At 37.0% G+C, this 72,089-nt stretch overlaps 3 protein-coding genes across 3 annotated transcripts in view; 1 reads left to right on the top strand and 2 right to left on the bottom strand.

The window, feature by feature from the left end:
* LOC110735993 (protein FAR1-RELATED SEQUENCE 5-like) overlaps positions 1 to 2,042 on the bottom strand; it is a 2,804-nt gene extending 762 nt beyond the window's left edge. The window contains exons 1-2 of the mRNA XM_021916162.1: positions 1,466 to 2,042; positions 1 to 779 (exon numbers count right to left, since the gene is read on the bottom strand). The exon at positions 1 to 779 is cut by the window's left edge and continues 414 nt beyond it. Coding sequence (XP_021771854.1) covers positions 1 to 779; positions 1,466 to 2,042 — 1,356 coding nt within the window. The remainder of the gene's footprint in view (positions 780 to 1,465) is intronic.
* Positions 2,043 to 25,390: 23,348 nt separating this feature from the next.
* Positions 25,391 to 26,068, bottom strand: LOC110735987. The gene has a single exon (XM_021916156.1). It carries the CDS (start codon positions 26,066 to 26,068, stop codon positions 25,391 to 25,393), a length of 678 nt encoding a protein of 225 aa, XP_021771848.1.
* Positions 26,069 to 31,173: 5,105 nt separating this feature from the next.
* LOC110735978 lies at positions 31,174 to 31,749 on the top strand. The gene has a single exon (XM_021916150.1). It carries the CDS (start codon positions 31,174 to 31,176, stop codon positions 31,747 to 31,749), a length of 576 nt encoding a protein of 191 aa, XP_021771842.1.
* Positions 31,750 to 72,089: the final 40,340 nt, after the last annotated feature.

Raw genomic sequence — 72,089 nt, 5'->3', positions numbered from 1 at the left:
AAATCTACACACCGCCTCCGTCTTACTCGGATCATGGTACTTCACTTTCACTCTAGTGTGCTTCCTAATAAAATCTTTCCGCCAACAACGTAGGATGTACTTGTCGGGAATTTTTGTACAGTCGTTAATTTGGTACACCATAATCATATGGCAAAACATGATACCATGACAATGAAAGCACCTGCATTCACAATCTGCTTCTTTTGTGCTTCTGTTGTATATAACCTTGTACACCCGTTTCCTCTGGGAGGGAACTTCTTTTCTTGAATTCTTTGGTTTGAACCAAACAATATCCTCGAGAACATGTTCTATCATTGTGTCAGATAATTGCCTCTTCTCCAGACCCGTCACATATAACAACCTACTACATTCCCTTTGGACTTCTTTGAATTTGGCATCGGTATAAATTTTGCAAAACACAGACTCGGCTGGGAAGGCTGTCATGGGTTGCCTAAAAAATCTGGAATTGTTTTCATCGGCTCTTTTCTCACTAATAGCTCTAACCTCCAGAGCTTCACAATATCTCTCCACAAATTCACAAAGCAATGTATGTCTGCTCAAATAACCATTGAAGAAACTATGTATTCTCTCAACCCTTTGGGTTGTTTTCATGACGGCCCAAAACAGATGCTTCACGAAAGCAGGTATCCACATATCACATTCAACATACAGGCCTAAAAACAGAAGGTAAAAGGCCAAAACCAGAAGGTAAAAATTGCATACGATAAACAGTAGAAAAATTAGGGTATAATTTGCAAAATGCATCAACATATCAGGTCCTGTTCCAGAATTATATCACAATTACAACCATAAATGAAATTTTACCAAATTAACACCATGAATGATGATTCAAAGACAACAAAAACAGAGGTGTACGGTACAAAACTGAAATTACCACAAAAATCATCAACCACAAAAATCATAACCTCATACCAGATAAAATCCATGTTATAGTAAGCCATTCAATATCAACCTACTTCAACCATACTGAAATTTAAAAATATTAAATGTTAATATGGATAATGGATAAATAACCATTTAAGTTCCTTCATATGGATACATAACCATTTAGCATGTTAAGATGGATACATAACCATTTAATTATATTATGTAACATAATTGACATGAATTGTGGCCTTTACTCATTTAGCTACTACTACTTAATGGAGTTGTTATAAACAATGACAAAATTGAAGGAAGAGAGGTGGCACCTACCCTGAACTATTGGTAGACAGCAATATTATGATAACAAATCAGAAAGTCGATTTATTGGACTATTACTTATTCGTGATCTCTTTCTGCAATATTTGTTATATACTTCACATTTGTCTGATAAGTATTTGCCTAATTTTAGCCTCTCAATATTTACAACATGAGTTACTTCATTGTAGTCATTAATATTTAAGAATTTATAATAAATAGTAAAATCACACAAAAAATTAAGATTTTATACCAACCATCTAACCTTCCAGCCACTCGTCCATTTCACATTTGTGTTTCTTGATCACTTCTTGCCACCGTCTTTCAAACTCTTCACAATCCAAACTATCATACACAACACTCTCTAACTCTTCCTTCAACCCAGGATATTTCGGATGCTTTCCTAGTTTTGTAGAAATTTTTTGCAAAATATGCCAAATACACCATCTGTGTGTAGTCCCTTTCATTGTAGTCTTAAGCGCTTTCCTCATGAAAGGGTCCTGATCTGTAAGTATTGCAACAGGGGTTTTGTTCTCCATACAACGCAACCAATTGCTAAACACCCACTCAAAGGTCTCAGCGGTCTCTCTACTGACAAGCGCGCATCCAAAAAGAATGGTTTGGCCATGATGGTTAACTCCCACAAAGTTGCAAACCGGTAACTTGTACTCGTTAGTCAAGTAGGTGGAGTAAAAACAAACTACATCGCCAAACTCCTCGTATGCCATGCGACACCTTGCATCTACCCAAAGTACATCCTTCAACCTACCCTCTTCATCCACTCGATATGTGTAAAAAAAATTTGGGTTATCTTCAACCATACTTTGGAAATAGGTAAACATTGCTTTAGCATCACCTTCTTCAAATATTTTTTTTTCTTCTGCTTCGCCACTTCTTCATGTAGATCTTTCTGGGCAAAAGGCATGTTCTCCAACCCATTACGCTCCCTGACCATTTTTTTTATAGATTTTTGCCACGGGAACCCCGCATCTCGTTTCGTTGAAAAGCTGCCTGACAACATGAGGATTCTCAACAAAAAACTTTTTCCTCAACCTACTAATATTCTTAGCCTTCTCTGGAGTGGGGGTGTGTCCAACATGCTTCATATGTGCCCTTTGAACAACCCATTCACCACGTTCATTAACATTTGCATACACATTCACAAGACATTGAACTTTCTTACTCCTCTTCACACCGACCGCTTCATCCTCAACAATCTGAGCATCAGTCACTAACTTATCCTCCACCTTCCTCCGCTTCCTATTAGGCAACCCAAAGCACTCACACGTCCACAAACAATTCCTTCTCATTTTTGCGTTAGCCCATTTCCCTACTTTACAAGCACTTGTACGAACTACCCCAAATCCATTTTGCTTCCCATATACCCTAAAATATTCATCAAGTTCCTGCCATGACTGGAAGACCATCCCAATTGAAGGAGGAGGAAGACCAACTTCTACTTCAACATACTTCTCTATCTCAACAGATATTGCAACACTACTAAAGCCTTTCTTGGGAGTCTTATAAGACTCTTCACCAATCACAACCTTTCATTGAAATACCCAAATAATTGAAAACAATTAAAATTAACAACAAACACAATTAATTGATTACCATACACATATACCAGAGAACTACATCAAATACATCTAACATACCCAAACAAAACATACAAAATGCTAATACCCAAATGACAACCCACCTCTACCAGTTTCAATTTTCCATTTTTATTGTCAATTCCAAATTCAATTTTACATTCCTATACAACCCTATATTGAATTTCTTCCAAATTCTGACTAATTTTTAATTAGACTAACACAACATTAACAATAATTCACATTTCTTATCAAACTTTGGTTAGCTCAATTACAATGTTCGACTACAATCAATAAATTATAAATTTTTAGAATACATTAAAAAAAACCCTAATATTTCAAAAATTAATTTCAGACTAAAATGCCCATATACTGTTAGTAATTAAATTCTTACCCCTTTCATCAGCTCCCTTAAAGCAGCACCGTCGCACGACTCTTCGAACTGACCTCCACCTACACCGCCACCTCCATCATTCACCACCTCCAGGCCATCATCGCCGGTGTTACTAACGACACTGTCGTCGTCAGTTACACCATCCATTGTATTAATTCGATAGAATAAACAATTGTTTTTTTTGGTGCTCTCACGACTTTTTCCCTCTGCAATGGTGTTATCAAATATAACAGAAGGAAGAAGAAAGCTGAGTTTTTTGCTTTTCCAAATACTGAAGTTGAAGTACACTTTTCTTTTTTGATGAAGAAGTAGAAGTACACTTTCTCTTTGAGTTGTCACTTTCTTTCCTTCTTTCAATTGGGACCACTTTTACTATTCCGTTAACTTTTCCCTCCAAATACCAGCCCCGTTTTACTTTATTTTCCACTTAATTGCAAAATTGCCATTGTGAGACATCTTTAACTTGTCTCACAATCCTGGGTTTTTACTTCCTCTTGATTTAAAGGCCTAAAATGTCAATGTGTCTTAAAAATGGTTTGTGCTATTGTGATCACATTTTTGGCCCTTTATCACATTATAATTGGCAAATGTAAGTACTTTATACTCATTCTTTTCAATCAAAAGTTCTACCCTGTATATATACTTATTAATTTCAATTAATTAAAACTGATATTTATAAAACATGCATATTTTGTCTTTCTTAGTCCCTATAGAGTGAGTAGTATTTCTTTGCTTATTTTCTCACTTGTAGATTTGAATGAGTAAAAGTTTATGAAATTGCTAATCTATTAATTATTACTAAAACAAAACACGCTGACATCATTAAAGGACACTTGTCAATTTCTTATGAAATTTTTTCCCACCAAAAGTAATTTTGACATCATCATTTTTTTTTCTCCTAAGTTCTAAAACTAAAAAATTACAATATTTCTTACAAAATTAATAAATAAGATTATGATTACACTTTTTTTTTTTAATCCTTCACCAAAAAAAAAAATTGGAGTACACTTTTTTAATAAAGAATATTGACAACTATTTTAAACAAATAACATCTATTTAAACCGTGCAATGCATGGGATTAATCTAGTTAGTTTTATAAAGTGTTATAGTATTGCAAATGACCCTTTATAATTGTAATTCTTGTAATTAACGCTTTTTTATTATTTTTTTTACAAAACTATGTATCTTTGCAGGGGTGGTTGAGATTTGAGCTTTGAGGAAAAATTATTGCATTTTTTGATGAGCGTCATTAACGAAAATTGTAATTTGTAGCATATTCTCAAGTGTAATACAGATTTTCATTAGCAAAAATTGTTTAGATATGATTTTTTTTTTTTAATTTATATATATAGTTGTTCACTTGTTCTTGTTCCACAACATTTACTAACTCAATGTGAAAATAACATACTTTGTTGTTAAGCATAAGATTCAAATGTCCTCAACAATCTAAGCTAACAATTCTTATTGACTTATTGTATGTATATTATGAAAATCAATCCCATGCCAATTTTAGTTTTAATAAATGTGAATAATGATTATTTCTTGAAAGTTGTTAAATATTACCAACAAGACTTAAATTAAGAGTTTTTTTTTTACTAGTTGTCCCATCACGCGCAGGCGCGCGATCGGCCAATATTGAATTTATCAGGTGTCGATAGTGTTCATAGGATTCCTCGGCTAAAGCTTTATTTCGGTATTTTATTTTTGTGAAACAAATGATAGATTTTAGTTTTTGTAAAGTTGAGTTGAATATGGAAAAATTTGGAATGATTCAAATTCAAATTCAAAATGGGAAATATCGGGTGTTGATATCAAAGTTCATACTATAGCACTTGTTAGGAATATATGAAAGTAAATTATTGTTGGAAATCATTCAAGCATTCTTAAGTTTTTGGTTTATTAACTTATAGATCATGCATTCTCAACGCTTGAATGTTTACACAAAATACAGTAAGCTGCAAATAAATAAGTCAGACACGAGAATGCTAAATCAAGGAACTTTATTATACCTTAAACGATAAATACTCGAGTTATAGGAATACATATGAAGCAATTACAGAGGCTAAAATGAAAAATCAACCTGCTAAAGATAAACCTCTTCTCTACTTATCATATTCCTAATAACAGTTGCACTTATGCAACAACAACAAACTAAAACGTTTTACATTATTAGCTCTTGTGCCAACAGAATACCACATAAACTAAATTTCAATTCCCACTATACAGGAACAAGGTTAGACCAACATTTCGTAATCTATCTTTCTATTAGTATTTCCTACCCTGAATCCCATGCGGAGGACCATTAACTGTTTCTGAACTTTGTTCTGCCTCAGATTGCTTAGCCTGTTCGCGACGATGCTGGCCATCCATCCTAGCAGCATTAACAACGGCCTGAAGTTCTTCCATCCTTCTACCTGTCTGCAGAATATCTTCATCCAACTGCAGCATCGACCTTTGCAATGTAGCCATTTCTTACCCCAATTCACTCTTCCGAGATCGCAAATTCTTTAAACGACGACGTAGCAAAGGTATCTGCATCCAGCATCCAGGTGGCCAAATGTGAAAAAGGAACATTTGTAGGCACTTTAGATGATAAAGATGACCTGTCAATCCTGCTTTCCATTCTAAAATTGAACAAACCTTTGAGTAGGTTAGTATATAGAGAAACACGAAATTATAAATTTAAAATTTTTCCAGGAATTCAAAAAATGACCACAGTCAAATTACAATGACCTAGGCTTTTATAGAGTTCTTAACATTCATTATTATGCATTTCATACATATACAAAAACAATACAACATTACATAGGAAATATAAACACAAGCTATAGCAGTCTTGCTGTAATTAATATTCCATTCCATCTTTATTCTGTACAACAAATATAGCCTAGAATTGTACCTCTTGACATGCAATTATACATTGTGATTCCTTCCTTTTGAAAACAAGCACAGTAAATACTTCTGGTACAAAGCACCTGCTCCTACTTAGCTAACTGGATAAGCACGTGGAATACACAGAATGTGCCATAGAACCCAAGATTCACTGCATTATATCCTTGAACTTTGTACAAAGTCCAAAACTTCAGAACTCCTAAGACCAAACTATATTTAGACGAATGTAGTAAGAAACCAAAAGGCAAATATAAGACCCATATAATTAGTCACACATTAACTATAAACAAGAAAAGGAATGTATAGACAAAAATGGGACACAATTAACAAGCTACTTCAACATGAAATGAATACTCTACATTAAAAGATTTATAAAGTGTCTTCTTAAACCAAGACTAACCTTTTCCTAAAACCATAAACAACATAACTTCTGCTATCATTATTGTACAATATAGTGTTCAAGACAAAATTGGTCCCATTATTAACCTGAATTCCGTTTAAATTCAAAATGGAAAATTTCGGGTGTTGATATCAAAAGTTCATACTATAGCAATGTATTGTATTTTTGGGAAATGTTAAAATATTATTATTTATAAGTTTATAGTATATAATTTTCTTATAATTATTTTTTTTCGCTTTATTTGTGTTTTTAATGTAGGTATAATCGTGGAACTTAAGGTGAACGAATTCTTTTATTGCGTTCCTATGGTCTGGAATTTAAAGTTATTAATGAGAAGGATCTTGATGTTGAAATTGTTATTCATGACTTTTGATACGATGTTTAATTTGTTTTTTCAATTGATTTGAAGTTGAATGAGGATATAGTAAAGAAGTGAGGTAGACATTTTAGTTTAACTGAATTGGTTTAAGATGTTGTACCAATTAAAGTATTAGATGTTAGAAAGGTGTGTTATTATTTATTTAAAATATTGGGTATCGATAGTCCAAAGTATTTAAAAGTTTTCATGGAGAGGAAAGTTTGGTTTAGAAGAAAGAGAAAGGTTATGACATAAATGAATTTTGTAGTTAGTAAGAGTTGAAAGCAAGGGCAGTTTCGAAAAGAAAAGAAAAAAAAAGAAAAGGGCAAAAACGGCAAGTCACTATTCCTTTGGAGAAACACTGTTCACAAAGCATGGAATTCCTGTTTATAATGTTTTAAAAAGTAAGTAACTTGATTAAAATGATATTTTTATGGGTCGAACTAATAATGTGAATTTAATTATGGGTAACTGTAAATTATAGCTTGTGTGTTACATCTTTAATTTGCCAAAGGTGTCAATTTTTTAATCTAAGGTCAAAGATGCTATTTGCTAATCTAATCTGTAATTGGGATATTACTTTGAAAGGCCACATTAAAACCAAGGTTGCACCCTTTCCAAACATGGGTAGCAAAGGTACAGTCCCTAAATAAGTGTTATAGTGTCTTAAGATGATAGCTATTCTAATTCACATCATACCGGCAAAGAGGGCATTGATGTTTATCACCCAGACCTCGTTTTTTCCTTTCAATCCCAACAGGCAGTGCTCCGTTCAATATCTTCCAGATGAAAGTTTTTTGCTTCAAGGTTCCAGAATATTTCCAAAACCTTTTCCATTTAGAGATGCTTGTATCCCTCGAAGATTGAATTGTGTAATATATTGTTATACTTTGCATCAAAAGCAAACCTGTAGCCTTTTATGTACATTTTAGATAATTAATATGATCATGGTCTTATTGAATTATATCTAATTTTAGTGTTTATTTACATTAAATACATTATTGTTACTCTTTTTATAATGTTTGTGATCATAGATAGTATTGTTTATTTGATCATATAAAAATGTAAGAGCAGAGATTCTTCAGTTCTCTGATAGACCCATATATCTTGTTGGAGAAACAATTGAAGGATGTCTTGGAGCTAACTTGTAGAAATTGTTTTGAAAATCTGATAAGTGATAGTTCTTGATTTAAAGCAAGGCTGGTCCTAGGTAGGATCTTTGTGTGAAATGTGGAGATTATATATAACATAGTATATCATACTATTTCAAAGGTAATTGCTCAAAAATTGGTCTTCATTAAGCTTATTGTAGGAACATATACTTTGCATGCCTTTATAGCCTTTTTTTTTGGAACAATTCTGGAAGTTATACTATGCCTTTATACTTTTCCTTTATAGCCTATTTTTGGATGTTATAATTATTAAGCATCACTTAAGGCCAGTAGGGCAACAAAAGAATAACAAATGTATAATTGTAACCATAAGCAGCTATTTTTTTTTCATAAAATATACATCAATAATAGTGCTGCTAATGGTTATTAAATTTGCTTGCCCGTGGATTTCATTATTCATAGAGTACATATAAGATATCTTATAACCACTATTACCCATATTGTTTTACTTGTTTTACAATTTATGAAAAGAAATTGTTTCAAATTCGACTTGTAACTTTATAGGTAATTAATTAGTTTAATTGTTCTAAATTTAAGTCTTGTAAAAAAAAGTAGGATAATGCAAAATCTACTCTTTATTATTAATAATGTAAAAAAAAAAATCAAGTTAGAGTGGTACAATGTAGAATAATTTAAGTGGACTAATCTTTAGGATTATATCCCATTTAGGTAATTTTGTCAAATGTAAGTTAAATTTGGCGTTAGAGTATTAATTATACTAATTACTAAGTGTTGACGAATCGTTTTATTATTTTGTAATATTATTGGCCTACTTTGTAATATGAGAGTTATAAATTTGAAACCTTGTAAATGTGATTCTGTATTTTTTTTGGGTTTTCGAATATATTTTTTTAAAAAATTTTTTTTTTTGAAAAATGCATAAGAAGACTTATATGTTTTATAAGTCAATAGGTTGTATAATTTTTCCTTTTTAAATACTCTTAATTAGGGTTTTATTGTTTGTATTTCATTCTCGCAGTCATTGAAGCATACTCCTCGTTTTTGCTCTGAATTGAATTTAAATAAGTTATTTTTTTTTTTTTTTTTTTAGAAAAAAAAAAATCTTTGTTCTAATGTGTTTTATCAATTAGCATTTTGAATCACGATAATTTTATATGAAATGATCAAATAGTGTTTTTAAAATTTGTATTTTTAAAATCTTATTTGCTGATGAATAGATAGATGAAATTCGTTAATTGAGGGCTTCTTTGTCATCGTTTTTTATTTTCAGTTTTCATATTTTTTTAAAACAAAAAACCAAAAACAAGAAACAAGAAAAAGGTGTTTCCACTTTTCTGTTGTTAGTTTTCAAAATTATCATATATTTAATAAATTTGACTAATTTTTTATTCATTATATTACATATATCATATGATTTTGGAAAACAAAAAAAAAAAAAAACAGAAAACCACAGTGATGCCAAACGAACCCTGAGCTGTTCGATTTTTTATTTTGCTATTTTAAAAAAGGATATAATCAATAAGATAAGAAAGTTAAAGGAGGTTAGAGTTTTGTATGAACAGATATTAATTTGTCTGTAAAAAATGAACTAAATTCTAAGATCAATTGAAGATGAAATAGAAAAACATACAACTTAAACCTTAATTGCTGAACTAATTGATCAAATTGTATTATATGCTACGTCTGATTTTTTTCATTTCTTGAATAGCTACGTCAAATATTTTGTTTACATATGTCTTAAACCTAAATTATTGAATTAATTGATGAGATAATATTAATGCTATGATTGTGTTTTTTCCTTTCTTGAATAGCTTCATGAAATTTTTTGTCTGGTGCTATGTTAATAAACAGGTTAATTGAATTGTTTGATTTAAATTTGTTGCATTTGTAACATTTTTTTATGATCCAATCAATGAGTAGAGTAACTATTAATTGGTTTCCCAACAATATGATTATTATAGAATACTTTGTTGGTCATTCTTAGATCAATTGAAGATGAAACAAAAATACATATGCCTTAAATCTCAATTACAAAATTAATTGATCAGATGATATTATATGCCATGTTTGATTTTTTTTCTTTGTTTGAATAGCTACACCAAGTATTTTGTTTGATGCTATTAACTTGAAATTAATAATTAGATGATATGAGATTTCTTTTGGCTTTTGAATTTAAATTATGTGATGGTAAGTTCTACATAATTAATGTTTTTAGTCAAGGCACTGGTCTATTTTTTTTCTATGTTAAATATGTGATGCTTTATTTGAAATTTCTTTTTCATTTATTTTATATTTTTGGTATAGGTTTAGATGATTACGTTTTTATTCGAGTTTTTACATATATTTTTTGTATTGATTATTTTTACTTTCCATTAGGATGATGAAAACAAGAGCTAGTGTACTTAAAAAGCGTGGTCCCAAGCCTTTTGTACAAGGGTCTTCGGAGATAGTAGGTGAAACAAATGCTTGGTTTAATTCTGTCGCGGCTAATTGCAATGGGTCATTTTTTAAAATTGTGTTTTCGGAATCTTATCATACACAAGGGGTCATCGTATGTTTCAAATTTCTGTGTTAGTTTATATTTTAAATATGAATTTGTTTGGCTATTAATGTTTAATTATGTTAATGCCTTTACTTAAAAAAAAATAGAATGTTCCGTTGGACTTTGCTAAAGAACATTTTGGTGGGTTTCCAAAGTCGACTGATGTCGTTGTGCAACTTTATGATACACGATTTGAAGCTTAATTGAAGATTCGGAAGAATGATAATAAGATTATTCAATGTTTTATTAAGAATGGAATTGATAAGTTAATTGATTATTACGATGTATTAGTCAATGAAGGTGCACTTGTTAACTATTTGCATGGGAAGCGTATTGTGTTTGATGTAAAATTGCAATTGAACTGTGATGATTGATATATGATACGCAATAAGGATGTTTATCTTTAGTAGTTTGATTTTTCGTTTAAGTCTTTGTAATTGGTTCATATGGATTTCTATAACTCTGAATATCTATCATTTAGGTTCTAATAAAGTTTCTTGTTTTAGCATTCTTGTGTTTGATTTATTTATTTGCAGCTTATTGTCATTATTGTAAACATTCAAGATTGAGAATGCATGATTTGTAAAGATTTTATTGATAAGTGGTATATGTTAGTGAGAATGAGACATCGGACATATCAAAGAATGGTGTTCTGCCGATATTGTATGCCAATGGTATGAAATATTGTAATAACAGAATGATTTTTCTAATAATGAAGAAATGTTAGGTTGTCATTGCAACATTAATCTGGGAACAATTACTAAACATGGCTTAGAAATGTTAGGTTGTCATTGCAAACATCAATGATTTGCTTAATTTTCCAGTTTTAATAAGTTGGATTTAATTTAAACATTATATTAAACAATTGTCACTCAATTAACATAACAAGGTCTTATAATAAACAAAAAAACTTATGAAACTTGTTTAGATCCATATTTACTTATTATAGGTACACTTGTTTGTTTAATCAATACTAAAAATAAAACATGGTAAGTTGCTAATTTTAACTATCAAAAAATTATAACATTATCAGTTGTTACTTTGTACTATTAAATATGAGTAAAGTTTCATTTGATTTGGTCAATTTTTAAGTTTTAATAAGTCGGAATTTAAACTAAACATTATATTAAACGAATGTCACATAATTGACATAACAAGTCCTTATAATAAACGAAAATTCTTATGGAACTTGTTTTGTTTATATTCACTTAGTAATAGGCACACTTATTTGTTTATTTAATTGATATTAAGAATATAATACATATCATACATAAGTAAGGTCAATAGAAAACTTTAATTTAGCATATTTAGAATGAATTTTAATTTTTTTTTTTTAAAAACCAAGCCTTATTTTTTGGAAAAATGTTTTAATTTAAATTTACTTTGGGAATATGTGTAGTGTAATTAATACACCTTGGAATATTTCCTTGTACCAAAGGTTGGGATATTTAAAGTTGATTACTGTTTGCTAAAATTACTTTATGTAGAAATTAGTTCTAAGAAATTTTTCATTGATTATTTTTGTCCAAAATTTGTATAAAGATGTGAGAATTAGAGGAGCGTGATGCTGCTATTGCTAAGTTTGAGGATTTCTGCGCTATCCATAGCCGTATCATGGAGGTCATTCAAGCTGGAGCGCAGTCACTACGAATAGAGGTTGACGAAAAAACTGCTAAAGTTAATGCGATTCTAAGAAATGCGTCTGAAGGTGTGCAAGAAGCTGTTGTGCAAGCACCTTATGTGATACCTAACACTACTAGAAATAGGCTAAATTGCGACGGAATGCTTACGACGGATATGATTTTCCGTCGTAAAGGTGGTTATTTTCGACGGAAAATATTTCGTCGCAATTTAGCGAAGGAAAAGTTCGATTACGACGCTTTTTCCCTCGTAAAATTTACGACGGAATTTATTTTCGTTGTAATTTAAAACTTGCGACAGAATATTCCGTCGTAAAGTGTTTTGCGACGGAATATTCCGTCGTAAGTTTTAAATTCCGTCGTAAATTTTACTGTCATTTTTTCAAAATTGAAATTGCGACCTTGCCCTAAAAAAAGGGGGAAATAATTGAAAATCAGAGGGAGAAGTGAAGCAGCACGAGGAGAGAGAGAAAGAGAAGGAGAGAGAGAAGGAGAGAGGAGAAAGTCGTGGCGACGGTGGTGATTTCTTTACGCCGGTGACGCCTGCACATCAGCCGCCGAGAAAGAGAACGGGAAACAGAGAGGAGAAAAAGAACGGAAAAGAAAGAGAGAGGAGAAAGAGAACGGGAAAGAGAAAGATAAGGAGGAAGGGAGGAAGGGAGAGCTTTCGAGCCCTGGTGGTTTCCGGCGAGCCGCCGCGTCTAGGTAAGTGTGTGCAATTGTCAATTAATTTTTATTTTTGAAAAAAAAACTACCGGAATAACATGGTAAAATTTGCTGAACCCACAACGCAGCCGCACCTCCGTCCCCTAGCCGTGACTGAACCCAACGGCCCTTGGTTGTTTCCGGCGACGCCCCACCTCCGCCTGACAGTAAGTTGCCTTTGCTTTCCCCCTATTTTTTTTTCAATTTAATTTTGTTTACTTATAAACCCTTAATTATTATTTTTTTTAATTTTGTTGTAGGATTTGTACAATTTTGTTGGTTTAATTGTTAAAAAGAAGTGCAGATTTAAAGGTTAGTTACATTACAAACCTAATATAATGTATATGTGTATCTTACTTTGGTTGTTAGATATTCAATAACTTTTAGTTTGGTTAATTTAGTGACATTGGTGATCTCTTATAAGTAATTAATTGCTCCCTTCTCTTTAAAAAAATAATATAATGTTAGTTTGGTTTAGTTTAGTTTAACATAATGTAGTTTAGTTAAGTTTATGTTAATATAATGTGTTTAAGTTTAATTTATTTAAATATAAAGTACCTTATTGTAGTTTAGTTTTTTTTTAGAAATATGTTAGTTTAATTTGATATATAAAATGGTAGTTTGGTTTGGTTTAGTTTAATATAATATATTAGTTTACTTTGGTTTGGTTTGATTTGGTTTATATTAATAGTATGGTGTTATGATATGTTTCTCTTGTTTAGTTTAATCTTGATATATTTGTTTAATATTATGTATGTTAGTTAAGTATATATATTTTTAAATAAATCTTATAATTAATTAATTGCTCCCTTGATCTTTAAAATAAACAATGTTAGTTTGGTTTAGTTTAGTTTAACATAATGTAGTTTAGTTAATATTATGTTAATATAATGTGTTGTAGTTTAATTTATTTTAATATAAAGTATCTTAATTTAGTTTAGTTTTTTTAGAAATATGTTAGTTTAATTTAATATATAAAACGGTAGTTTGGTTTGTTTAGTTTAATATGATATATTAGTTTACTTTGGTTTGGTTTGATTTGTTTCTCTTGTTTAGTTTAATCTTGATATATTTGTTTAATAATATGTATGTTAGTTAAGTATATATATTTTTTTTAAAAATCATTTGCATAATCATATGCCTAGATACCCGTTCAAGGCATACACATTAGGAGTATGTCTTGAATAGTCCCCGGTTGGGACTGTCCTTGTACGTTTATTCTCACTTAGGTGGTGAATGTATTCCTTTGTTTTAATTCTTAGGAAGATCCTTGCTTGTCATTTCTCTACAATGTTCTCTAGGTACATATATAGGCTGAATGGTCGCAAACCATAATGGCTTAATAAGGATGTCCACGAAGGCATGATGACAATTGTTGCCACCGATCCAAAATATCAGAAGCGGTCGGAACAAAACAAGAAGAACCGAAGAGGCGGATCCATGGAAAATGTCGTTGAACCGACCACTTTCAAGGTTCAATGTCATCTGTACAACATGCTAAAATATGGTAAGGTTCCTACAATATGTCCAGTAACAATTATGTCATTTGTCAATTAATGAATTTGGGTGGGCTAACATGTTTTCATTGATTTTCTGCATGTACATATAAAGGCTGCAAAAAACCAAGGCCAATTACCAAATGCCCATGATCTTTTCTTGAAGACACACTTCAAGGAAGTGCCTGGTAAAGGCCAAATGGCTGCCAATAACAAAGCAAAAAGGATTGCGGTAAACACTTAATATATGAGTTGAAATATAGCAAATTAGCAAAGTAGAACTCAATATATGCTTATTTTGGATGAATTTGGATGAGTTAGGGTCGAACATTGACATATGTGCTTATTTCTCTTAATTTCTAACCTTAGGCACTTAAAAGTATGTGATATTGGAATGTTATAAGAAAGAACGAGACCATTTGCTTGAAAACTTAGAAAATAGGCATGGTTTTAGCCATATAGGCCAAATTTTGATAATTTTCGATGAGTTAGGGTTGAAAATTGACATATGTGCTTATTTCTCTTAATTTCTATCCTTAGGAACTTAAAAGTATGTGATATTGGAATGTTATAAGAAAGAACGAGTCCATTTTCTTGAAAACTTAGAAAATAGGCATGGTTTTAGCCATATAGGCCAAATTTGGATGATTTTGGATGAGTGAGGGTTAAAAATTGACTTATGTGCTTATTTCTCTTAATTTATATCCTTAGTCACTTAAAAGCAATTGATATTGGAATGTTAGAAGAAACAAACCTTACATTTGCTTCAAAACTTGGAAAATAGGCATGGTTTTAGCCATATAGGCCAAATTTGGATGATTTTGGATGAGTTAGGGTCGATATTTGACATATGTGCTTATTTCTCTTAATTTCTATCCTTAGGCACTTAAAAGCAATTTATATTGGAATGTTAGAAGAAATAAACGAGACCATTTGCTTGAAAACTTAGAAAATAGGCATGGTTTTAGCCATATAGGCCAAATTTGGATGATTTTGGAGGAGTGACGGTTGAAAATTGACATATGTGCTTATTTATCTTAATTTCTATCCTTAGGAACTTAAAATCAATTGATATTGGATTGTTAGAAGAAAGAAACCTTACATTTGCTTGAAAACTTAGAAAATAGGCGTGGTTTTAGCCATATAGGCCAAATTTGGATGATTTTGGAGGAGTGAGGGTTGAAAATTGGCATATGTGCTTATTTCTCTTAATTTATATCCTTATACACTTAAAAGAAATTGATATTGGAATGTTAGAAGAAAGAGCGAGTCCATTTGCTTGAAAACTTAGAAAATAGGCATGGTTTTAGCCATATAGGCCAAATTTGGATGATTTTGGAGGAGTGAGGGTTGAAAATTGACATATGTGCTTATTTCTCTTAATTTATATCCTTAGGAACTTAAAAGAAATTGATATTGGAATTTTAGAAGAAAGAAACCTTACATTTGCTTGAAAACTTAGAAAATAGGCATGGTTTTAGCCATATAGGCCAAATTTGGATGATTTTGGAGGAGTGAGGGTTGAAAATTGACATATGTGCTTATTTCTCTTAATTTATATCCTTAGGAACCTAAAAGCAATTGATATTGGAATGTTATAAGAAAGAACGAGTCCATTTGCTTGAAAACTTAGAAAATAGGCATGGTTTTAGCCATATAGGCCAAATTTGGATGATTTTGGAGGAGTGAGGGTGAAAATTGATATATGTGCTTATTTCTCTTAATTTCTATCCTTAGGCACTTTAAAGCAATTGATATTGTAATGTTAGAAGAAAGAAACCTTACATTTGCTTGAAAACTTAGAAAATAGGCATGGTTTTAGCCACAAAGGCCAAATTTGGATGATTTTGGAGGAGTGAGGGTTGAAAATTGACATATGTGCTTATTTCTCTTAATTTATATCCTTAGGAACTTAAAAGAAATTGATATTGAAATTTTAGAAGAAAGAAACCTTACATTTGCTTGAAAACTTAGAAAATAGGCATGGTTTTAGCCATATAGGCCAAATTTGGATGATTTTGGAGGAGTGAGGGTTGAAAATTGACATATGTGCTTATTTCTCTTAATTTATATCCTTAGGAACCTAAAAGCAATTGATATTGGAATGTTATAAGAAAGAACGAGTCCATTTGCTTGAAAACTTAGAAAATAGGCATGGTTTTAGCCATATAGGCCAAATTTGGATGATTTTGGAGGAGTGAGGGTGAAAATTGATATATGTGCTTATTTCTCTTAATTTCTATCCTTAGGCACTTTAAAGCAATTGATATTGTAATGTTAGAAGAAAGAAACCTTACATTTGCTTGAAAACTTAGAAAATAGGCATGGTTTTAGCTACATAGGCCAAATTTGGATGATTTTGGAGGAGTGAGGGTTGAAAATTGACATATGTGCTTATTTCTCTTAATTTATATCCTTAGGAACTTAAAAGAAATTGATATTGGAATTTTTGAAGAAAGAACGAGTCCATTTGCTTGAAAACTTAGAAAATAGGCATATTTGGATGATTTTGGAGGAGTGAGGGTTGAATATTGACATATGTGCTTATTTCTCTTAATTTCTATCCTTAGGCACTTAAAAGTATGTGATATTGGAATGTTATAAGAAAGAACGAGTCCATTTTCTTGAAAACTTAGAAAATAGGCATGGTTTTAGCCATATAGGCCAAATTTGGATGATTTTGGAAGAGTGAGGGTTGAAAATTGACATATGTGCTTATTTCTCTTAATTTCTATCCTTAGGCATTTAAAAGCAATTGATATTGGAATTTTAGAAGAAAGAACGAGTCCATTTGCTTGAAAACTTAGAAAATAGGCATGGTTTTAGCGATATAGCCCAAATTTGGATGATTTTAGATGAGTGAGGGTTGAAAATTGACTTATGTGCTTAATTTTCTTAATTTCTATCCTTAGGCACCTAAAAGTATGCGATATAACTCCATATTGTTGGTTGTTTTTTTAACAATATTTTTTTTATCTTCAATATTTTGTAGGACACCTACCAGAAGAAGCTCGAAGAAACAAGGAGTCAGGGGATTCAGAAGAGTCCCAATGAGTTGTATTGGGAGTCGGTGGTGGGCGCAATAAGAAGGGGCGTGTGAAGGGACTTGGCCAAAGTGCAGAGCTCTACTATGGCAAACAGGGTCGAGGTTCCCGTTCTTCACAGCAATACACGCAGTCTGTCATTTCTCAAATGCAAGACCAGATGGAACACAGGGTGCAAACTCTCCAAACTCAAATGGAAGCCCGAGTGGCTGAAATGGAGAGGAGATACAAGGAGAGTTTCGATGAGATGATGAGTCGTCTCAACAACAACGACTCATGTTCCACCATTCATCCTCAGCATCGAGACCCTAGGAACGACCCGGGTGGTGGTGGAGCAGGCCAAGGTTTCCAGGCGATTGCGTAGCTTAGCTTTAGTCTAGCATAGAATCACTCTAACCTAGCTTTTGTTTGGTATAGATACCAAAATGTGGACTATCTTTTGTACTAGGACATAATTATAATATATATATGTACATAACCCTAATTTCGTAGGTCGGTAATTAATTTTTTTAAAACAACAATTTTAGGACTCAATATTTAGTTTTTTTTTTGTCGATTTATCATTAAAAAAATTCAGGTTTGAAAATGCAGAAAATTACAAAAATTTGTTTTGGGCTGGAAATATAATTTGCGATGGACTTTTCCCTCGCAAAATATTATTTGCGACGGAATTTTACCTCGCAAAATATTATTTGCGACGGAATTTTACCTCGTAAAATATTATTTGCGACGGAATTTTCCCTCGCAAAATATTATTTGCGACGGAATTTTCCCTCGCAAAATGTAATTTGCGACGGAATTTTCCCTCGCAAAATATAATTTACGAGGGAAAATTCTGTCGCAAATAATATTTTGCGAGGGAATTTTCCGTCGTAAATTAGATTTTGCGAGGGAAATTTCCGTCGCAAATTATATTTTGCGAGGGAAAATTCCGTCGTAATCTTGCTTTGCGACGGAACTTTTTCCGTCGGAAGTTTGCGACGGAACTTCATCAAAGGCCAATTCCAAGTCCGACGATATTATTTCCGTCGTAAATTCCGTCGTAAAGTTGGTATACGACGGAATTTCCGTCGTAAAATGGCCATTTTCCTACAAAGGGTTTTCCGACAACCATTTACGACGGAATTCCGTCGTAAACCAACTTTACGACGGAATTTACATAGTTTACGACGAACTTTTTCCGTCGCAATTTTGTTGTTTTCTTGTAGTGTAAATTTGTGATGTTTTTAGATCGGGTAGAGAAAACAGCTGCTGAAGGGGCTATTCAAATTGAACAATTGAAAGAGGATAAAGAAAAGGCAAGGAGTGATTTGGATGAGGTTTTGAAGAAGTTTAGAAAAGGGATAGGGAATAGGAAGGGTTCTATATGATCAACAAATGAATTAAGTTGTAAGTTTTAGTTGGTTTGTCAACCAATTCAATTTGTAGAATATAAATACTGAAATTATTATTAGCCAATTATAATCAACTATTTTGCATCTTGATTGAGTTTGAAACGTGATTTAGTATTAACCTTTGTAAATAATAAATTAATTTTATGTTTTTGTACATGTTTTCGAGCAAATTTTTTTTTAATATTCGTGTATTTTATTATGTTAATATAAGTAATTTACATATTAACTTTAATTGATTGTTATAGAAGTTGACTTTTTCGTGTAGTTGTTTGTAGACACTAAATTATAGTAAAATACCAACTTTTTATATCTATTTTAAGAACGTTCTCATGTAGTATATTTAACAAACTTTTAATTATTAGAGAATTAGAACTTTTTGTTCCTTGGTATATGTAAATTATGTGAATAGTTGCAAATATTTTTATTGTGTAAAAGGGGGTTGGAAAAGGATATTTATTGACATGTATGTGGAAAAGTTGCAATTGACAGTTACATAAGCCAAGTTCTCTTCATTTGTTTTTATGTCAACAAACAAATCATTTCTTTGTACACTCTTTTATCTTGTCAGTAAGAAAGTTTTATTTTTTTTCATTAACTTGTTCTAAGCCTAAAAAATGAGTGAAAACAATGGAAAAACTTCATTTTTGCATGCATTTTGCTGCTTTCTGGATCAAAAGAAGGCAAATATTAAAGAACAACTCTGTGCAATCCTGAAATTCCGAGTGGACTTGATATACAAGGTTGATGAGTTGCTAAAAGAGCTCATTGAGGTAAACAAGCAGCTTAAGGATTGTGGTAATGATGATGAATTAGTTCCTCCTACGAAGTTTGGCTTTATTGTTTGTGAATCATCTCAAATGCAAGGTGGGGTTGATAATGGAAATGGTATTGTGGCTGGTGATGTTAAGGCCGAAAAGTTGAACATGCATATAAGTGATGATGAGAAAGTGGTTAAAGAAGTTGTCCATAATAAAGTGGTTGTCTTGGGTAATCAAGTGGAGCAGATTTTTGTTTTGATGAATGAAGTATAAGAACCTCTTACTGTGCCCATGCTAGAGGAAGAAGAGGAGCAGGAAATGGAAGAAGAAGAAGAAGAAGAAGAAGAAGAAGAGGAGCAAGAAATAGAGGAAGAAGTGGAATAGAACGATAATGATGATGAAGAGGGGGGTGAAGCTGATGGATATGGTTTTGTGGAGGAAGTCGATGATGATGATGAACATGATGATGGAGGACATCAGTCTTCTAGTTCTGATAGTGGAAATTACTTTAGTAGTGATGATAAAATTTATGACTCTCAGTCTTCGATTGATTCAGATGCTTATCGTCTCTCTCCTAGAAATTTCGATGGTATTTGCTAGCTGTGGAGTTTAGTTGGTGTAAGATTTAGGTATGGATCTTAATTAGTGCAGGATTTTGTCTATGGAATTTGCTTATTGTAAGAAGTTACGAATGAATTTAACTTAAGTAATTTTTTGAAGTATGAAAATGTATTTTGATGTTTAATGATTGTAATATATTTATTTATAAGTATTGATCATCAATGTGTTTCATGTTTTGTAGCATTGGTAGAGTTACAGGAATTCTATGGCTATGTGAACAATTTTGACATCAAGATCCTTTCATTAATAACTTTAAATTCCAAACCATACGAATGCAATAAAAGATTTCGTTCACCTTAAGTTCCACGATCAAGATCCTTCAAATTTGATAGTAAGGACTTGGGTGAAAATATTGAAAACTTTGACAAGGATATATTTAGATGGCTTGTTTTGTTCCAATTTCTTAATACTTGATAATTATTGGTACATAACTATTAGAATTTAAGTGTCAGTTTAATGATAGTAGTTCATCATTATCCTTCATAAAAATAAGAGCTAGGGAAAAGGAAATATTATGACTTGATTTTTCTTTAATTAAATTATTTCTCTTTATCTTTGTAAATTTAGGAGTAGTCATAGCAATTTTCTTCTTCTAATGAATAGTGCAAATGAGGCAAATCTTCATATAATGAGTAATGCAAACAAGGCGAGGTTGATAGTAGGGATTTAGGTGAAGATATTGACAACTTTGACAAGGATGTAATTAAATGACTCATTTTTGTTCCATTTTCTTAAAACTTGTAAACTATAGGTGCATAACTATTACAATTATAGTGTCTGTTTAATGATAGCGGTTTACCATTATACTTCATAAAAATAAGGGCTAAGGATCGGAGAAGGAAAGGCCATGACCTGGTTTTTCTTTAATTAAACTATTTCACTTTATCTTTGAAAATTTAGGGGCTTTATTGATGATTCATATGGATGGTAAAGTCGGTTTCTGCATTGATTTAGATGCTTATTGCTGCTCTCTTAGTAAATTTGATGGTATTTGCTAACTATGGAGTTTATTTATTGTAAGATTTAGGTGTAGAGTGTAATTAGTGTAAGATATTGTTCATGGAATTTTTTCATTGTAGGAAGTTATGGATAATACTTTCTTATTTAAGTGTTTTTTTAAAAAAAATATATGCTATTTAGGTATCTCAAGGTTTAATGATTGTAATATATTTTTAAAGTATTTATTGTTAGATTATCTTATGTTCTATGTTTTTCACAATGTTTGTATGGATTGATGTTTATTGGCAATAGTTTTAAGTGACAATGCATCAAACCTATAAGTTTATGATAGACTCAAAGTAATTCATTTTGAACTATCGTGCCTCATGATGTTGGTTTCATTGAAATTGTTAATGATATTTGATAGTTATAGGCTTTAAGATAAAATGCATGCGTGAGCTTGATTAAGTAGTGCAAGATATTACTTATAGATGTTGTTCATTGTAGGAAGTCATATGCAAAGTAATATGGGGAGTTATTTAAAGTTTGGGTTTTTCTAAGCTATACCCCTAAGGTATTCGAGTTTCTAAGGTGTACCCATGCTTTTTCAACTTTCTAAGTTGTGCCCCTCAACTCACTACCATTAATGAATGGTACCCTCCTTGGGACTTCCACGTCACCTAAAGTTAACTATAAATTTAATAGAAAGATGATAAAAGGTAAGGAAATGGTAGGAGAAAGAAATCTTAGCCACCGCAACCCTAATAATGAAAACTGAAGCCACGAAATCACACTCTCAAATAACTTTTAAACAACTAATAAGGGTACATTTTAGTATTGATAAGGAGTTGAAGGGCATAGCTTAGAAACTTGAAAAGGCATGGGTATACCTTAGAAACAAGAATACCTTAGGGGTATAGCTTAGAAAAACCCTTAAAGTTTTTTACTACAACTTTAAAGTATTATTTTCATAAGTTAACATTATTAACTTCTTCTCTTACATCTATTAATTAGTGTTTTGACATTAAATTGATTTAAGTGATCATTTGTTGTCAAAATGAAAAATAATCTGATTATCACGACAACTTTCTTCATATGATGAGTAGCGCAAAAAAAGAAAGTTTTCAATTGGGAGTTGTGCAAAGGAGGCAAGATTGATAGTAAGAACTTAGATGACGATATTGACAACTTTGACAAGGATATGTTTAAATGACTTATTCTTGTTCCACTTTCTTAAAACCTTGAAAAATATAGGTATATGACTATTACAATTATAGTGTTTGTTTAATGACAATGATTAAAAGTAGATAACAATGATAAACATAGATAAAAAACTTAATAGAGTTACTCCCTCCGCCCCCTTTTGAAAGTCCCTTATGGGCTATTTTCAGTCCCAAATTGATAGTCCCCTTTGATATTTTCAAGTACCATTAATATGTCAGTTTTACCAAAATACCCTCATTTTTTTGTCCTTTTCCTCTGTCCTTCCCATATTACCCCCGTAATTTAATTTGATTCATGTGCCATTTTTCTCCTAAATTTCTACACTCTTTCTCTCTCCTCTGGCATTTAATTATTTTGTCCCCTCTTTTTCTCTCTTCATTTTTCTCTGTTATCTCTCCTAAATTCTTAAAGAACCCTAGTTTTTTCTTGTTCTCTCTCCTAAATTCATGGGTTTCGAGTTACCATTTGGATGATCGAGTTGCAGATCGGTATATGGATGCAACCTGCGAAGCAAAACCCCTTAAAAAACAAAAAATAATCGGCATTTTTCAGGCCAAGGTATGCGTATTAATCCTCCATGTTCGTTTTTTTTTCTACTTTAGCAAGTATGTGATGATTTGGTACTTGGGGGTGTTTCATAGTGGCAAATTATTTGTTTATGCATTTGGGTTTGATAATCTGGATGGTTATGGTTTCGTATTCAATTTGATTTTTTTTTTTTTGTTATTATACTTTTCTCTCAATGTTTAGTTTAATTGTTGTTCAATTTGTAGATCTTGCTAAGTTATTGATGATGGTTATTGTTAATATTGAATATTCTAATTGCTCGTTTTGATGACTGCTCTTTTAGTTAATTCAAATTGAACCTTATTTTGTCAATGTTTAGCTTAATTGATTTGTCTAAATTTATTAGTACTCCGTATATACTCCCTATAACATTAATTGATTTGTTACTGTATTAGTCTGAATCTTGAGCCTTGTTAGTTAATTTGAATATCTATCATACTCTAAGTGGTCATGAATACTATCATTTGAATGTGTCATGGTTGAAACAGGAATGACAGATTAATGGCTGCTAATAGAGCTAAATAAAATTGATTATCGTCCTTGCATTTGCATTTTTCCTTCCTGTATTTCTCAATACCTATCATGTTTTCTAGCATGCTTTCTTATCATGTTTGATGAAATGTAATATGTGAGTTGTATCTTGAGTTGTTGTAATGATGTAGCCTTTGTGAGGTACATATGTTATTGGATTGATTTAGTCTATTGTTCATTCATGCACAGATCATGAGTCAGTCCCCTGGTTCAGATGAGGAATCACACTCTCATCACACTTACAATTATGAAATGTATAGAATGCAGAGGGCTAGTAAGGATTAGGTTGATAATCCCACCAAAACTCCAGCTACATCTCCTCCTAAATTTCCAGCCAAATCTCTAGTCAAATCTCCTCCTAAATCTCCTCCTAAGTCTCCTCCCAAATCTCCTCCCAAGTCTCATGCCAGAATCCCCATCCCCTTAGAGCAACAAACTAGTTTATTCATGGACAGGCTGTTTGCTGATTCCAGATCACACTATACCTCTGAGCCCTATGAGTGCACTGACAAAGATTGTGAATGAGGAAGTGGGTGTGACGGTGAGCACAACTACAACAATGAGACTTTGAGGCTTAGGTTTGGCATTGTCCCACCTTGAATGCCACCTGTAGATTCTGACTACTGGCCTCATAATTGGTACAGAAGGCAAGCAAGAAAACAGGGTTTGCCAAGAAGCTATGACAATGTTGATTTTGATTTCTCAGACTCTAATGATGATGATGGTGGTTGATCTCCTTCTAAGAATTCCAAGTCCCTTGTCAATGATTCTGATAATGAATCAAAGAGCTAAGTTGCATTTTTCCTTATCTTGTCAATATCTAAGATTGGAAAGCTAAATTAGGTATTCCTTAAAATGTTGTGGATTCAGCTTTGCATGTGAATTTATTCCTAAGGTTTTTCTTTTTTTTTTTTTTTGTAATTTTTTTATTCAATGTCCACTAAGTAACATGTTTGGATTCTAATGTTTGGATTTTGGAATTTGAAATATAGTTGGTTTTTGAATTATGGAATTAGTAATGCTTTAGTTGACTTGATTTTGCCTTGCTGCCTTGTTGCCTTCATTTTGCCTTGCTACCTTGTTGCCTCAAACTTGCCTTGCTGTCTTTATATTACCTTGTTGACACCACACAATGATGAGTCTATTTTTGCTCAGATATCCAACTTTAAATGCCCTTAACTTCCGCTGTCCTTAGTGTACAAGACCAATTAAGTTGATTTGTTTGCTTTGTTGACTTTTGAGTTTAGGAGGCTGTTTGGTTGGATTGTGTATGAGAGATTGGGGACTTCTAAGTTGTTTAAAATGTTGTGCAATGATGACTTAAGCATAATATTTTAAAACACAATGTGTCTGTTTTCATTTCATGGAAAAAGATGTGATTACACTTTTCAAGTGACCTAAACTGAACCCATTACACTTTGAAATTTACATAGTTCCCTCCTAGTCATACTTAAATAAAAAAAAGAACATTAAAAACAGACTTGCATATGTTGTTCAAAAGATGATTAACTAGTCCCCTACTTTTGGATGTTCCTTGCATTTGCATTTGATGTTGATGCTTCATGGTCATTTGCCATTGCAAAAGAATGTTGTGATGCATTGTTCTGTGTGCCTTGGGTTTGTTGGTGCTCTTGTTCATCATCTGTATCTTCTCTGTTTCACTAAACTCTTTCCCATGCATCAATCACTTCCCATAATGGTGCTTTAACTGGATCTTGAAGTCTACATTCTCTATCTAATTTAGCTTTCTTATTATGTGGAATTTCAAACTTATTTGAACCCTTAGCCTTTAACACTTCATTCATCACAAAGTATAATGTAACCCAGCACTTGAACAAAGTCTTTGCACTCAACTCAAAGTATGCATCTTTGACTGCCTTTAGTAGTTGATCTGGATTCCCATTTTTTTTTGTTTTGAAGTGATGAATGCTGTTGAAAAACCCCAAATCTAGAATGTTCAATTCTGGACTATTTGGTGGATGTGAATGAGAATGAATGTGAACCCTGGTTGTTCACAATGTTGCTGCCACTCTAGATCTGATTGAAGTATATGTGCCTTAGCATTGTCTTGTTGGATATAAATTGTGTTGTGATGACCTGTGTGTGGCCACTTTGCCATAATGGCTAGTATGATATTTTGAATAAGCATCTTCCTTGATTCATCTCTGTTCACTCTTTCCACAACCTTTGTGACCATGTCTCCCTTCTTTCTGTATTTAGAGTTCCTTTGGGCTGGCTCGGTATATGTGAATGGGAATATACCAATCTTCCCATCCCAAATGCACTCCTTTTGTGCATTGTACCATGGCTTTGCAACAGCTCCTTGAAACATGAATTTGGGGATAAATTTGGTTGATTGAGAAAATCTATGAGCTCCCTTCTCCCCTTTAGCCAAGTATGCCCTTTGACTCTTTTTAGTTAAGCTGAACCATTTTTCATCAATCATTACTATGTTATACATGCTCTGATACTCTCTTTTTGTGCCTGGTGAGTCCCCTATGAGTTTACTTAAGCACCATCTGAGTCTTTCTTTTTTGTTTGCTGCTGTAAGGGCAGGTTTAAGGGCATTTGAGTGTGGCCTTATGTCTCCCCTCTTTACTATCCTTTGAACTGTACTTTTAGAGATACTAAGCATAGTTGCTAGATCTCTTTTTCATGATCTGTCACCCATAGCAATACTCTCCAATGGGTGACAGATCATGTCCAAGACTTGTATTAGCTTGTAGCTTAATCCTTTTTCTTCCAGCATTGTGAAATTTTGTTGTGACATTGTATGTTTGATCAGCTCCTTCATTCCTGCTTCTCTTGTTCCATATTCTGCTGATATACTTCCTGTTGATATTGAAATGTTGTGCAGCAGCTTTATTAGCTCCCCTATCAAGTTTGCCATTTGTGGATCTATTTAAGAGCCACAAAAGGATATTCAACTTGTCCCCATTGTTGAGCCTGTGCCTCTGATGACCAACTGGTTGTTGATTTTGCTGTTGTTGATTCTGTGTTGGTCATTGTTGAAGTCAGTCTCCTGGTCTGTTGTTTCCATGTCATGATTGTCTGGAGTTTGATTAAGATCAAGTCCATCCATGTCTTCCTCATCTTCACACCAGTAAGTTGCATTAAGATCGAATTTAAAGATGGCATCCTCTTCTTCATGATATTCTTCTTCATTACCAACATCTTCAACATCAGCATTCAAATCAATAAACATGTCTGAAGCCATTGAATACAGGCAATGATGATAGTGGATATACTCAGATTTTTTTTTTCCTTATTTTTGATGTTGTGAAATGTTTAAATTTAGTTTAGGAGGGAATGAAATTCTTTTTTTATAGAGTAATGATTTTCAAGTCTAATTTGATTAAGAAACAACAATCTATGTACTTTAATTTGATTGGGTATTGTAATAAAATACTCTAATTTCATTGGTCAAAATAAATTCACATGGATTCAGCTTTGCATGTAAATTTTTTAGTAGACAATGAATAAAATAAAAAAAAAAACCCCTTTGGTTTCTTCTGAAAACGGGAAAACAGCAAAGCAAAACAATTTCTCTCTCCAGAATTTATTTGCTAATCATTATCCTTTTGTTTTCCCCCATAGAGTTGTACTTCTTATTTAAGTTTCTTAATTCCCGCGAATCCGCGATTTCAGCCCATAAGGGACTATCAAAAGGGGACGGAGGGAGTATTATTTATGAGTAATATGATTAAGATTTTGTTATTATAATTTTCATTTAGATTAAATTGTTTGTTTCAAGTTGTTTGACAATTTAGTTTAAAAAGTCTTGTTTAATGTTAAATTCTTATTAATATAGTGAGATTATTTAAGTGTTGGTAAGCATAATTAAGCATTAAGGTAATTTAATTTTTTAAGTATTGAATTCAGCTTAAAAAATCAAATAATGCAAGAACCCACAACTTTAATATGTTTATCAACTATATAAATTATATTGCAATATAATATAATTAATAATTATATTTATAACTAAACAAAAGTTAAATTGTAATAGTATTAAAACTTGTAATTATTATTTTTATTGAATATTGGAGAAGAAAAGTTTTTGTAACTTAATCTTCTTGATGAGTTTTCTTGTCAAGATCATATATTTTGGTATATGTGCATTGCCAATAAATATTTTAATTAATAAAATACCTTCTTTCTTGCTCTATACTTTGCATGCCTTTATAGCCTAGCAAAACTTAATAAATTCTGTAAATTGAAACCATAGGTGTATAGCTCAGAAATCTACATTGAAATTGCATGGCTGATTTCTCTTTCACGTTTTCAGTTCCCTTTGAAGCAAAGAATAACAAATTTTTTATATTCAATAATATTTGCCTAAACTATCTTTTTTTTTGTAAATGTATTGTTAATGTTTCTTTTTTGGGTTTTTAATTTGTCCAATCTTGTATTTGTATATAGTGTATTCTTGATGGTTTCAAAGATTTGTTAAATGATGGGAAGTCAGCATTGAGTTGTCAGTTCCTAATGATTCCAAAATTTGGTATGTTACTATGGTACACGAAGAAAAGAATGATGAATGGCAAGTTATTTTGGGAAAGGGCTGGTCCAAATTCGTGAAGGGTAATAGTTTAAAGGCTGGTGATATTATGAATTTCAGTTATTCAGGTTACAGTTCATTTTTGGTTCAAATTGTTAGAGCAACAACAAATAATAAAGTGCAAAGGTCAGAATACATCAAGGGTTCACCTAGTTCTAGTAAAAGGCATGGGCGCAAAGCTGCAATTGAAGGCAAATCAGAGAAGATGATTGAATTGAATGCTTGGATTGATGAAATTGTTGTTGATTGACAGTTGCCAATTATAAGTTCATTTTTAAAAAAGCTTATCTTCAGCAAGCCAAAATTGTAAGTCTTGATAAACTTAAACACATTTTAAAACTTAATTTGATTTTAGCATAAGCCTTTTTTGAATTCAGTTTTTGTGGTTTTGGTGTTGCTGTTTACCGAATGTTCATTTAGACTTTGCCAAGAAGTTTTTAAGTGGATTTGGTGAGACAACTGATGTTATTCTGCAAAACTTTGATGAACAATTTGAGATTCAGCTGAAAAATATGAGAAAAGGTAATATAATTACTAAATGCTCACTGAAAAATGGTGTGAGGCAATTCATTGAAAGATACAATGTTCAAGAGGATGAAGGTGCACTTATCAAGTTTATAAAAGGTGAACCTGATATATTTGATGTTGATCTAGTGCTGAATTAATGTTAGTAGTATTCTGAGGTTGTTATTAGATGATTATATAAGGATGCTGGTGTTTTAATTAGATTTTGTGTTCTAAAACCTTAGATTTGCTTTTGGACAAAGACTTATTGTAAATTAAGTTATATGTTTAAATTTATTTCTGTCTTATGAACAATTAACTAATGCAATTATATTTAATTTGCTATGATACTTATAATGTTGTAAGTTTTAAAATTAATAAGTTACTCTAGTGTGCCTTAAGTAGGAATATTATGTTTTGTTGTAGATGGTTAGTTTATAAACCTAGTTAAGCTAACAATTAACAACTTAGTAAACTAAACATGTATAGACAACCATTCAAACGAATGAGGAGAAAATTGTTATACATATAGAAATAAGAAAAGAAATTCGGTTATAAAGTTTCTAAGCAAAAGAAGCACAATTTGGTAGCCTTTGTAAGCATATAGCAAAACTCTGTCATGTTTAAACTTTGTAGTAATTGGAATAAGCAAATTGGATACATGTAACCCAAAACAATAATTGAGGATGCTTTTCAATGTTTTAAAATCACCAAATGATATTGGATAGCAATCAAGAAGGTAACAAACAAGAATATCTCAAAAGTGATAAGAAAAACTTATCATTAACTACGTGTTCTAATTTGAAACCATAGATTATCGAGATTGGTATTCAATTTCTGGCTATGAATTTTAGCAGCCATCTTAGTACCTCCGCCTTGTCTAATGCTTAAAACGGTTAACTCGTGATATGCATTGGTTTGGATATGAAAACCTTGCAATATCTTTTAAGTCACCTTAATCATCCCAAAAATAAGTATATAGATAATAAATAAAATATATTGTGAAACCTTAGATTGATGAGATAAATAACATGATTACTCTATTTGATCAATATAATCAAACAATACAGTATAAAATCATTCGTGAATCAATATCATATCATTTAAATAACATTAAATTGGTATTGTGAGGTTTAAGTAAATACTTACTTCGTAGCAATTTAAAATCTACATTGTTAAGGTGAAGAAAATCAAGCTGTAGTAAAAGAAAATGCAACATTATACTACTACCATGTGATTCCATTCTTTCCATATGACTCAACGCCATATGAGTACTATTACATGTAATAAATAGTCACCCGAAAATTCTTCATATATGTAATCAGATCATTATCAACCGTAACCTTTTACTACAATTATACATTATATATTTTATTAATAGACAATCAGATTTCAATTTGTTTACTAATAGTAAATGAAATTACATAGATAACCTTAATACTTAATAAGATTAAAGATAGATCTCATGTAAGAGATTAAATGTAAAAGATTTAATGTAAAATATTTTTAGGAGCAAGTACAATCAATCTATACTCGATATGTGTAAAACTTTATGTAATATGAATAGTTTAAGAAAACTTAGGGCCTGTTCTCATTGACTGAACTCGGCTGAACTGAACTGAACTGAATTGAGCTGAATTGAACTGAACTGAACTGAACTGAGCTGAACTGAGCTGAACTGAAATGAATATTTTATAAGAGAAGGAAATTAGGTGCTGAACTGAACTGAGCTAAACTGAACTGAACTGAACTGAACTGAACTGAACTGAGCTGAACTGAGCTGAGCTGAACTGAAGTGAACTGAACTGAACTGAACTGAATTTCAACATAAGAGAACATGCCCTTAATGTAATTTTGTCCATTTTTTTTGTGAGATTAAATAAACCATTTTAATCTTTTATAATCTTAGCACACAATGGGAAATATAAATTTATGTAATGTGAATAGGCAAAGTTGTCTAAATATTTACTTTAATTTTGTGCATAAAATAAATATTATAACTTTATATAATTTTAACACAGAAATTTCTTAGTAAAAACTTAACGTCACAAATGTTAAAATTATAGATTTCCCAAAAAAAACTTAACGTCACAAATGTTAATATACTATAAACTTATAAATAATAATATTTTAACATTTCCCAAAAATACAATACATTGCTATAGTAAGGATTTATTTTTAATTGATGATTTCTAGGCAAAAATAATAAATTTGGCGGCAATGTTGAGTTGAAAGGTGATTGATTTGCTCTTTGTTTTATGACTTTTGGTCTTCTTCAAAACCCCTTCTTTTCATTTCTCTTAACTTCTCATTTCTGTTTCTTTTTCAAATTTATTAAGTCTTATAATTTTCTTTGTCTAAGTTTATGGTTCACTAATTTTAAAATCATCTATGTTTTTTCAAACATGGCTAACAACAAGGAATTACAAGATCTGGAAGCACGACTTGCTATGTTGTACAGGGATATGGATGTAGTTGCAGAAGAGGAAAGGTTAAAGAAAGAAGAATTGGCAAATATTAGAGCAGCGTATACCAATAAGCTAAAGGAAGCTAAGGTTTTGTACGAATAGTCTCAGAGTATTCGACGAGAACGAATTACCGAACTATTCGGGCGTCTAAGTGAACGCCGTAAAAGGCAATATATAGAGCAGGGAGGAATTGGGCATAATATTGGATTCATGAGTATAAATGCGGTAGAAGAAGGTAACCATGAATACCAGAGGGATATTAGTGGTGTTAGAGGAGGGCCTTTAGAACCAGAGGTTGCTGTTGAGAATGTACAGATGGAGAGTCCTATTCAAATTGATAGTGACAGTGATGATCAACCAGTCAGAATGAGGAAAATAGTACGCTTTAAAGGCGAGTCATCTAAGAGAAGAGGTCAATGTAGCAATTCTCATGAGGTTAAAAATGTTGGTGCTGAAGGAGGGAAAACTGATATAGAAATCAGTGATGATGATGCTGAAGTGAAACAAGTCATCTATTCTACAGTTGTTGTTCGGGTTGAAGAAGTGCAGGAACAACCTGCAATTGGTGAAGGTAATGATGGTTTGGTACGACAAGAGCAACAACAGCCGCAAATTTATCAGATGAGGGACTTAGAGGAGGAGCCAGAACACGAAGAGGAGGAAGGCGAGGATCAGGATGATTTATTGTACGATGATTCTGAAGAGGATATTGGTTATCCATACCATTATCACTCGCCTGAAGTTTCTGCTGACGATGATGATGCTTATGGGTTCGATTCTGATTAGTCCTAATATTGAATGGTGAAGATGAGTTGAAGGATATTGTTTTTAGTAAATGATGCCAATAGAGTATTAAGTTGGAAAATAGTAGGAATGTTACCACTATTACTGCCATTCAGCTACAAACAACTAATCTTATGTGTCATAATAGTTCACAAACCAATATGCATTTTAAGTTGTTCCCCAATGTCACTATAGTCATAGACATGCACCTGAGTGCTAGATATAGTCATATTATAAAATTTTTGCTTGAGTTTGATCCAAAATAAAGTTACTTAGTGTATAAAGCAAGTACCTAAATTAGCTATATAAGACATTATATTGAAAGGCATAGATTAGATGGAATAAATCTTATATTTCCATCATTATTAGAAGTCTATATTAACTTATACAAACTTAGTGAAAGTTTGTTCAGGCTTGGATAACCGGAAGAATTTAATCAAGACATTATTCTCGTATTTTATAAATTAATTTACTCAAATCTGATTTAAGGCTTTATATATACGGATAAATTTGACAGCTTCCTTAGAACAACACTAACTTGCCGCTCCTGACCAAAGAGTTACTTCAAAAACAAGAGTGAATCTTACAGTCCTGATGTTATGCAGAAGGAACTCTTCTTCGCTTTCAACTTAGATCAAGTCATTGGTGAATGATAACCTAATTTGAAAAGATAACAAAATGAATAGGCAGAAAAAAGGAGGACAACTCATTGTTCTCAAAATATTTTCCTCCTTAGCTTCTTCCTAAACCCATTTGAGAATAAAATTATTTAGAAACTGTAAGAGTGCCTTTAAATGATTTCATGATTTAAGGTGTATGTGTAGATGTATATGCTGGTTATGCAAACAATATTTTGCATGAGTAAGTGTAATCTCAGTTAAAAGATTAATGACAACAGTAGGTTTAATGGTCTTATTTACATATGCTGGTAATTAAGATCTTAAATAACTGAAACTTGATATACATAGCAGAATGCATGCACTGGTTGTGAAACATAAAAGTATATAATAAAACAATCTGCATAACTCATGCATTAGTTAAGCATACAAAAGAAACATTGTCTGTAAGCCTAAGTAAAAGTGCATGCAAGGCAGTAACACTAAGATTTATTGAAAATAATATTACCACCCTTTCCCTGTTCAATGATTGTGCTAAATAAAGTATGATGTCTATTGGTGTTGACTCCAGAGCTGCAGCAAGGTGATCAAATTGAGTCAAATCATCCTAAGAAGAGCAGAAGATAATGTCATGACTAAGATTAATAGAAGCAAGTGATTTTGCTATATATATAAGCTATTAACATAGATTAATTAGGCACCTCAGTTTTCATGTCAAAAATTTCCGTTGCAGTCAGGTTAAGGATCTGCTCACACAATGGACCTCCAAATCCTAACTATTTTTTGTTATTTATGCTAACATTAGACCTATTTCCTGCTGTAATGTTATATACAAGAGCATCTCTTAAATCATTTTTGAGAGATTAAGACCGGTACTTCCAAAACTCATTGCTGAAATTCAAAGTTTTAATTCAATCAATCAAATCTGTTATGACTTACAATATAACAGATTTATTCTATAAACTCCCTAAATTTTCTAAAATAAAGGAAAAAGTTAAATGAAATAAAAGAACGTAAATATCAGTTTAAATAATTGCAATATACCTCGAAAAATGATCGTGATATTTAACAACTATAGCTTAAATATCAATGTATATAATTACAATGTAATTTGTAAAATTATGAGAGCTTAAAAGGATTATATTTGTAAGAATATACTCTTTGCGGAATTTTTTTTTTTTTTTTAATTTATATAACAGCTATAGCAACTTGTTACAAAGGAAGATAAATCACCAAAACATTGCCATTCATATCAAGAAAAAAAAACATATTTCTTACCACCTACTTATAATAAACTAAAAACTTTACAAGTTCTAAATCTAATTCACTAAACAAAATAACTTAACTTATTTATCAAAATAGCAGAAACCTAAGTTAACAGATTACACCCGAATTTACAGAAGCCTTTTACCCGTAGCTATCTTCGTAGCCCATCATCTCATACCTATTGTTGCTGCCAAAAGACAAATATTCACCACAATCATCTCCATCAGCACCTGGAATCTCTTCATCAAACCGATCTTCTATTTTCCTTTTGAGATCCCAAATCGTTTTTATTCCATCCAAATCCTCCTACTTATCAAAATCCCATGAAGATTGAGACTTTCCCTCTCCCTTTTTACAATCCCAGTGACTCAGACAATTATCAAAATCCCACGAAGAACAAGACTCGCCCTCTCCTTTTTTACAATCCCGGTTACTCAGACCGTCTTCACCATTTGTCTCAGCATTACTCTTTGGTTGTCTCCAAGAGGATTTTGCATTGTTCTCTTTTTTCTTCAAATCCCAACTACCATCTTGTTCTTCAACTTTATTTTCACCTTGTTCCTTTACAACATCTCGCTCACCCACATCGCCAGCATATTCCATAACCTCATCACCACCGACATCCTCCCGTTCTACAAGGTCTCCACCAACATCAACAGTCCTACTCACAACATTACCCTTGTCATCTTCAATAATTATCTCCTCAGGTAGCACAAATTCTTCAATCGGTCCAATACCCCCATGGGCTATCATAGCCCTTCTTCTATCTTTCCCTAATTGCCAATATAGCTCTGCAATGCACTGCTCCCGAAGCCAATGCAGTTGAGATAACAAAACCGTCCCTTCTTGTAACTTAACTGTGCGTGCAGCTCTGATGTTGACTAATCCATCTACTTCAGCCTTTTCTTGCTCTCGAATGTCTTCCATATCATCAAAAATAGCATCAATCTGTGCTACTAACTCTCGCAATTCCCTCCTATCTGTCATTGTCTACTTACATAAGGAAACCTAAAAATAATGAAAACAAATTGAGCAACATTTGCAAATTTTGTTTTTTTTTTATATAAAAAAATGAAATATGTAATTTAAAAGCATATAACTAAAGAAGATAAAATGATCAAATAATATAACATAATTAATGCACATGAACTAACAATGCACTAATAGGGATTTTAAAAAATAAGAACTGATACTCACCAAAAATTAGACACTAATCATGCCAATTATAATAATTTAATCTAACTCTATTTAAGTCCACCATTATCTATGCATTTATCTTGAATAAATATCTTGACAAATTCTAAGAAAAATCAAAACCACAAGAAGCACAACACAAGAACTGGAAAACAAGCAGAAATAAAGGTAATTTCTCAAAACATCATGGAAACCCACAACACTATATGCTCTCTTTTATATATACCATAGGTGAAAGTCCTAAATTCAACTTAAAACAAATTCGAGCACAATGACCAATAACAAAACACAGTAACCACAACAGAACAAAACAAAAGATACAACAATGTACTTTAAAACAGAACAAAATAAACAGAACAGATCAAGACAAACTAATAACCAAAATTAAAGCACTAAAACAGATATCAACATACAATGTAAAGGATGATACCAAACAAGAATTAGACATTGGTCACTGCAATATGTTAGAACAACTTAAAAACAACGCTACAAAATCTGATACCAAATCCTCAACAATTCATCTCACCTTATGTTGTTAAAAAAAAAATGCATCCAAACAGAAAAAATAAAAAACTTATAAATAACCACAAATAAATTATAACAACCAACCTAAACATGGAATCAAAACTAAGACACATAATTGTAGGCGTCATTTAAAGTGCCCTACGTTAAAGCATGTTGTGAATATGCTTGGTGATTAGGGGATTTTGCTCCCACCAATCGGAATGCACCACGTGGGCCAATCAGGTCCTGCCAAGTGTCCCCCAGTTGGACATCTCAGGGCTTGCCACGTGGCACACGCTTATTCGTCCACCCTGGACTTATTATGTCATGACACGTGGCATACTCCATGCCTAATGGAGAAGCCGGTCACCTAGGCCCAACTTCCGAGGGAAGCCCAATCAGCCCAAGGTTAACCTAAACCTAGTTTGACACGTTTCCCGAGGTTATAAATACCTCCCTTAATCCTCATTAAGGGAGAGGACGCGAACAACGCAGATTACACACATTAAACACTCTCACCTAGAGAGACCCAATCACTTTAATTTCCGCATTAATTACTCCTTAATCAAGTACTAACTTGACCGTCGGAGGCGGATCTCCAACCATCCGGAGCATCCGTTTGTTTTGCAGGTACAGGCGTCCGGTTCTAGTCTCGGAATTGTAACTCTCCCGCAGGACATCAGAAAACCCCGAAACATTTTGGCGCCGTCTGTGGGGAGAGTACTTCTGAGATGACACCCACGTTTGTACCGGCTCCTGAAGAGAGACGTCCCCTGGACGATCCTCTAGTTCAGTCGGACCACGATACTGAGAATGAATTTGAAGTTGAAGCTCACACAGCTTCAGACGGGACCCTAAGGGCCCGACGTACCCGTCATACCGAAAGGAGGGAACGGGAACATCTTCAAACTGGAAGCGAGCCAGCAGGCACACCGCCTGTTCGGCAGCAGCCGACTGATGGGTCTGCTCCCATCACAAGGAACGAACTCATGACCTTCATGAGGGACTTCAAGGGAGAAATTCAAGAGTTGATCAACAAGAAGCCGCCTGCTCTGGACAAGGAGCAGTCGGCTAAGAAACCCTCCACTTCACGGAAGAGGAAGCCAGTTCAAGGGCGAGAGGCGACCCCTCATCCTAAATCTAGGAAGTGGGAGCCACCTGCCCTTGATTTCACAAAATACCGTTTTCCTACTCCAGGAAATAGGAAACCTGTTCGTCATATTCAGGCGGACGGGTCGAGGAAAACATACACAGACGCTCGGCTAATGCTAGAGCAGAAGAAGAGTGACCGATTGTCAGAGTCGGCCTCTACTTCATACTTCCAAGACAGTCTGCGAAATACCTCGATGAGGCATACTCAGTCGTATCATGAGAGTCAGTCAGGCGGCACCTCCCGTCAGTCCGGCTTTCATAGCGACCAAGCGGTACCAAACTTACCGTTTGTGCCGCAACAACAGTATTTTTTACAGCCACCTCCGTTTGGTGGACATGCAGCAAAAAATGTCCAACCTATGGACTGGCAGCTACGGTTTCTTAGACTTGGTGAACAGCCGTCGGCCTTCTCCAAGGAAATTACTGAAGCCGCTCAGCCGGCCAAAGTGAAAAATGTATTAGTAGGCGCCTATGACGGCACTACTAACCGAGAAGACCATCTGATGGCATTCACCAATCTGATGTACCTTCAAGGGTTGGATGATCCCACTTGGTGCAAGTGTTTCACAGCGACTCTCAAAGGAATCGCACAACAATGGTTCGGCAACCTGCCGACTGGTTGTGTAAATAACTTCAAGACGCTTGCTTACTTATTCACCTCCAACTTCACCATTAACATCCCTGCGAAGAAGACGACCCTTGATTTAGGAACAATTCAGCAGGGCGAGAAGGAGGGGCTTCGTTCTTACATCAGGTGGTTTAACCTGATGAGAATACATATTCAAGGGTTACCGGATGAAGTAGCCTATACTGACTTTTTCAGAGGTCTCAAAGACGGGTCGACCTTCAAATTTGATTTGGTCCGAAAGAGGGTGGCGACTCTTCAAGAGGCCTTGATTGAAGCGGAAGCCTATATACAGGCGACTGATCTTTGTAGTACGGTAAAACAGTCAGACGGGAGAAGGTCCGACAAAAGAGAAGGACGACAGAAACAGTTGTCAAACAAAGACGACAAGAGAAAAGAGGTCTGGGCGGCTGATTCCTCTAAACAGCCGCCCAGAAGAAGAAAAAAGAATTCAAACCATACTCCCCAAAGTATGCGTTTAACAAGGATAGCCAATTAATCCTAAAGGAAATCAAGGGACGGATCTCAATTGAGAAGTCGGTCCCCATGAAGGGTTCTGCAAACAACCGGAACCAAGAAAAATTCTGTGATTATCATGAAGATGTTGGTCATCACACCAATGAATGCATCAGTCTCATGCGGTATCTGGACCGCCTGGCTGAGCAAGGTGATCTTGACACTTATGTCAAGAAATCTACGGGGAACACTTCCTCGAAAAAGCAGTCGGCCAAAAAGAATCAACAGGCCGACAGCTCCGATACAGATGATGCAGTCGTCTACACCATTGCAGGCGGCTTCTCAGGAGGCGGCCCCACTATTAGGGGCAACAAAGACAATATCAGACGGTTAGATGTAAATTCCGTTCACCAAGAACGGCCCTCCAAATATTCATTTCCTGAGATTGTCATCACTGAAAAAGATCTAGGAGGGGTAAAAGGGCCGCATGATGACCCTATCGTTATTGAATGTAAAGTGGCCAACCAAAGAGTTGGCCGAATCCTCATAGATACCGGAAGCTCCTCAGATCTCATCAGTAGCAAATGTCTGTCGAAACTAAAATATCAGATTGATTGCATACATCCGGCATCCCACCCTTTAGTAAGGTTTGGAGGAGGAGTCGTCCACCCAGTGGGACGAGTGGATTTACCCATCCGCCTGGGCGAAAAAGGGGAAGGACGACACATGGTAGTCCGGTTCCTGGTAGTAGAAGAACTCTCGGCCTACAACATGATTCTGGGACGACTAACCCTGAATAATTCCAAGGCTGTTATAATCCCATCTCTTATGTTGCTCAAGTTTGAGAGGGATAATGGAACAGTCGGGTCCCTAAGGGGAGATCAGAGGATGGACCGAGAGTGCTATCTCTCGGATGTCAAGCCCACTGTTATGGCCACTGGGTCGAGCGGTGGAAAAATAGACCTTGACAATGTCAAGGAGAGTGCGCTTGTTCAAGAAGCAGGCGGCAAGAAGAGAAAGGCATCCCAGACAGGGGCCGCAAGAAAAGACAGAAAATAGCAATCATTGGCAGAGGAGCGGTCGGATGAATTCCGCCCTCAGCCGGCTGGTGAGCATACGGACCTGATCTTAGATAACTCGCGTCCTGACAGAGCAATCAAGGTTGGGACGACTGCTCTAAGGGACTTGGGTGACGACTTTCACAAACTATTGAAAGAATACAAGGACATCTTTGCATTCGAAGTCCATGAAATGCCAGGCATTAGTCCTGATCTGGCGATACATAAACTGGCCGTGGATCTGAAAAAGAAGCCAGTACGGCAGAAGAAGCGGAACCATGGCGAAGAAAGAAGTCAGGCGGCAGCCGCCGAAGTTAAAAAATTACTTGATGCAGGGTTTATTCGGCAATGTTACTTCCCAGACGGGGTTGCAAATGTGGTGCTTGTTAAAAAGCCGAATGGCACCTGGCGAATGTGTGTAGACTACACAGACTTAAACAAGGCGTGCCCCAAAGACAGTTACCCTCTGCCTAAAATTGATAACCTGGTCGACTCAACAGCCGACCATGCTTTGATGAGCTTTATGGACGCCTACTCTGGTTTCCATCAAATTCCTTTATGGAAGAAAGATCAGGAGAAGACGGCCTTCGTCACTGATCAGGGGTTATACTGTTACACGGTCATGCCGTTTGGTCTTAAGAATGCCCCGGCCACTTTCCAGCGAATGATAAACACTGTGTTCTTTGATCAGATTGGGAGAAATGTCGAGGCATATATTGATGATATGATTGTCAAGTCTAAACTTCAGAAAGATCATCTGTCGGACCTCCGAGAAACTTTCGCCACACTCAGGCGGCACCATGTCATGCTCAATCCCAGGAAATGTTTCTTTGGAGTTGAGTCTGGGAAATTTCTCGGATTCCTTATCAATCAGAGAGGAATAAAGGCGAACCCTGAGAAGGTGCAGGCGGTCATCGACATGCAGTCGCCTCGTACCATCCGAGAGGTTCAGAAGTTAACAGGTTGTCTGGCGACCTTGGGAAGATTTCTAAGCCGATCAGGCGACAAATGCCTATACTTTTTCCAGGCAATTAAGAAAAAGGCAAGGTTTGAATGGAGGTCGGATGTTGAGGCGGCCTTCCAGAAATTGAAAGTTCACTTGCATTCCTTGCCGAGGCTGGTCAGCCCTTTGCCCAAAGAAGTACTCTACATATACCTGGCCGTCTCTGATCATGCGTTAAGCGTTGTTCTCCTTGCTGAAAGAGACGGCTGTCAGCTCCCGGTCTACTTTGTCAGTCACGTACTGAAAAATGCCGAGTTGAGGTATCCCTTAGTGGAGAAATTTGGTTTTGCACTCTTCATGGCTGTTAAAAAATTGAAGCCCTACTTTTTGGCACATGCAGTCGTCGTGTATACAGACCAACCTATCAAGCGGCCACTGACCATCATGGAGTCGTCAGGCCGAATGATCAAATGGGCCATAGAAATACAGAGCCTCGAAGTTACCTTCGAGCCTAGAAAAGCAGTGAAGGGGCGAGCCTTTGCTGACTTTATTGTTGAGATGACTCGTCCTCCTGACTCTCAAGTTCCAGACCAAGTCTGGAAGGTATATGTGGATGGAAGCTCTACTTCAAATGGTTGTGGAGCAGGCGTCATATGTCAGTCGCCAGAGGGCGACAGGTACGAGTATGCTCTACGCTTTAGTTTTCAGGCCTCAAACAATGAGGCAGAATATGAAGCTTTACTAGCCGGAATCCGCATGTGCAAGGCGGCAGGGGCAAGAAAAATAGACGCCTGTTCCGATTCACAATTGATAGTGAGTCAGTACAATGGCGAATACAAAGCAACCCATCTGGCCATGATCAAGTATTTACAGGCGGTCCGACAAGCAGTCGGATCCCTTGAGGATTTCCATCTGACCCAAGTGCCGAGATCAAAAAACAACCAGGCGGATGCACTTTCAAAATTAGCATCATCCGCCTCCTGTGATACCCCTCGAACTGTTTTTTGGGAAGTAATGGAGAAGAGAAGCATTGAGGAAGACCCTATTGGAATCCTAGACAGAAGCTCAACCTGGATGGATCCAATCAGGGCATATCTGACAAACGGTACCCTGCCGGATGATCATCAACAGGCGGCAGCACTGAAAAAACGAGTAACCAGTTTTGAAATAATAAAGGGAGAACTTCACAAAAGGGGGTACCTTCAACCCTTCTTAAAGTGTGTTACTCCAGAAAAGGGACGAGAGATACTAGACGATCTTCACTATGGTTACTGTGCTTCCCATATAGGCGGTAGGACGCTTGCTCAACGGGCAAGGCGGCAGGGCTACTTTTGGCCTACTTTAGAAGCAGATGCAATGGAGATGGTGAAAAAATGTGACAAGTGCCAAAGGTTTGGCAAGCTAATTCACCGTCCGGCTACTGACCTCACTACCATTCATAGCCCACTACCGTTTGCTAAGTGGGGCATGGATATTCTTGGTCCATATACGCCTGCTACAGGCGGAAGGAGGTACATACTTGTTGCCGTCGACTACTTCACTAAATGGGTAGAGGCGGAGGCTGTAAAGGGGAATCAAGACGAAGGATGTAATTTCATTCATTTGGAAAAATGTCATCACTCGGTTCGGGGTTCCCATGTCTATGGTTTTTGATAATGGTCCCCAATTTGAGACGCCTGTTCTCAAAAGCTGGTTGGGTGACCAAGGAATTGCACACTACTTTGCATCTGTCGGCCGTCCACAAGCAAACGGCCAGGTAGAAGCCTTTAATAAAATCATCTCAGACGGTCTCAAGAAAAATATTGAACGAGCAGGCGGCCTATGGGCGGATGAATTACCACATGTTCTCTGGGCCATTAGGACGACTGAAAAAGGGGCGACTGGAGAAACTCCATTCCTCCTAACTTATGGTGCGGAAGCTGTTCTTCCAATAGAACACTACGAGCCGACTCTTCGAGTAATGCTATATGACGAAGAGGCAAACTGGGAAGCCATGCGCCTGACATTAGACTCACTTCCTGAAAGGAGGGGCAATGCTATCTTGCGCCATGAAATTTATCGCTTGAGAATGACTAGATCATACAACAAAAAAGTACACAGACGTCCACTCAAAGTGGGGGACTTTGTACTTAGAAAAATGGAAGCAGTTGGAAGGGCTAATGAGCCTGGCAAACTAACTCCCAACTGGGAAGGACCCTACCGAATCTATGAAGAGGTCAGAGACGGTACCTACCGTCTGGAAACACCAGACGGCCAACCGTTGCCTCGAACTTGGAATGCAGATAATCTTAAGAAATATTTCTTTTGAATGATATAAATAGTCAAGGGCTACTTAATAAAAATTTGCATACTTAATATTCAATTTTGTACTAAGAGGGGCACGCCTACTAACAAACAGTCGGCTACTCTCCATACTCAGTTTTCATTTTTACTTAAGAGGGGCATGCCTACTGACAAACAGTCGGCTACTCTCCATGTTTAATTTTTATTCTTACTTAAGAGGGGCAGGCCACCTATACATTTACAGTCGCCTACTCTCCATTGAGTATTTTACTCTATCTTCAAAGCATGTCGTATGTACCTTTACAGTCGGCTACTCTCCATTGAGTATTTTACTCTATCTTCAGAGGGGCATGCCGCCTGTACCTTTACAGTCGGCTACTCTCCATTGAATATTTTACTCTATCACCATAGGGGCATGCCGTCTGGATATATAGTCGGCTACTCTCCATAGAAGAGGGCCGACTGGTTCCAAAGCACACAGCCACCCCCCTTATACTTAGCTAAAAATGATTAGGGCCTGGCCGACCCTGTGCCTAAACAGGCGGTTACCCTCCTCTTACTTAGCACCTACGTTCACCAAGAACTAACCAAGGCCACAAGCCGAATGATCAGTCCAGGCGCCAAGCCAACTGATCCAATCTTTAAACTAATACGACCTGTCCCAACATCATAGCAGGCGTCCGGCGGCATCCCTCCGGATGAAATTCGTCGCAGAGAGCAGCTCCCTTTTGGGTGGAACATTGCTCTATAAAATAATTACACGGCACCTATACGACTGTCCCCAAGGGCAACCACGTAGCCGTTTTTGAGACAAGGATAACTCTATCAGTAACCAAACCAGTGGTAGCAGTTGACATCTGAGTCAGATGACCGCATGTATTACTTGGGATAAATGCAGGGGGTACCTCTTGAGTTAATAGCCAACAAACATTGGCGAATCAAAAGATTCAGCCGGCCTTCGCCGCCTGGTACCTTTACTACTCAAGCAGGAGTGACGGCGACTGAGTAACACCAAAGTTAACTCATAGTCACTCTCTCAAACTTAGTATGGAGCCTAAAAGGTATGAGTCGTCCGCTTGTTTTTAGCAAACAGGGACTCTCAACCACTACTCCTGCTAGGTTAACACCTATGAGTTAAAAGCCAACAAACATTGGCGAATAAAGGGGAACAACCGGTACCCACCGCTTGATACCTCTACTACTCAGTTACTTGGTCACTCCTTAAAAATTTTGTATGAAACTAAAAAGGTGTTCATACAGCACCTGTTCACACTAGATTAAATATGGCGGGGAACAGTCGGCCTAGACGGCCTAAAGTCTCTAGCCTAAAAGCATGACAAGTAGGAAACCACTTTCCTACTTGGTTAATTTTACAAATGACAGGACCGCCTGCCTAAAGGGGATCCAGTCTTTAAAATGTTTTTCGAATACCGATTGGACAAATGGCCGACTGATCGTCTAGCCTGGAAACAGACAACCAGTCGTCCAGGGGCATAGGCGGCGTGACTACCTATCCGTACCTGTCTGCAACTATCGGCCATGTAAAACAGTCGGTATAGTGTACAATTGGATAACAGAATATTCAATACTTAAACAAATTTGAAGCAAAACAAAAATATTCATTAAAAAGAAGCCGGTCATTAAAGACCGGCAAAATATTCAGAGCCCCGGCCCCCTGGCCGGGTAAATACAAACAAACGGCACGCAGGCCGGGGAAAGAAGACATAAAGCTTATGAAGGGGGCAGATCTTCAATATTAGTAGCTGCCGCCTGGTCAGCACTCTTTTTGCTGAACTCGGCTTCAGCTGCATCCTTCTTTGATGTATTACCCCCAAGCGGCACAAGCGCGACCACCGGCTGCTCCTCCTCCTCCAGTGCCTCTTCCTCAGCAGCCGCCAGGATCTCTTGATTATATCTATCAGAACACTGGCAGTACGTTTTTTCCCAGGAGGCAAAGTCGGCATTGGGGAAGAGGCGGCCCCAAGTCATGCGCTGGATTTGAGCAGAGTCTTCCATCATCTCCCGGACCAGCTCTTTCTTTTCTTACTCGGCCTTTTCCGAGAGCTCCTGAGTAAGACTCTTCTCCTGGGTCACCAGGCGTACCTTTACGCTCGCCAAGGATTTCTCCAAGGTTTCGTATGAGGACATCTTTTGGCGAAGAGGTCTCAGCTCGGCCTTGAGCTTGTTGATGGTCGCCTCCAGCTCGCTATTCCTCTTCTGGGCCGCCTCTAACTGAGCCCGGATAGCGGCGGTAGCCTGCGCCTGATAATAAAGAATATCAATGGTCAGAACTTCATTTTGGGCAATTTGAAACATTGCCTTATCACAGTCAGAGGCGGCCATAGCTTTTGCAGCCTTTACCTCTTTGTTCTTCCGGTCAAGCGGCTTGCGAAGGTCGTTCACTCGGAGCAAGGCCTAAGTAAAAAGGGGAACAGGCGTCAATTTCTAAACAAAAAAGAAAACAGGCGTCCTGGAATTCAAATACTCAAAAATATGCTAAGTATACCTCAGCAAAGACCCCTGCAATCCCGTCTAGGTCAAGGGTGCCGACACCCCTGACCGCCTCCCTTTCATCTGGAGGAACGGCTTTGATCATAGAATTGGCCACTTCGACCAAGTCAGGCTCCTGAGGGCCGGCTGCATCAAGCATAAACAAACGAATTAGACCTAGTAAAGGAGGGAGCAAGTCTAAAATTTACAAGGACAATTTCATACTTCTAGGTGGCCCAGCTGGTGTTTTAGAAGAAGTGGCCGGCTGTTTCTCAGCCGCCACATGTTTCCTGGCAGAACCAGGAGAGCTCGCAACAGTCGTCCTCCGGGCCTTGGGGTCCGGCTGTTGGGAAGAAGAAGCTCTTGGAGCGCCCGTCTAAAAAAGAAGAAAAGAGTTAGTATATGCATAAACACAACTCCAAAAAGAGGGTGGAAGGTTCGAAGCCCACCAAGGGTGCCCCCTTGTTGGGGGAGTCGGTTGAAGACTGTTGCATGATGGAGGCCCGCAACATGGCCGCCGCAGTCTTGGAGGTGGTAATTTTGCTCATGGCGTCCGCTGCAAAAACAAATAGCAAAGTTAATAAAAGTCATAACAAGAAATGCATGGAACAACAAAGTATTCGACAGGCCGGCTACCTCTTGAGCACCGGCTGCTGAGGCCACAGGCGGCCAAAAAGTACTCGTCGTAGAGCCATTTGAAGCTCGGGAAGCAGTGCAGGGGTACTTACTCTCGTACCCCTGAAGTAGAGTTCACCTTCGACTCTACTTTGAAGAGTCCTTTATCTAGGATCTCTTTCTTAGCCTTGGGGGGAACAGGCGGCATGCTGCGGCCGCCTGCAAGAAGGGGCGGATTCCTGTTCCACCTGTTGAAGCGCTTGTTCAGCTCTGTGTCTGAACTCTCAATGATAAGGAAGGTGCTCCGCCAGTCCTTCCATTTGTTTGCTTTACCTCTCGTCATGAGGTAGCCCCTGTGGCTCGTCAATTGATACCAGCCGGTACCGCCTGCCTTAGGGGTCCGGCTGAGGTAGTTCATGTGGGCGAAAGCCTCGAAGTTCGGCTCCACCCCGTGCAGTTCGCACCCGGCCACATAGCCGAGTACGTTGACCGAGGAGTTCGGGGCTAACTGCCATAACCCCAACTCATACCCATCCAAGATCCGCTGAACAGCCGGATGTAGTGGGAAGCGCAGCCTAGCCTTGATGGCCGCCTCGTAGCAGCCAAAGCAGGCGCCATCATAACTGGTACCAGCCGGCCAGACGACTGTGTCTTCTGGATCCAGCACGAACACTAAAAAGTCGGGGCCCATTGTGTGGTTTGCGATAAAGCTCTCCACTTTCTCTTGCATGGCCGTGATCCGGCCCCGAGGTACCGTGCAGTAGTAGGGGGTATTTTGCTCTCGGTGAGAGGCGGATGGCTCCGCCCAATCGCCCCCCTTCTCAACTGCGTGAGAAAGTCTCGCCTCTTGTAGGCGACTGTTTTTCTCTTCTGTGTCCAGAGAAGCATGGCCAGAAGAGCTAGACTCGGAATCGTCCTCTGACGAGTCCGAAGAGGACGACTTCTCCCTTCTCCCGGAGGGGCCCGCCTCCTCTCCTTTAAAAGGAGCAGGAGAGAATGTAGAATTGTCAACTATAAAATGGGAAGGGGTCACTTTGACTCCTCCCTCAGAACTGCCGGCTTTCAAGCCGCTTTGTTTCACTTCCACATCTGGCGCCTGGTCAGATGTTTCACTAATCGGCACCCTGTGGGAGGAGCCGTCTGAGTTTGAGATCCTGGCAGTCTTTTTTGTTCTGGCCATCATGCTCTGCATAGACACAGATATAGTCGGACTTTGTATAAAGGGCAAAGATGGGTCCAGAAAAGGGCAGGCGGCACTCCTAGTCCTAGATTCAGCCGTCCCCGGTGACCGGCTGATCACTAACCTAGGTCGTGTCGTGTGCTTCCGTGGTGCCATTTCAAAAAAGAATAAATTAAAGAGAAAATTAAGAGTAAGAGAACCGACGGTTACCTGAACGAGTGACGATTGATGAAGTTCTAAAAATCCTTTGCAGTCGGCTTGTCAGAGCAGACGGTAGGCAGAAAGGGTCCAAAATGTCAGAGCAAGTTCAGGGGTCCGAATGTTCTCTCACAAAGTTTTCAAGTGTGAAAATGACCGAAGTCAACACTCCTTTATATAGGCGAAGTGAGAAGGCGAAGGGTCACTTCCAGAATTCAAAATTTTGGCAGGAGAATCTCTCGGCCTCTCGCCGAGTGACACCTGTAGCAGGCCGTCGCCTGTTACAGGGCGATACCTGTCACAAGTAACACGTGACCAGTCACGTGCCACCTGTGAGGGGAAAATGATTAGGGGATTTTGCTCCCACCAATCGGAATGCGCCACGTGGGCCAATCAGGTCCTGCCAAATGTCCCCCAGTTGGACATCTCAGGGCTTTCCACGTGGCACACGCTTATTCGTCCACCCTGGACTTCTTATGTCATGACACGTGGCATACTCCATGCCTAATGGAGAAGCCGGTCACCTAGGCCCAACTTCCGAGGGAAGCCCAATCAGCCCAAGGTTAACCTAAACCTAATTTGGCACGTTTCCCGAGGTTATAAATACCTCCCTTAATCCTCATTAAGGGAGAGGACGCGAACAACGCAGATTACACACATTAAACACTCTCACCTAGAGAGACCCAATCACTTTAATTTCCGCATTAATTACTCCTTAATCAAGTACTAACTTGACCGTCGGAGGCGGATCTCCAACCATCCGGAGCATCCTTTGTTTTGCAGGTACAGGCGTCCGGTTCCAGTCTCGGAATTGTAACTCTCCCACAGGACATCAGAAAACCCCGAAACACTTGGCACTCTTAGGAAGTGGGAATTGACATAATACGTTTAGGGACAAGGAAAGTAGGGAGCCACCTACAAGTTTTTAAGGAACTTGTAAACCGTTCACGGATCATTTAAGGCAACCACGATTAAGGGACAACGATAGGCAACAATAATTGACCCGTGAAGGTTACACCACATTCATAATCCATGAGATTACTAAATCCATATGGATCGGAACCATGAAAGGAGGATCGGGGATGATGGTACGAAGTGAGTCATGGAGTCACATTCGCCCTTATTGGCCTCTACTCGATTCTTATCGTGAAAAGTGATTCCTGCGATCTCAAAGGCATGCAATCAAAGATTCAACTCGCTCCAATTTATCATTAGGATAAATTGGTTGAATATTAATGCAACACATAATTCTAAAATATTTGTGATCCCTTGAATTAATAACAAGATTAAAAAGGAACCTAAAACCGTCGTCTAAATTATCTTATTATGCGTGATTTTCAATTACATATTCCCTTTAACATGCAATATGGTGATCAGTAAATAATAATCGATTAAACATTAATATTGAAAGCAATTTAACCATAATATCGTTAGTCAAATCAAATCATAAATTAGCCTAATCATGGTACTAGCAACAAGAATAAAAATAAGAGTTATTAAGTGATTAATTACTCAATTTCCGCGTTTCCTTGAATTGCTACATCATGAATAAGCTGCTAGTAATTCAATTAAAATATAAATCAAATTGAAACAATTAAATTAAATAAAAAGTAGAGTTGATTTGGTCCAACCCCTCAGTTAATTATACCTTTCACACCTTGGTTTAAGTATAGAACTTTGGGTATTGTATAGACTCCTTAGAGTGTTTAGGGGAAGTATTTTGAGAGAATAGGGTGGCTAGTATTTAGGATAAAGAGGGAGAATAGAATTATTTGATGAACAAGATTATTGATCATTGAAAAAAGGGGAGATATGACCTCTATTTATAGAGAAAAAAGAAGGGTAAAAAAAACAAGATAAGATTCGAATTAAATCGGAATAAAACTCTATAGACTGCAGTTTTTGCGGTTTTGTTTTTATCATATCTTTTCATCCAAAATGAGAATAAGATAAATAAGATATCTTTGGAGAGCTCTGAAGGAGTTGTGTCTTCGATAAGTGCAATTACTAGATATATCAAGGATCACTATTATGGAGATAATAAGTTCGTTCTCTTGGGGCGTCATCATCTGTTGCTAGACTATGAGAGATGATCTTTGGGCTAGTCAAATGGTCCAAAGCCCTATGAGGTCACACACAAGGGTATTGGGTTAAGCACGTTAGAGGCCCATTAATGGGCCTCATGAGCAATTAAGTAATCATGAAATGGATTGGGCTAGCATAGTTAGATTGGAAATAAGTTTTGGGCTTTTAACATGGGCTCTTATTTAGAGATGAGATCTATAAATAAGATCCATGCCTAGGGTTGCAAGCAAGCAGTCATAATTCACACACAGTGAATTTTGACATCAAGGCAACCAATCCCAAGACCCTTATTCCCTCTCTAATTCACGGCTCCCTCTCCTTCCCCTTTGGACTCACAGCCGGCCACCCTTGGTGGCGCGTGTGGTAGTTCGTGGTGGTTTATGGTGGTTCGTTGCTCGCAAATCTCCATAGAAGGTTAATTGAAGGGTTCAATTGCAACTAACTAGCATTAGTGGAGGTCTTAATCTGTGCTCGTGGACCAAGTAGAGGAATCACACTTGAGGTTCTTTATCTCACATTGTTCTTGCTCGATCGCACGTGGAATCACGCTTCAAAGGTACGATTATATGTTCTTTATGTGTTATGCATTAGATCTTGGGATTAGGTACTGATGAATATGATTCATGTTTATTTCCGCTGCGTAGTACCCATAATTCCCTTCTATGGTATCAGTTAGCATATTGCATTTACGCATATTGACTATAATCCTTTGATAGTCCACAATTTTAATTCAATTAGGAGGGAAAATAATTAATTATGGTTCAATATTTATATTAAATGGAGATTTAATTTTTGGGATATGATTAAATATGATTTAATTGCTCAATTGCTCTAGCATAATCTGAATTTAGCCCTAGTTTTTTTTCGAAAATTTTTAATTGAAATAAAGCCCTAAATTTTGATTTTTGTGCTTAATTTTGATGATTTTTGAATAATTTATGCTTTATAATTTTAATTAGATTGATTTGATATATACATAAAATATGATTTTTGTATAATCAATATTTTAATTTAAGAGTTAGATTAAAATTGAATTAATTTTGTGAAGAACCCTAGATTTGAAATTGAATTCTAAATTTGATTTCAAAATTAAATTAGGCATAAATGTTATGTTTTAATTCAATAGACCTAATTTAATTTAATTTTGCAAAAGTTTTTTAATTAAATTAAACTCTCAAAAACAAAAACAAAAAAAAAATCAATTTTGGGAAGGGGCAGCCGTGGCTGGGTGGATGAACCACCGTCAGGTGGCCGCGGCGGCTGCCCAGGTGGTTGAAAAGGGTGCAGCAAGGAAGGAGCAGGTGGCGGACTGGTTGCAGCAGCGTAGTGGAACTGTTCCACTGCCACCTACTGCAGCCAACATACGCAAGTGGCTGGGCTTTTCTTCCTGGTTGCGCGCCTGGTTGCGGCTGGGCTCCGACCTGGCTGCGGCAGGAGCAGCGGTGGCTGGGCACTACGCCTGGCTGCTGCGGCAGGGTACTGCGGTGGTCAGGCTTTGGTCTAGCCGCTGCGGTGGTTGGGACGTGACTGGCAGCAAGCCAAGTCACGGTGTTTCCCAATTTTTCATAAAAAAATAATTGTTTTTTATTAAATTATTTTGTTTTAAAAATATTTACAAGATAAAATCTGATTTTATTTTTGAGATAAAATCAAATTTTAAAAGTTGTTTTTGATAATTATCCTTAATTAAAGTTGTTAATTTTGGATAGAGTTTGTTAGAATATTTTGAGCATATTCCAAAAAGATAAAGATTGATTTAAATAATGTGATTTTCCCATAATTATTTTTGGATAATAATTGATTTAAAATTTTGTGATTGGCTAGTAATTAGGATAGAATTTCCTAACTTTGTTAGAATAATCTTTGAGGATAAATATGATTTATCTTTTAAGATTAAAATAAGATTTGATTCTATCTCATGACTAATTTAGAATATATGATATTTTATTGATGGTCATGAATAATATATGATATTATCTAATTACATTAATTAAAATATGAGATATTTTGGTGCCATGTTTCCTTAATTGTGAACATTCGATGTTGTAGTTTAGGAAAACATGATGAGTGATTTATTATGTTGCAATTTTATAATATATGATGTTATTTATTGCTATATAATGACTAGTATGGCCCAGTAGATTACTAAATACGATTTGCGCATCGTGATGTATTTTTGTAATCTTAGTACGGTCTACGTACCGATAAAGTATTTTTTGTAATTTTATTTCATTTTATTTATGTAGTAGATAGAATAGAGTAAATTTACAGGTTGCAGTTAATCCAAGAAGCCCATGAAGTGAAGGCCCAAAGGAGCAAGGTGGATGAGATCCATGAAGGTTCAAGTGGGAGTTTTTTACTTTATTAGTTTCTTAGGATTAGGGGCCATGCTATGTCTTGTTTATGCATTCAGTTTATTATGCATGTTAGATTTTATTGATATTTTGTGATGATGCGCTAGAGTTCACTATTTAATCACAACATAATAAATCTAGGTCCCAGTAATATTGAGGTTGCTTTTCCAATCAAAAACCCGATGAAACCTTTGATATTTATGATGGGTCATGCCAAAGCAGGGTGTCATATTATATCTTAGGGGAGTGGGGGTAAAACAAATTTTACACTTTTGATTGGTTATACTCAACAAGGTTACCTAAAGAGTTTAGAACCTTGAAGCTAAGGGTAATAATTAAACATGTGATGGTTAATTATTCAACCAAGAATTACAAAGAGTTGTAATCAGTAAAGAGTTTATTCACCTTGAAAATGTAATGGTTGATGGTAGGGCCAAAGTCCGGTCAATCATTGCACAAATAAAGGATCTTGGAATCATTCTATTCAATAGGGATCAATTAAAATTGAATGAATGTTTTAAAGTTACCAGTTTTATAATCGCTTATGGTACTTCAAATATTTATTAAACATAATTGAATTTTGTGTTTACTTACAAGTAACATGTCGTTCTAATTTTATTATTATATATAATCTCCTCGATTGAAAATAAAATTGAGAAACGTTCTCAAAAGTTTAAAAGATAATCCATAAACCTATATTCAAATTTTGCTAAGATGGTTCTAAAAGGAAAGTTTTAGAAATCCATGTCACATGTCTAAGGTTGGTTTTATTCAAAATGTTTGAGTAAAATGCCAACACATCTTCATTTTGAAAAGTGTTTCAAGGGATACAATGAGATGGGAGGTACAAACTCTCTAAAAGACAAGTATAGAAGTCCAATAACATCTCTTATCTTCAATACGATTGAATATAAGAAAGTGATTGGAAATCTCTATGATCAAAAGTTGATCAAATGACGCTATTCTTCATCCACTTTATATAAGAGTTAAATAGTTGATTAAACTCTAATATGAATGATGATTGAATAGACTTTGCAAAATCATGAAATGTGCTTAAAGTAGTTAAGCAAAGCATCATTTTGAACCTAAGAGAAGTGTTTTAAGTGGCTCAAATGGGAAAGGTTTAGGAATATATGAGGATTGCATTAAGAAGTTATAGGCCAAGAAATGCAAACAAGTTGCTACTTCTCAAACCTAGAACTACTAACATGCTAAAAGTTGTTATGAATAACAAATGTTTCAAATTCAATGGACCAATTCCAATTGATTAGAAACTACCTCATATAGTTGGAAGGTAAAATGGAAATGTTCCAAATTTAAGAAGTGTATTATAGAAATTGATTTAGCACATTGCTACTTCTTGGACATACGATGTCTTGTTTAGATCACTCATTGCACAACGTGGTTGAACTAAAGGAAGAAGTTATGGCTAAAAGAGAAATAAATCTATAAGTTTAGAAGCAAATGTTGCTACTTGTAGGGAATAATTTCAAGCTTTTAAAATCCCACTAGATTGAACCCCACTGTGATCATACCCTAAATTACGGTGGCGTCCAAAAGGGAAGAAGATAGAGCAAAATAGTCGCCAACAAGTTTTTTAGGAACTTGTAAACCATTCACGAGGTGAAGGTTACACCCCTTAACGATCCAAGAGATCGTCAACCCCATAAGGTCAAGAACCAAATAAGGGTTCGGGGATGAAGGTACAAATTCAACCTAAAAGAGATTGAACCTGCCCTAATAATAGGCCTCTACTTTATTCTGATCGTATTCATGTGCGCTTTTTAATTAACATGCAATCAATAGGATTAACCCTAAACCTGTTTAATCTATGTTGGTTGAATATAATGCACAAATAAACTATTATCGGCGATCACTTGAATTATAATCACAATTAACCCTAAACAAGATTATTAAATATCTTATTAAGCGTGATTGCAAGTACCAATTCCCTTTAAACATGCATAAAAAGTGATCAAGAAATAAATATAAATATCAAGAAACATAATAAATAATCAATCATCATTAGAATAAACATGAATAACAATAATCATCATAAAAATAATAATCATCAAAATAATAATAATCATGACAATTATAATCATAATCATGTTCATGTTAATATTAAAGCATAATAAACATAGCAAGATCCTAGGCATGATACTAACAAGATTAATAACAAACCCTAGCATTTCACTAAGCGATAAAAATCAAATCTTTAACCCTAACATGATACTAACAATCATAAATATTAGAAAGAGAATAGGAAGCATCACAACAATCATATTTAATATTAAAGTTACCCTAGACATGATACTAGGAATATCATAATAACAATATAAACATGATATCTACATCATAACATCAATAAATCAATAAAGTACTTACTTTGATGCTTCTTACCTCTTTCTAATAAAAAAATACACACGTTAGTAACTTCAAGGAAAATAATAAACAAAACAATTAAATTAAATAATTGAAAGAGAGATTTGGGACCAAACCCTCAGAAATTAAAACCTTTCACGTCTAGGGCGAAGGCAACTTCGAATATGGCTAGGTGTTTCTAGATCTTGTGAATGCGGAATTTTGTATGAGAAAACCAAATTTAGGAAAGAGATTAAAAGAATGCTAAAGAATTAATGATTGTAGATGAAAACTTGCGAATGAGGAGAATTGGAGAAAATCGGTGAATGATAGATGTAGATGATGAATGATGAATGAAAACGGAGTTTTTAATACGATATTTATAGAGAAAATCAGCCAAAAAAGATAAATTAACAAAACAGAGTCTGACGCTCAGGAAACAGAGCTGGCGCCAACCCTGGCTAGCTAGCGCCAGGCACTAGCCTTAGCGCCACGCGCCAATGGCTAGCGCCAGGCGCCAAGCCTGGTTCCAGGCGCCAAGGCCTGGGGTTGGACGCCAAGCTTGATTTTAACGCGTTTTCGAAAATCCGATAAGCTTACCGTACTGGAGGATAAAATAATATAATTTCTTCGAAAATGCTATTTGATTTTGATTAAAACTCTGAAAAGTCAACAAAGTCAACTTATCAATGCTAATAGAATTAGGAATGAAAAGAACCTTCTAGAAATCTAAAACCATTCCTAATTGCATTAGGAATGATAAATCATATTAGGCCCTCCCCAAGATCATTGGGCCGTACATAAAGCTCAAACCGGGCCTAGTTTAGTAAACTGGCCATAACTTCCTCAATATTCATCGGAATTGGGCTTATAATATATCGTTGGAAAGGTCTTTGCAAGCCCCATCCAACTACACTACTATTGGACCCATATCATGGACCAACCAAACTGTATTGGCTGTTTTCTTAAAATAAAGTTTTCAAAAACAGAGAGAAGAGAAAAGAAATAAAACTATCCGCAACACTAGACCTTTCCACACTTTCGCTTCATTCAATTATGATTCGACGTGAAAGGTACTCATCACTGGGTTTGGTTTTGGGGAGACACAAATAGGTGTCTACAGAAGCCCCCACTTTGACTGAGTTTGGAGAAATGCAAGTTTCGAAAACAAAAGTCAAAGTACCGATAGGGACGGAGAATGATTCAGAACATTCTGCGATCCTAAATCAATCTTGTAACGCCGATATCTGCAAACTAGCATTAGTTAAACAGATAAAAGAGTTAAGAAACGCGTATCTTGCACCGTCGAGCACACGTCTCTGAAAGTAACCGATTATTTTGATGACCTCCTGCAAGCTAGAGAATGCCATCCCTCTTCAAAACCGCTACGCCTGTAACTGCTTCCAAATAGAAGATTGCTTCGCCTGAAATGATCCTCCTCCGTATTGATAATATTCCACATCCTAGGAATACTATCGAAGATTATTTCTCTTGAAACAATCTCTATCCGCATTGATAATATTCCACATCCTAGGGAATATTATCGAAGATTATTTCGCTTGAAATAATCCTCATCCGCATTGATAATATTCCACATCCTAGGGAATACTATCGAAGATTATTTCGCCCGAAATTACCTCCAGTTGTTTGCGATAACTCTCCGCCCTCTCCGCAAGCCAGGGAACGTTGTCGAAGATATCTTCTCTTGAAGTCATCCTCATTTGATGCGATAATTTTCCAAAGGAAATTACCGAAGATCCACGCCTGTCGATCTTTAAAAGTTCGCCTGAACTTTGCTTCTGCTATGCCTGTACGTCGGCGCTGCGCTCTTGTTGCTTTGAACCTGTATGTCGGTGCTCTTTGCTCTTGAACCTATATGTCGGTGCCTTTTGCTCTTAAACCTATATGTCGGTGTCTTTTGCTAATAAGCCAATGCTTCGGCGTTTTAAGCGAAGTGAGACGATCTCTTATCAGGTCGATCACTTTATGTAATCAAGCCGATTACTAAATCATGTCAAATTGCTTAGAGGGCTAACTGGCGTACCAAGAAACCCAAAATATGTTGCAGAAGGCTAGCACAACCTCAACAGGTGGTTGGATGCTTTGGCGTCGCTGAAAAACCATCAACGCCAGCTATTTGGTGTTAGCGTCAGGCGCTGACGTTGGCGCCAGGCGCCAAACCCAACTTGTGACGCCAATGCCTAGGGACTGGCGCCAGCACAGGAATTTCTTTAAATACTCGTTTTCTCTTCATTTCGCTGCTCTGTTCGTCGCAAAACTGCTCGAGGAAACCCGAAAGCTTCAATTTCTCATTGCTTGCTCGTTTTTTAACCGAATTTGCTCAAATTTGTTGCAAATCAAAGCTCTTCCTATCTATGTAAGTTTTCTTCAAACTCACATCAGTTTTTATGAATTCTTGGCATAAATATTCACGAATTTCATGAAAATTCAAATTTTATGATGCTCAATTTGCTTTGTTTGTCAAGTTTTATGCCATGAAATTGCTTGATTATGTTTGTATATTGCCTTGGGAGTAATTTGAGACTTGTTTGACTCAATTTGGTGAAGAAATGAGCAATTTGCCATTGTTGGACCTCTTAAGGTCGTGAAGAACAATGTGGCTCGTTCTTGATGTTTTTGCTAGCAATTCTTGTCCAATTTGTCACAATAATCACTATAGTGTTGCAAGAAATTGTTTGATTGCTTGAAAAATGTTGTCATGCTCAATTTGAAATTGTGCTCTGTTTTAGTACTACGTACTCTGTTTTTGTGAACATAGTATCATGCGGCTAAGCGAACCTTAGATACTATAGAACCTTAATTTATTATGATTTTGCACAATGTAGCATGGCTAGACAACGAGGCTCGGGTTCACGGTCCCGAAACACTAGACGGGAGCATGAGCCCGTAGAGGATGACATCACGCCTTCCACTTCGCTTGGTCGGCTTCCGGAGTGGGATGAGCGGACCTTGTTTTTCGCCCCTGTCCACCACATTTCTGAGAGGGTTAGACGGGGTACCGAGCCCGGGAGGACACGGCATCACGGCTCTGGCTGTGACGGTTTAGGCGATTTGTACAGGATGCACATCGCCAGGGATCTTGAGACGAGGCTCCTATGGGAGTCTTGCGGGCTAGCTACTCTGTTTGAGACCTCCGAGGCTATGGTCGCCTCCAGTGGGGGTCATCACGTAGTGCGCGCTTTGGTGGAGTTTTTCTAGGACACCACCAACACCTTTCATTTCCCATGGGGCGAGATGATGGTCACCCCTACGGACTTTAGTCTCATCACAGGACTGGAGTTCACTTCTGTGCCACTGCCGTTTGACGGTGGGATCGACGTCTTTTCTTCAGAGGTCGAGGAGCTGTTGGGGTCGATCGCTATTCGGGCCCGAGCTGAGGTCGAGACGACTCAGTTCAGTGCTAGAGGGATTCGCCGCTCAACGCTGGCAGCGGCTCTTGATGACGATGCGACCACCTGAGAGCAGCGGGTGCGCATCTTTGTGCTGGTGTTGTTGTCAGGGACATTCTCCCCTGATAAGGGGTAGTAGAGCGTTGCTTTACTATCTCCCTGCTGTCCGTGATCTCCAGCGGATCGGGACTTATGACTGGGCCAGCTTGGCCTATGCTGACTTCGTTCGTGCGCTAAGGGAATTGTGTCGTCACCGGTCCTTTAGGACGAACGTCGCTTTGTCTGCTTTTTGGAAGGTCGTAGAGGTAAATATTATTCCCTATAATGTTTAGCCCTACATATTAGTTAGCATTTATTCACACTTTTAACTCCTTGTAGATTTGGTTCTACGAGCATTTTCCTTCCGTTGCGCCGGCGAGACCATCGCCGAGGGGATTTTTGATGAGCGCCTCTTGGGGCGGCCACCATGTGGACATGTCTACTGCACGTGTTCGGAGCTGGATCATCTCAGAACGACTTTTATTGTTTATCTTGCTTTTCCGCGGTGCTTTAGATATATTCTTGCCTGATTGATGCTTTTTATAGGGACCTGAGGTGGTATACCGACCGTGGGGCGGTTGGACAGTCCCTGGGTTAGCCGCACAGTATTCTGCTGAGCGTCGCTACTTTCTGGGGACCTATGGAGCGGTCGCGTAGTTAGGAGAGAGGGTCGCTGGACAGCACTCTTCTGAACTCTTCATCGTTCCTGTCGCTCCGCCACGTCATATGTTCGACGAGGCGCGGTTGTCGAGCATGTCTGAGGGAGCTGGTACCCCTTGGCGGTCCCATGTGATCCTCGGGCGGTGTTATGCGGAGGAGCTACTACCTTTGTTAGCTCCAGCCCCCGTACAGTCTGAGGATGTGAAGGTAAGATTCTTAGCTTTTATTTTTCACTAAGTAGCCCCCAAGTAATGCTTTACTGATTTTTTCTGCTTTATCAGGATGCTGCTGCTGAGTTCGTGCCACCCCGTATGTCTATCCACTACTAGGGGATGTACGGGCCGATCGAGGAGATGATTTCTCCGGCTCCCGAGGGCAAGCGCTTCGTGGAGCGGTCGATTCCTCGCCACCAGACTAGTGTAAGCCTAGTTTTTTTTCAGAATTTTGTGTTCATATATCATGCATATTTACTGACTTATTTTTCTAACAGTTTTCACACGAGGTGGTTTTGGCTATGGCGCGAAGCATAGATGCCTTCCGGAGCCAGCTCGTCCGGATGAGGAACGCGGCCACTTGTCGTCGGGATGACGTTGTCCGAGAGGTAATCTTTCTTTACTCATTATTTTTGCATCACTGCTTCAGTTTTACTTTGTTTCTGATTTAATTCTTTTTACAGGGCCAGCCTATCGCTTCTCACACCCGCACGAGACCTGAAGGGCGGAGAGATCCGGCGAGGTCTAGCTCGAGACGTCGTCGCATTTCGTCAGGAGGTAGAGGCGGTCGCTTTGAGGCTGCTCGAGCCGACGTTGCTGAGGGCTCGGGATCTTCTTCTGAGGGTGCTCCTGCTGCACCGGTAGGAGAGGCTACCTCGGCTTTCAGAGGTGGTGGGATGTACGAGGTTGGCTCGTCATCACAGCAGCCTCCGCGGCCTCAGCCTCAGGTTGATCCTGGCTGGAGTGGTCCTATCTTGAGTCTTCCTCCTCCCACGAAGACTGGAGTTGGTGCTGAAGCTGGAGCTGGTAGAGAGGTGACTCCTCGTACGGCGTAATTTTATGGTATGATGGGCCTACGTCCTCCGGCGCCGTAGTTCGTTCCTGTGTATATTTTATTTTGACTTTTTTATAGAACTTTGCCTTTGACTCATCATTTAGAGACACATTTTGTATTTTTATGTTTATTATGGATTTATTTGATTGTTTATTATTATGTGTATGTTAGTGTGTGCAAAAGAAGTGTGACAACAATTTTGCGCAAAAGTTCCGTCATTTTTATTATTGATGGAGGATATTATCCGACTCTCTCCCCCAAAAAGAAAAAATAAAAAGGAAAAAATCAAAAAAATGCCGGGTTTTGGAATTTAAAATAAAGTCCAAAAAAAAGAATAATATAAATTAAAAAAAATAATAGCTATATTTAATTAAGAAAAAAGATAGAAAAGATGTTTAGGAATATTAAACGGAGCCATAAAGTCATTAACCGAGTCGAGTTTAATATTAAAAACGCAAACTGAGCACGCGCGGTTGTCTTGGCGCCAGCTAGAGCCACACTATGGCGCGTAGCGCCAGGCGCTACACTTAGCGTGTGGCGCCAAGCTCTGGCGGTTGGCGCCAATCTCGGGGGTTTGACGCCAATTGACGCTGACTCCGTGTTTCATTCTAATTAAAACTCTTCGCAATTTGTGCATGAATAGCCCTCTGCCCAGCCGATTCTTCTCATAATTCCAGCGAATAAAATTATTCTCTTCTTTAGAAAAAAATAATAATTATGTCTTTAGCCACTAAAACCTTCACCCAATGCACTCATGAATGGTGTCGATCTCTTAATGCTAGAGACAGAAAAGAATTAAATGTATTTCACTTGGGGGGAATTTATGGCATCAAAGGGGTAGATCTAGACCTAGACTTCATGCATACCGCTTTAGAATTTTGGAATGTTGATACGCATTGTTTTAGAATAGGGTATGATGAGATTAGCCCTTTGCTAGAGGAGTTTGGTGCTATCTTAGGCTTCCCTGCAATAGACCTCGTAGTAATCCCTAGAGTAGATGCATACTGCTATAAGGATTTTGTGCGCTTCTTTAATTTGAAGGAAAGGGATTTATCAAAAATAGTAGATGGCAATATGGTTAATTTGAAAGAATTTGCACGCTATTATTTTGATAAACCTCTTTCTGAATCTTTTCATATATATAGAAGAAGGGCGTTTTTATTTTGCATGCTTAATCAATTTTTTCTTAGTAGTGGTAGAAATAATGAGGGTCAATCAATTATAACCACTGTACTAGAACAGATTGAATCAGGGAGGAATCCAATGCCATTAATAGTTGGAGAGACTATGATTAGTCTAGATGAATTGAAAAGGGACCCAAAAGCGCCTCTTTGCGGTTCTCCAATTTTATTACAGGTAGAAAAATACTATTTTTAATTACAGAAATAAAAAATATATTTTTGTATTGTAATAATAATTTATTTGCATTGCAAAAAATTTTCTTTTTTTTTTACAGATGTGGCTAATGGAGAGGCTAGGATTAATTAGCCCTTCGGATGACATTGAAAAATATACTCCCAATTGCTTCGTGAGAAGGAAGAAGCACATCCCTAAAATTGGGCGTCATGGGTGAAGAAAAGTATTTGAATCATGTGATTTTGCTATCAAGTGGGTCATCCCATGGTGGAAAATAGAAAGGATGGTTGGTGTTAACAAGTAACCTTTCTGTCGTCTTTCCAGCTTGTCTCGTGTAACCTATTATTATCCCTGCAGGGTGAAAAGACAACACGGCTTGCTTCAGAATATTCCTTCCGGGGATCTTCGTCCTCCCTATGAGTACCCTGTAACTCAAGAAGTAGATAGATTCGATGCTTACTGGAGCGCTAGACCTTTATGGGAAGTGATTACCCAAAAGGTTCCTCCTTCTTTGCCTAATGATGTAAAGAAGTGGTTGCTGAAGAAATCTTCGATTGATCAGGGTAGAATCGTCTAGGTGATAAGGTGACTCCTGCCAAAGAACGCTTAGGTGCGAGAATTGAATTCAAAACACCTACAATGCCTAGGAAGAAAAATACTACCAAAGACAAAGGAAAAAGAAAAGCTAACACCACAGACAAAAAAACATGGGTGGAAAAGAAGCATGGAGTGCTAGCTGAAGGGGAGACCATCTACTCCAAAATTGAATGTAGGTCCTCTAAAGGATGCCTACTAGCTAAAGTAATGGATGAAGAGGAGGAAGCAGAAAAGAATTGGAAAAGAGCTAGAAAGGAAAAGAAAGATTAAAAGCATTGCTTAGCTTTAGATTTATTAGACTTAGATTGTTATTTTTATTTAGAGTTAATTTATTTCAGCCTTATTTAAATTCCATCAATAATGTAATTTTATTTTATTAATGAAATTTTAGCTTTCAATTAAATTTTTTACTTTAAATTCATTTTATTAAAGCAATGAAAATCGAAAAAATTAATTTTCCAGAAATTCTTCGAGTACGGAAGTCGAAAATTTTCCGAAAAAACACCGAAATTTTCCTAGATTTTATTCCCAAATTGGCGCCAGTCATTGGCATTTGGCGCCTTCCATTGAAGTCTGGCGCCAGGCGCCAATTCCATCGGCTGGCACTGATGGCTTCTGGTTGGCGCCAGGCTCTGTTCTGCGACGCCAATAATTTGCCGATTTTCTGTTGAATTTTTAATTAATTCTGGAACGCGGAGATGTCGAAAAATAAAGTGGCCGCACCCGTAAAGGGTTGCCTACGTATCCTTTCTTAAGGAATCAGGCCGAACGTAGCTCTCTTGAGTATCCTACTCAAGTAATTATGGGTAGTATTTCTTAAGTTGGTCAAGATTGGTCATGTTTGAGAATTCATTGCCGTCCATATCAGTTAGTTTTGCTGCACCTCGTGAAAGGATTTTTTTAACAATGTAGGGGCCAGACCAGTTAGGTCTAAATTTTCCCCTTGGGTCTAAAACATTTTTCCTTAGTGCTTTTAATACCAAATCTCCTACTTTTATATTTCTTATCTTGACCTTCTTATTAAAATGCCTAGCCATACGAGTTTGGTAACACTGAGTGTGATGTAGAGCTTCTAGTCGTTTTTCGTCGAGTAGAATTAATTCTTCATATCTTGCCCTAGTCCATTCAACTTCATCGAGTTTACTCTCTAGCGCAATGCGTAGAGATGGTATTTCTAGTTCGACAGGTTGTACGGCATCCATTCCATATACTAAGGAAAATGGCGTATTTCCCGTTGATGTACGGATTGACGTGCGATAACCCCACAATGCGAAGTGAAGCTTGTCAGGCCAATCCTTATAATTTTCTGTCATTTTCTCGATGATAGTCTTTAGATTTTTATTAGCTGCCTCGATTGCTCCGTTTGCTTGAGGTCTATAAGGGGATGAATGATGATGTTGGATGCCATATTTTTGTAGCAATTCTTCACATTCGGCTTGAAAGTGAGTTCCATTGTCACTTATCATTTCATGTGGGACTCCGTATCGACAAATAATATTTCTTTTGATAAAGAGTGCTACATGTTTTGCAGTGAATTTAGCGTATGATTGCGCTTCGACCCACTTTGTAAAGTAATCGATTGCTACTAGGATAAATTCGTGGCCTCCTGTTCCTAGGGGAGTGATTTTGCCAATTATGTCAATTCCCCATGTAGAGAATGGTCATGGAGATGTGTAGGTGTAGAGCAAAGATGGAGGGACATGTTGTAAATTGGCATAAATTTGGCACTTAGGGCATCTTTTTACATATTGATGGAAATCCCTATTCATTGTAGTCCAATAATATCCTTCTCGCATTATTTTCTGGACTAACATTTTGCCATTTACATGAGTGCCACAGATTCCTTCGTGAACTATTCTCATTACTATTTGTGCATCCACTTTTCCTACACATAGGAGGGCTCGACCTTTAGGTACCCTTTTATGTAGCTCGTTGTCTATGAGTACATATTAAGAAGCCAAAAGTCTCAATGCTCGCTTTGCTCTTTTGTCAGCATGAGGAGGGTATTCTCCATTGGTGACATAGTTGAGTATGTCTGTGTACCATGGTTCTTCTTCTTGTTCTTCTTCTTTGCCTTGGACTAAGTCGTCGTCTTCTATAGCCTGGATATATGCTGGTTTGTTCCTTTTTTTGATAGTTAGAGGCATTTGCTCGATTTCCGTGGGAATCCTAACCATTGAGGCTAATCTTGCCAAGGCATCAGCAAATTGGTTTTCTTCTCTAGGTAGATATGTGTATTCTACCTTCTCTAACTGATCGGTAAGAGTTTCCAGATATGTTTGGTAAGGGGCTAGGCTTTCGCTCCTTACTTTCCACCTTTTAGATATCTGATTGATGATCAAAGAAGAGTCTCCGAATATCCTTAACTTCTTTACTCCCAATGCCAAGGCTGTTTCAAGGCCTACCACGCATGCTTCATATTCAGCAGCGTTGTTGGTAACGTCGAAATCAAGCTTTATTGAGATTGGAACGTGCTCTTCTTTAGGTGATACTAGTAGCACTCCGACGCCACATCCCTTTTGGTTTGAGGCTCCGTCGAAATACAAGGTCCAAGTATCATCTTCAGTGGCCATTAAGTCTTCATCTGGAAATTCATTGTCTTGTATTGGCGTCGAGTCTTCTATTGGAAAGTCTGCTAGAAAGTCTGACACCACAGATCCTTTAATAGCTTTTTGTGGCATAAACCGTACATCAAACTGGGCTAGATTGACTATCCATCTTGAAATACGTCCATTGAGTGTAGATTTCTCAAACAGATACTTGAGTGGATCCAATCGGGAGACTACAAAAACGGTATGCACCAACATGTAATGTCTTAACTTAGTTGTGGCCCATACCAAGGCGAGGCACAATTTCTCGAGCGGTGTATAGCGTGTTTCGTATTTGAGCATCTTTTAAATTAGGTAATAGATTGTGTTCTCTTTGCCTTCTACCTCTTGTGCTAGCATGGCTCCCATTATCTCTTTGGTAACCGTCAAATATAACCTAAGAGGTATTCCGGGAAGTGTTGGCGCTAATACAGGAGGATTTGCGAGATAGGCTTTGATCTTTTCAAAGGCTTTTTGACACTCGTCATCCCATATTACTGATACATTCTTCTTGAGCTTCTTGAAGATTGGTTCACATATCGTTGTCAGTTTTGATATGAACCTACTTATGTATTGCAACCGGCCAATAAATCCTTGAATCTGTTTCTCAGTCTTGGGCGGTGGCATTGACATGATTGCTTTAATCTTGGTTGGATCTACCTCTATTCCTCTAGAGCTTATGACGTATCCCAAGAGCTTACCTGAGCTGACTCCAAAAGCACATTTCGATGGATTCAATCTCATGTTATATTTTCTTAGCCTTTCGAAAAATTTCCTTAAGGCTACTTGATGGCCTGGACGGTCCTTTGATTTCACAATCATGTCGTCGACATATACCTCAACTTCTTTGTGCATAATGTCATGAAGTAAGGCAGTTGCTGCACGTTGGTAAGTAGAACCCGCGTTTTTCAATCCGAATGGCATTACCGTGTAGCAGTAAGTGCCCGGTAAGTGCCCATGGTGTTATAAAGTTTGTTTTCTCCATGTCTTCTTCTGCCATGAGAATCTGATTGTACCCTGCGTATCCATCCATGAATGAGAGAAGCGTGTGATTTGCCGTGTTGTCTACTAGAATATTGATGTGTGGCAAAGGGAAGTCGTCCTTTGGACTTGCCTTATTTAGATCTCGATAGTCGACACACATCCTTACCCTTCCATCTTTCTTTGGAACTGGGACAACGTTGGCGACCCATTCGGGGTATTTAGATACCTTGATGAAACCTGCAGTTATTTGTTTTTGAACTTCTTCTTTTATTTTAAGTGCTACGTCGGGTTTCATTCGACGCAACTTTTGTTTTACAGGTTTCATTCCTGGAATTAGTGGTATAGTGTGTTGAGCTATTTCTCTATTAATGTCTAGCATATCTTCATATGACCAAGCAAATACATCGATAAATTCTGTAAGTAAGTTAATTAAATCGGTTCTTTCTTGTTTATTCAATGTTAGTCCGATTTTAACTTCTCTTTTATGAGTTGAATCATTCGAGATGTCAACTGTTTCAGTTTCTTCAATTACTGGTGTTTTCTTTTCGAGTGTTTCCATTGATTTAATAATTTCTTTGTCTTTTTCATCGTTAGCTAAGCAATGCTCGTCATCTTGGGTTAGAGAAGAACACAAGAAGTAAGGAGAATGAGAAATATTATTATACTCTGAGATCATTACATCAAAGAGTGATATGTCCTCAGGGACTGGATCACTAACTATCCTAGGAGAAGAGATAGGAGGGGGAGGTGTTACTACTAAAAACTTAGAAGACTCTAAAGGGGAAGACTCAGACTCAGACTCTGACTCAGACGACTCTTCGAACATTGGTCCTTGCCCTGTCGTGATTGATATCTTCCTTCCGCTTGGAGTAGTCACTTTGATAGTCTTGCGCCACCCTTGTAGTGATCCTTCGGCTAGAGTAATTACCTTCGAGGGGTCGAAGCTTTCACTTTGTAGGACTTTTTGAATGAGCGAGGAGTTATCTTCTTCGTAAGTTGGCTCATTCTTTTCTGCCCAAACAGTAATCCCATGATGTTAAAGTCAAAGCATGGTGCTTTCTCCTTGTGGACGGGAGTTGGGATTTCATCAGTGAAGTAGCAATCCAAGAAAATCTCGAATCCTGGTTGTCGTATGCCGTTTAAAAAAATGGCTCGGGAAATTCATGGCACGGATAGTCCTCTCCTTCTTTTATGAACTGGACATTAAGCGTAAGAGGGTACTGATCCATTGGAATTGCTTTCTTTTGAATGCGAGCGTCCCTACGTGCTTTCAACTTGTCCTGGGATTGCTTGAGATCTTTCCGAGTCGGTTCGAAACCAAGTCCGAAAGTATCTAGCTTAGGGAGGCCAGGTGACTCCGGCGATTTTGCTATCCCTTTCTTCTTTCCTAGGGTCATCCCAGGGAAGTGTCCTTGTTTCTTCAGCATGGTGTTGACAATCATGTTGGAATGGGGGTCATGGCAAAGAGATGTCCTTTCATCCTCCTGGATTAAGGAGACTTCTTCGTTAAAGCCCCATAGGTCTTCATCATCTTCGTCGTGCTCCACATTAATGATTGGATTCTCTATGGATTTGATTCTCATTGGCGAAGCATCGATAGTGATTGGAATTCCTCCAACTATGGCTTTTACTTGTTGGTGGAGAGATGAAGGGACGACCTTTAGATCATGAAGCCAAGGGCGTCCCAACAACAAATTGAATGAGACTTTGATGTCTACTACTTGAAAAGTAGTAGCATGTTCTATTGCTCATGCCGTTACATTTAGGGTTATTTTACCAAGAGCTTGACGACGAGTATTATCGTAGGCTCTTATTCCTTGTGTGGACGGAGTTAAATCTTCATCCCTTATGCCAAGCATCCTCGCAATTCTAAGTGGACAGACATTGATAGCCGATCCATTATCTACAAGAGTCATGGGAACATTCATCCTTTTGCAGACTACCGTGAGGTTTAATGCCTTGTAATGTCTGTCACCTTCTGGGGGTAAATCTTTGTCAGAGAAGGTGATTAAATTAATCGGAATAGGAAGGTCACTTGTGAGGAAGTTGGCTAGTCCCTCAGGAGTAGTGTCAGAATCTATCCCGATTTTATCCAAGGCATTCATTACAGCCAACCTATGCTTCTCGAGATGTTGCCAGGAGTTTCCACACATTCATCTCAACTGTTGTCTTCTTAAACTGTTTAACAATATCATTGTCTTCGATGATAGGTATGGGAACTTGTTGTACGGTGGGCATAGGTTGCGATGAAACGGGAAGTTGCATTCTCCCAGATCTTTTGAGGAAATCTATAGATGAATCTTCTTCAGCCCAAATGTCATCTGTGGTGTATGATACAGAAGGTGAAGGTCCTACTATGTCCTTTAGGTAGACATCTTCTTCATCACTGTCCCAAACTCCATTGATGGTTATATCCTCTTCTTGTTGATTTGGACTGGTTTCTTTTCATCAATCACTTTCTGTACCAAATCCTTGAATTTGAAACAGTTTTCTATAGTGTGCCCCCCTGATTGATGATATTGTCAGTTAATATCTATCTGTCCTTTTAATGACTCGAATGGTCTCGGTTCGAGAGGTTTGACCTCGCCACTCTCGGAGAGCATTTCGAACATTTGCGCATATGGGATCCCAATTGGAGTGTAGATTCTATTGCTCTTCTTGGGTTTTTTCAGTGACTTGTAAGGGAAAATACTTTGCCTCATAAGTCGTTCTCACTGGTGTGAATTCTCTTTTAGGTTCTTCTTTTGGACAGTGGAAACTCATCATATTTCTTATGGAGTTCGTTCATAACTTTGAGAGCTTCACGTAGTAGTTGCGATGCCTCCTTCATAGACAGTGTGAGCAATTGTATGTTTTCCTTATTTTCCGGTTCTGGAAGGCTATCTTTGACATCGAAGAAGATCTCCTCTTCTTTTTCTATGGCATTGATTTCTTCAACAGGTTTAATGAGAGATGAGGGGTCAATCTCGTTTTCCTCGTCGGAGATAGCCAGAGTATGAGCTAGAGGTGCATTGTCGATGCTTGGCTTCTTACTGGTAGGGGGCAACGGCAGTTTGTTATTGTCGATTAGGTCTTGGATGGCTTCTTTAAGCTTCCAACAACTTTCAGTAGAATGGCCCCTACCTTGGTGATACTTGCAGTGCGCGTTGGGGTTCCAGTTAACTGACCTCTTCTCGACTGGTGGGTCCCCAAATGGTCCAATGGGAGTTATAAGACCTTTTGCATTTAATCGATCAAATGCAGTGTCATAACTCATGCCAATAGGAGTGAAGTTCCTCCTAAATGGTTTTTTATGTCCTTGGTTGTTCATGGCAAGAACTTCTCCTAAATTAAAGGTGCTAACATTATTTGAGTGGGCGGTTTTGGAAGAAGAAGGATTGTCGTTCTTCTTTCCTTTACAGCCACTGTTGGAGTTATTGTTGGCAGCTTTTGACTTAGCCAAGTCATCTTCAATATTGATCCCAATGTCATAGACAGCCTTAAAGGTATGGAGATTATTTTGATATTTAAGATGCTTGGAATATTTTTCTTGGAGATTCTTGATAAACAGTCTCACAGACTCTTTTTCACTTGGCACCTCAATCATTTTAGTTAAGGTTTCTCTCCACTTGTTAAAGAAAGAGGTGAAGCCTTCATTCTCTTTCTGTTTGAGGATTTCAAGTTCTCTATGGTCAGTCTCGACTTGAATGTTGCACTTGTACCTATCAACGAAAGCGTTTGCTATAGACTCCCAGGTAGAGGTCTTTTCTTTCTCGAGAGAAAAGAACCATTGTTGGCAAACGGTCTCGAGAGATAGTGAGAAAAGAGAAGGGAAGACTTTCTTATCAATACCCTTGATACTCATTATTGTTTCAAATGCTCTTAAATGGAAGTAAGGATTGTCAATTGCTCTGAATTTTTGGATGTCGTTGGCGTTGAACTTCTGCGGAAGAAGATCTTTGTCCACCAGGACCCCTTGTGATGTAAGCTCTTGAAATTTGTAGTCACTAGACAACTTGCTTAAACTTTCTTGCATGAGGTCCATTTGTTGTTGCTTCACGGGATCGTCGATCCTAAGTGCGAGAAGCTTAAGTGTCTCAGTCACAGTAGCCAGTTGGTTCTTAAGATCATTGACTTCTTCTTGAGTTGCCATTATGACTCTTGCTTTCCTCTTGCGAGCTATAGGTTTGTCGAAAAGTTGGACTTGTACGAAGAGGTTATCTTTGATTAATCGCCCTTCTTTTCTTGACCACGCGCTGTAAATTAAACCATTTTGCGTTTTAATTACTTGACTCGAATCCACTTGACTTTATGGTTTATTTTAAGGGAAAAAAAAAAGAAAAAGGAAAAGAGGGTGCATATTTTTGGGCAAAAATAATGTATATTTTTTTGTGTTGGAGGATTAATATCCGACTTACCCCCCTAAAAAAATGACGAAAAAAAACGCGCACACAAGACTCTCTTAATCATGGTCAAGGTATGTGTATTGGTGTGTGCGTTGAGTGTAAGTGACATGCTTGGACTCTTGTGTAAGACCATGGGACTTAGTGCCTAAACTCGATCATTGATTCAATTAAACATTATTGACAGCAAAATTAACCGAATTAAACAGAAAACTGATTAATTAGACCTTAGGTGATGACTCGACAAATAATCCGAACTGTCGGCCAAGCGACAGGACTGGCGTCACACTGTGGATCTTGGCGCCAGACAACATAGCTGTCGTCAGGCGCTACACTCCATAGTGTGGCGCTACAGCTCATACCTTGGCGCCAATAGTGGAGCTTCGGTCTGGGACTTTTTTCGGTGTTATTAGTCAACTAGGGTATGCCTAAAGTCGTACTAGGTTAATTCCGATAAAAAAAAATTAGACTTTATTGAATCAAATTAAATAATTAATTAATTAATTAATTAATTAGGCAAAGTTCTTTAAGTCATTAATTTATTTAATCTCAACACAAGTCAAGAAACGGTTAAGAGAAACATAGAATATATATGCACAAAAAATAATGCACAATTAGTCAAGTAGGCACAATATGATGCAATGCGTTCGCAACCTAACCATGGCTCTAGTTCTCTAAAGTTCGGGATATGGTTTAGTCAAAGAGGTCCATGGTTAATTGTCCAGATGCACCGCGCGGAAGCCTAACCGTGAAGGGTTGGCGCGAGTGGATGGGACACCGCGAGTTTTAGGAAAAACTCGCTTCCATGGTTTGGTGAATTCAACATCTCGGATGTACACTTTGTTGCACGGAGCGTTCAATCATGTAGATGGAGCATGAATTCCCAGAGGGTTATATCCATATGTAGAACACATATGGGTTTCAGAAAAGTGAGAAAAAATTCAATCAGGAAGTAGGATCGAGAAAACAATAAGAAAAACCGATCGAAATTAGAACGCATATTTCTGGCTTGGTATTGGGGGAAATTGGCGCCAGCAATCAGAGACTGGCGCCAATTTTTAACTGTAGCGCCTGGCGCCAATGTTGGCGTCTGGCGCTACGGCTAAAAGTCTGGCGCCAAGCTCTGGCCCCTGACGCTACTTCCCACATGCCTTAGCAGCTTTCTGTGCTCGATAAAATTTTCCAGTTTCGCGCGGTGTTATTTCAGTCCTAGTTGTGAAAGATATTTCTCAAATTTCCTACGTGTAAAATCCTATGTTTTTAACTCATTACAGATGGTCTTTCCAATGAGATCTTTTTTATGCATATGACAATAATGTTAATCAAAATTACGCACATGAAATACTTAGAACTTTTCGAGTCTCATCCACTCATTCTAAATCATTGCCGAAACAAATTCAGGAATTAAAATAGAAATCCTCCCCAGTGGAGTCGCCAAAAAACTGTAGGGAATAATTTCAAGCCTTTAAAATCCCACCAGCTTGAACCCCACTGTGATCATACACTAAAGTACGGTGGCGTCCAAAAGGGAAGAAGATAGAGCAAAAGAGTCGCCAACAAGTTTTTAGGAACTTGTAAACCGTTCACGAGGTGAAGGTTACACCCCTTAACGATCCAAGAGATCGTCAACTCCATAAGGTCATGAACCAAATAAGGGTTCGGGGATGAAGGTACAAATCCAACCTAAAAGAGATTGAACCTGCCCTAATAATAGGCCTCTACTTTATTCAGATCGTATTCATGTGCGCTTTCTGACTAACATGCAATCAATAGGATTAACCCTAAACCTGTTTAATCTATGTTAGTTGAATATTAATGCACAAACAAACTATTATTGGCAATCACTTGAATTATAATCAAATTAAACCTAACAAGATTATTAATATCTTATTAAGCGTGATTGCAAGTACCAATTCCCTTTAACATGCAATAAAAGGTGTGATCAAGCAATAACAAATAAATATATCAAGCAACATAATAATAATCAATAATCAAGAATAATAATTATAATAAATAATATCATCAAAATAAAATAATCATCATCAAAATAAAATAATCATCATAACAATAATAATCATAAATAAAATAATCATTATCAAAATAATAATAATAATAATAATATTCATAATCATCATAAATTATAACAATTATAATCATAATCATGTTCATGTTAATATTAAAGCATAATAAAAATAGCAAGATCCTAGGCATGATACTAACAAGATTAATAACAAACCCTAGCATGTCACTAAGCAATAAAAATCAAATCTTTAACCCTACATGATACTAGCAATCATAAATATTAGAAGAACATTGGAAGCATCATAACAATCATATTTAATATTAAAATCACCCTAGACATGATACTAGGAATATCATAAGAACAATGTAAACATGATTTCTACATCATAACATCAATAAACCAATTAAAGTACTTACTTTGATGCCTCGTATTTCTTTCTAATAACAAAATACACGCGTTAGTAACTTTAAGGAAAATAATAATCAAACAATTAAATTAAATGATTGAAAGAGAGATTTGGGACCAACCCTCAGAAATTAAAACCTTTCACGTCTAGGGCGAAGGCACTTCGAATATGGCTAGGTGTATCTAAGTCTTGCGAATGCGGAATTTTGTATGAGAAAACCAAGTTTAGGAGGAGATGAATGAGAGAATTAAAAGAATGCTAATGAATGTTGATGAATGGTGAGAGTTGATGAATCTTGATGAAAATTGGTGAATGAAAACGGAGTTTTTAATACGATATTTATAGAGAAAATCAGCCAAAAAAGATAAATTAACAAAAAAGAGTCTGACGCTCAGAAACAGAGCTGGCGCCAACCCTGGCTAGCTGCACCAGGCACCAGCACTAGCGCCAGGCGCCAGGCCTGGTTTCAGGCGCCAAGGCCTGGGGTTGGACGCCAAGCTTTATTTTAACGCGTTTTCGAAAATCCGATAAGTTTACCGTACTGGAGGATAAAATAATATGATTTCTTCGAAAATGCTATTTGATTTTGATTAAAACTCTGAAAAGTCAACAAAGTCAACTTATCAATGCTAATTGAATTAGGAATGAAAAGAACCTTCTAGAAGAATCTAGAAGACTAAAACCATTCCTAATTGCATTAGGAATGATAAATCATATTAGGCCCTCCCTTAGATCATTGGGCCGTATATAAAGCTCAAACCGGGCCTAGTTTAGTAAATTGGTCATAACTTCCTCAATATTCATTTGAATTGGGCTTATAATAAATCGTTGGAAAGGTCTTTTCCAAGCCCTATCCAACTACACCACTATTGGACCCATATCATGGTCCAACCAAACTGGATTGGCTGTTTTCTTAAAATAAAGTTTTCAAAAACAGAGAGAAGAGAAAGGAAAAATAAAAAACTTTCCGCAATACTAGACTTTTCACACTTTCGTTTCATTCGATTATGATTCGACGTGAAAGGTACTCATCACTGGGTTTGGTTTTGGGGAGACACAAATGGGTGTCTACAGTACTCTGTTTTTTTGCGAACATAGTATCATGCAGCTAGGCGAACTTTAGATACTATAGAACCTTAAATTTTAATTAATTTGCATAATATAGCATGGCTAGACGACGCGGTTCTGGTTCTCAGTCGAGGGACTCGCGCCGAGAGGATGAGCCTGTTAGCGAGAGCGAGGACCTTTCTTCTAGACTAGGATCTCTCCCAGAGTGGGACGAGCATACCCTTTTCTTCGCTTCAGTACACCATCTTTCGGAGCGAGTGTGACGTGGTCTTGAAAGTGGGAGGACCCGTAGTCACGGTTCAGGCAACACCACTATTAGAGCTCTATACGAGGCATTATTCAGTAGAAACGACGCGCTTTGACAGCTTTGGGAGTCATGTGGGTTGACTCCCCTCTTTC

The sequence above is a fragment of the Chenopodium quinoa genome, unplaced genomic scaffold (assembly GCF_001683475.1).
Source record: "Chenopodium quinoa cultivar QQ74 unplaced genomic scaffold, ASM168347v1, whole genome shotgun sequence".
Taxonomy (NCBI): Eukaryota; Viridiplantae; Streptophyta; class Magnoliopsida; order Caryophyllales; family Amaranthaceae; genus Chenopodium; species Chenopodium quinoa.
This window is presented reverse-complemented; position numbering and strand designations above follow the sequence as displayed.

What these genes read in the sequence shown, in the direction of transcription:
- LOC110735978 (XM_021916150.1), top strand. Translation starts at nt 31,174, where the DNA reads ATGAGTATAAATGCGGTAGAAGAAGGTAACCATGAATACCAGAGGGAT.
- LOC110735987 (XM_021916156.1), bottom strand. Translation starts at nt 26,068, where the DNA reads ATGCTTAGTATCTCTAAAAGTACAGTTCAAAGGATAGTAAAGAGGGGA.